Below are 72089 nucleotides of genomic sequence, written 5' to 3'. Positions count from 1 at the left end.
TTCTTTGTTTTCTTTTATTTTGTTATTATTATTGTTATTTATTATTATTATTATTCGAAATCGTTTGGTAAAGTTCGGTCAAAACAATTAACACATATATACACCAAAACCAGTGTTATATAGATAAAGTATACAAATAAAAGTAAATACAATAAATAAAACATAAAAATCTACATGAAGGGCCCGAAGTCAAAGATGTCGTCGGTGGCCCTAAACACCACGTCGCCAACGTTGTCGTCGTCCTCTACCCTGCGCCTGGCCCCCGAACCCTCACCGGCGGCATCCACGTCGTCGCCCCGTCCGCGTCTCACGTCTGACGTGCTCGCCTCGTAGTCAAAATTGGGAGGGGGTGGCGGGGGCACGGTGTGGTGCTGTCCAGACTGCATAGCTGCCAGACAGCCAACCATCCAGCTGATTTGGCGCCCCATCTACTCCATCCGCTGCCCTTGTCACAGCACCTCCTGATCGCGCAGAGGCCGGCTCTCAACGGCCCGCAACCTGGCATCGGTGGCGGGATCCAGACGCACCGAGAGATATGTGCGCGGAACGTGCTGCGGCGGCGCCTAATAACAAAACAATAAAAATACGTTTAATAAGCAGACAAATTAAAAGAAACAGTAAAACGATAATATATTAAAAAGTACCTGATGTGCGCCTGGATCCTCATGTCCGTCACCACCGTCGTTTGAATCCCCGTCAGCCCCCTCCCTCGCGTCGACAGGCTCATCAAAGATATGCACCTCCGGTGATGCGAGCGGGGGAGGCTGGACTAAAGGCACCGAGACGTAAGGGGCACGTGCCCCGCCCCGGTCACCAGTCGGTCGTACTGGCCGTTGTGCCCGTTGAACGAAAGCACAATGTGCATGCTGCCGCAACGACCGCGGTCCATCGGGCGCGGATGGATCGAGGGGTAACCAGGGCGTCCACCAGGGCTCCATGGCACAGAGAGATCGCAAGCTAGGTGACGTACCCGCCACCCATCAAGGACCCTCGTGGCTGTCTGTGGTAGTATGTGGCAAAATAGTCTGCAAACCCCCTAGCGAGGTTGCAATGCGTGCCAGTCAGCAGACATCTTGTCACACCCTCAAAATCCACTAACGGAGTTTTACCGTCAGAGGGTGTGAACTAACAGGATCGGAATCATCAGTTATAATCAAACCATAAAAACGTTTAAATGAAAATAAGTGCGGAAGCGTAAAACCATAGAAACAATGTTACGTCACGCAGGACGATTTAAAACCAATGATAACAGTTAAAAGTAAGTTTGCATAGTTAAAAGTTTTTCAAGCAATGCATGTTCCTAAACCGCGCGTCCGCCTCGGCTACCTGAGAATAACATACTAAAAGTGTCAACACAAGGTTGGTGAGTTCACAAGTTATATAAAAATAAATCGTTTAGCGTTTGCGTTCAGCGTTTTGCGTTACAGCGTTACAGCGTTTTGCGTTACAGCGTTTTGCGTTACAGATGGTGTTATGTCAATTATATATCTATAGGTAGCTAGCCTATAAAGCAAGTATTACTAAGTGTTTGACACCGAAGCTGACTCGTTTATTAAGTGCCTTGTCACCAGGTCATCCAGACCATGGTACGTGTTAGCCAAAATTACACCCGCTCGACCTCCAGTCGAGTTTAGCGTTGGGTGGGGTTTGTCAAACCCAGTAGTACTACTCAACAGTGACTCGCTATTCTAAATATTAACCGGTTCGATGTGTAGGACTTCAAATGTTTCGTTTGCCACTTAGCCTTTACAAGTGATATATAATTTATAACAAAATCTTAAATGCGTTGTGGAGTATGTTATCTCCCCCAAGTGAAAAGCGTTTGAAAACAGTTTAAAGAGGGGAAAGTGAAACTCACTGTTTGCGAAGAATTTCCCAAATTAAATCACCAAGATGCGCGTCACCGAAAAACTCTCTCTAGCGTTCTAAAACAATAAAGAGATTTTTCTAAGTGTCGGAATATTATCGAGTCTCTAGACCCGGCACATAATACCTATGCACATAACATGTTTCGTGTTTCGTTTGTGAATCGTATGTGACTTTAACAAGGGTATTTGTGATACATTACATATGCAAGCAATCATATACGTGTCATGTATTCATAAAGTACATCACTAGCAGTTACTCCCCGTAAGGGCAATTTGGTCAAATCATTACAATCAATTAGCTATTATTCCCCGCAAGGGCATTTTGGTCAAAACACGACAATTAATTTGCAATCATTCCCCTCAGGGGCAATTTGGTCAAAACACAACAATAAATTAGCAAGTATCATGTTTCATGCATTTTCACAAAACTCAGCAGCTAGTTTCACCGAGACAGAAATCCTACTTGAAAGATTGTACTATTCCACCGATCATAGCATCTCAATTAATTTACCAAAAATCATCACAGAAGCATATATGTCTTAGGTTTCCATAACATATTTAATTATATTTTTTTATTCCACATAATTTTCTCACAATCATCAAATCATTACAGCAAACTCATAACAGTCAAATTCATGCGCAACAGAATGTTATTTGCAATTCCCGTAAAAATCCAATAAATGCAAGACCACTTGGGTTAGGTTCCTAACTCAATAAGTCAACTTCCAGAAGTGGAACCAACCCAATTGGTCTCGTAGTTCATGAGATATAACATTTACAACACAACCTAACAGCAGGTCTAACAGCTCAGCTTTGCACAACGTTTTTGTAAAATCATAAAAGTTAACTTCTACTTGTCCAAAAATTACAAGTTTATACTTTATAGAAACTAGACTCAACCTAGTTTACTGTAGTACCAATAATCTCAACCAATTTTCACGTTTACACTTCGTTACAGTCACTTAAACATCATATACACATTCTGTCCAGAAACTGTTTGCATCCAAACTCAATATATTAACAACCTATGAACTATCATGCATTCATATAACACTCTAGACTCCATAAACACCATCCATGCACATCAATTACCCATTACATACATGATTAGGGTTTTTGTTTGAACTCAAACCATAGACACAACAATTAACATGCAACAACATTCAATCTAGTTATCAAATCATTATCCAATCAACAACAAATCACATTAACTATACATACATGAAATCGGTCAAGCTAGGGTTTTCAATTAACCCATTAAACATCAAAATCAAGTAACAAGGATGTAAAGGATGATCAATTATACCTTCCTAGCACCTAGTTCTTCAATCAAAAACTTGAATTGAGGGTTGTAGGTGTGTGTATAGTGGACGGCAGCCAAGGAGCAAGGGGAGGGGGTTTGCGATCGGAAGTAGGAAGAAAGAATAATAATAGTTAGAGTTAATTGTTAAGGATATATTTATAGAAAACTATGTTACACTTTGGCCCCTCCACTTCCAAGTATTACTTTTTCCTAGCTTAAACTAACTTAGTTCTTGTTTCTTGTCTAGCATTACATACAATATAAGCAAGTAACTCATATGTTAACACCTAATTATCACATAATTATTATGTTGACGTTTTTCGTTTATTCATCAACCATTTGCGTCAACTCGTTTGCGTTTCGGTGCAAATCCCGAAAGACTACACATGTAGTAAGTGTTAAGCGCATTTAAACCCTAGTTTAAATGTAATGAAGTGTGTGTTATAGATTCAGTGATCTTAAGTTTGAATTGACGGAGTTGAGTTAACGGAGTTAACCTGAAATTGACGATTGTCACACATCTAAAAAAAAACAGGTCGCGGAGGCTACAGTGCTCTGCGCCCTGATTGCGACCCGCGATGGACGTCGCAATCAGCCTGTGTAGGTACCTGTGTAATATAATATAATAACAATAATAACAATATAATAATAATATAATATAAAATAATAATATATTATAATATAATATAATATAATATATTATAATATATTATATTATACAATACATTTTAAGAACGTACCTATGCAGCGGGTCCATAATAGCCGAGACCTTGGCCTTGGTGTCCAAGGCCCTATCCCCAAACGGATGGTCGCTGACGGCCATCCACCATACCCGCAGGTCGTCGTCTGGCATATGGTGGATGCTCAACGTGTATATCGAGAGGCGTACCTCCTACTCTGTGTATAAGCCCAGAGCCACCGCGAACTCCTCCATGGAGAGGTGGACGTCCTGCCCCAACATGCGGAAGGAAACCTCCGAACGCTCTTATGTGTCAGTGTCTGGCTCCCTCATCTGAATCTCTGGCATACTCGATGCACGCGGCCTAATATAATATAATATAATATAATATAATATAATATAATATAATATAATATAATATAATATAATATAATATAATATAATATAATATAATATAACTTGGAGTAAACATACCTAACGTGTATCGTGGAGTAAACCTCTAATGTCAACTCTCGGTGCGCTGGTAGAGCCATACTGAAGCACCGGCTCCAAGGCGTACAGTCTGCGCTGGTGAGCGCCGCAGGACTCCAAAAACGGGCAACAGATGACCGTGTTGTTAAACGGGGTCATCCGTCGTAGGTGCCTATATCGTATGTCGTAGTCGTTATCCTCCAGGAACTGCAAATGTGGGTACTCGACCAACACGCCGTCACCCACTATGGCCCCCGGCCCCGCCTCTGCTCCTGCTCAAGCTCCATTTCAATCTTATCGCCCTCAAACTATAACAATAATAATAATAAATAAACAACAAGAATAATAATGAATATTAATAATTATGACAACAAATAATAATAAACAATAATAATAATAATTAATAATAATAACAACAACAATAATAATAAATAATATTAATAATAATAATAACAAATAATAAATTAAAAATATAAATATATATCAGAGGCGGCGTATAGGGCTATACGCCATCATCATCCCAACAACAACATCATCATCATCATCATCATCATCATCATCAATATAATATTAGAAACTTACTTCCATGTCGTGTCGGTGTGTCGGTCAAATCTCCTAAGCTAGTGTGGTGTCCTGTCGGTGTCGGTCTAATAGAGGCTCGTGTTTGGATGCTCGGATGCTCAGAAGTGGGAGTTTGAAATTTGAAAACAATAACAATAATGGGGCAGAAGTAAGTGCACGGATTTGGTGTCCGCAGCTGTTCGAATAGACCAGGGGTAGTTTAGTCTTTACACATAATGTATAAAGGCTCATTCGCTAAGGTTGTTTAGCGAATAAGGCCTGATTCGTTAAAGATTAGGCTATTCGTTAATGTAAGAGCTCATTCGTTAAGGTATACCCATTCGCTAAGGGTGTTTAGTGAATTGGCTTTGGAAAGACCTTATTCGTTAACCTTGTTAACGAATGAGAGGTCTCATTCGTTACTACAAGTCTAACGAATGAGCCCAGCCTATAAATAGGCCTTCCATGGTGTTATTGCATAGAGATCTGTGCCATAACTTATTCGTATACCGTTACCATGCCGTATTAACTCTAGATCCTTAATGTATTCATCCTCCATGTAATGTATCGATCCTTTAACGTATTGAATGAACATGAGTAAACGTATCGATTTGCGACTAGGTCTTGGCTCGTAATAACGTATTTACAGCAGACGCGATGTTATATGGGGTTTAATACGCCGCGTATGAGCTATACGCAGTGTATTAGGCCTATTATTTATTAATATTATTTATTTATTACTAGTATTTATTATTTTTATTTGGGAAAATTGACAGCATAGGAGGAGAAAAACATTGTTATTTGTATTATTGTCAAACAAATTTCAATGTATGTGTGTGTCTATCTATATATATACATTGATACATTGTCTTGTATCAATGTGTGCGCGTGTGTGTGTGTGTGTTTATATATATACGTTGATACAAAATGCTATGACGACGAGGATTCTAGAGGTATCGCAAGGCCTGTCTTTAACCAAGCCTGGCGTATCTAGCTGTAGTCGTTCAAACGTCGTTCGTACCATGTTTTCTATTCGAGCGCTGCTGGTTCAGCGTTTCTTTCCCAATTACGGTCCGGCGTCGGCATTGGAAAATCCCCTTCCAGTTTGATATATATCAAGTGATCACCTCCCTAGTTAGCGATGCCTATAACCACTGGATTCGGAATCAAGTCAGGACCGAGTCTCAACGGAAAGTAACATTCGGCGTCATTGTCGTGTAGGTTGACTAACACACACCCGTATGTTTCAGCAACCACGTGCCCGTGAGCGGGTACGCCGAACCAATGACTCGGCAGCGCCGGTTTAACCGTGTAGAAGTATGTAAGGCTGGAACGAACCCTATCACACAAACCATCATCCTCTCTCTTTAACATCGCCCTCCACCACCCTTTGTTCGTTTCCATCTCGTTCTGCATTCCACGCCTAACATCCTGCCAGTGTTTCTCATGCCTCCCCAAACCCACGGCGATTGCTCGGAAACCGTAGTTACCGTTTGGGCGTACATCTTTGATGTCTGAGACAAACGGCTGTGCCCAACTGGGAATGAGGCTCTTAAACATTTCTATCACCGGTACTTGCGCTGGCAAGACCATTAAAGGAAACCCGATGTGAGCTCCCGTAGGTTTCGATGTTCTAGTTCGCATGCCCGGAATTTTAAACCGCGACGATAACTGGGACAACGAACGAGGCAGCGAGGAGGGGGTGGGGGTTTCTTGGCTGGGCCCTTGTGACAATGAGGGGGTGTAGGAGCTGTGTTTGGGGAGATCTGGAGCGGGGGTGTATGAGTTGTGCCTCGGGGGATCTGGGTTTTTAGGACGCCCGCTCTCGGGCTCCTTTTTTTTAGATCTCCCTGAAAAAGCAGATATGATCTTGGAGAAAAAACTTTTCTTTTGATTAAGATCCTTTATGGACGAAAGCGTATCTCTGATGTCCCGTGGACCTGCTTCATAGTATGGCTCTTTGTTCTACGGATAGGCTAGATCAAAATTAAGCTCCTATAGAACGGGTTCGCATCCTTTATTGGGATACATGTGTTGTTAACTATGTATCCATCAATCCGACATGCACACGGCAACCCCGAAGACGAAAACAAATGGTGGTCGCATGAAGCGCCGCCGTCACTCATCTTGTGTATAAACTGATACTCGTTCACAAGTAGCTTCAGAGTGTGAATCGACACCCTGTTTAGTAGCTTTTTAACCAGGTGTGCTGTCGATGTTCGTCCATGACCTTGGAACGGGAGTCTTGAAATGATCGACCGATTTCTTTCATCTGCCCGTTAACCATTTTAACAATAATGGTACCACTTAGAACCATTTTAACCAAGTCGTATGTAATTCTAAGTTGACACTTAACAAGCATTAGATGGTATTTACCTTCAATAGGCAACAAGATTATAACTATCCAATAGATTATTTGTGTGATTTATCAGTCATATTCATTTCCTTATATTTTTCAAGAACAACGATAATAAATAACAGAAAAAAGAAAACTTAGCCTGACGCTAGCATGAGTATAGGTAACAACATAGAAAATAAACGAGTATCCCTATATTTAATTGAGTTAAATGAATAAAGTTTGATTTCCTCCGTCTTTAAATGGGAGCAAGTATCCCTTCTACGAACCGATGAACATCTAGCCTTTTGGATCATCATGCAAAATTAGAGCACGTCTCGGCTTGTTTCGACTATAGTGAACAATGTGACATTTTGTAAGAAGATAAGGCCCATCTTGTTAACCTGGTGTGTGTAAAAACCGCTCAACGAACATAACAATCTCAAATAGCGTCTGAGAACTCACAACTAAGATAGTGTGATCAACCTTCTCATCAACCAAATCACAGGTGCAACAAGTGGAATATAAAACCGAAACGCCTCAACTCCTAAGATTCACTGAAAGTGGAATCTCGTTTTGCGTTATTGGCACACAAAGTAATCAATGCTAAACAAAACCTAATTAATCCACTTAAAAACGACAAGATTTAGTCATAGATTGCTTATCATAATGGTTTTCATCAGCAAATCACCGAGAATATTCATACGTCATATCTAATCCTAATCCATGAGTCAATTTGATAAACGTAAGGTGATGACGCATTCCAGCCCTTGTTCAAACATAACCAATTATTTAATGACATCCTTTTTCGGCTTACACTTCTAGCTCCACGAAAGTCACAACCCTAATTCCTCATCATCTTTGATAAAACTCTTTTAAGTGACCAAACAACTTTTTATCGAACAATAGTATCCAGTACAATACACTCATCCTTAAGTGTAACGCAGTATCCATCTACCATGACTGCCCCTATACTATATTATATATATTATAGAAATAAAATCAGATAAATACAAATGATTTGAGACAAACTTATCAAATTCTCTAAGCAGTGATATAAGATGATTATTATATTACAACAAATGTTAAATGTAATGTTTGAAAAGTGTAGCAATCTTTATATAAAATATTGGGCTGACTTGGCATAAACTTGAAAGCAAAAAACATGAAGCCTTTGGATATGCTGCCGGCTGCCCTTCTCTCTCTCTCTCTCTCTCTCCCTCTCTCTATATATATATATTATAAAACCATTCCCTTTTCCATTTCAACCTCAAAATCTCTCACCAACATTCACTCTCTCTCTAAAAAGTCAACGCATTGTTTCTCTCACTAAAAACTACAAAAAAAGTCAACCCATGGAGGGTGATTGGGATTTACATGCAGTGGTCAGAGCCTTTTATCCCACCACTTCTTCATCCTCTTCCTCCACCGCCGCCCCCATCACCACCACCGTCACCCCCACCGCCGACGCCGGAGCAAGTTTTTCATGGCCTAAAAATGAAAACATTATTCGGTTTGACTTTTTTCCAAATCCATTTCTAACAAGAAATGAATCAAATGTTAATAGTATTGAACAACGTTTGAATGTTCTAAACTACCCCCTTCAGTTTCCGAATGTACCAAAACCACCTCTACCTTTTCAAAATTTGCCATTCTCACCCCTCTCTGTTATTGGAGGCTTACAAGATCCACCTCTTAACTACCATCACCATCAGCAAAAGCAAGTTAACGGAAAACAACAATCTTTTGGTGTGCCTAGATGTACAACTTCTAATGCACAAAGTGCAAGGTCCAAGAAAAGGTAAAAGTAGTAAAAAATAAAAAAATAAAATAAAAAACACATTTTTTTTCTTGACATTTTCTCTCTGGGTGTTTTGTTAAATCTGGAGTTATAACTATAATTATAATTGTGACAAAAAATTAAATGATTACATAGGATTTATTTATTATTAATTTAAACAAATATTTATTTGTTTGATTTATTGTTTTACAGAAAGAATCAAACGAAGGTGGTTTTTCAGGTGCCTGCCGATAAAGTATCCTCTGATGCATGGTGTTGGAGAAAATATGGTCAAAAACCCATCAAAGGCTCTCCATACCCAAGGTTGTAATTTTATATTTTTATTTATTTTTTATTTGGTTAAATACCCTTGTTTACACTGGATGAATAAATGCATATTAAATAGTTAGTTGCCTTTTCAAAAACAAAAAAAACTAATTTAAAAATGATAAAAAGATATTTTGAGATATGATAACTCAAAGTGTGACGGTGAGATGATAATCAATTTTCATTTTAAACTTAATTTGTTCATATAGAATTTTTTTTTTTTTTTTTTTTTTTTTGTGATTTTTTAAATTTATATACTAAAAATGTCTGAATATAGTCACGTGTTTATTAGTTAAAAATATTGCAAGTTTATGATAAAAATAATTCTTCTCCATCTAATAAGTGTTTTGTTATAAACTATCGAAATGTGTATTTTTTTTTCATTTATTACAAATTAAATGATTGTTTTAAATATCTTGAATTCTTATTTATTTAATTAATAATATTGTTTTTTTTTATTTTTAATTTTTAATGTTTTGATGAACAGAGGATACTACAAATGTAGCACATTGAAGGAGTGTTTAGCCCGAAAGCAAATGGAGCGAAACAAATCCGACCCGAATATGTTCACCGTCACCTACACCGGTGAACACAACCACCAGGCTCCAACTCGCCGGAATTCTTTAGCCGGAAGTACCCGAACCAAGCCCACTTCATCTCCGGCGGCTTCTCAGGCGGCCGAAAAGACCAATGACAACACCACCGAAGACGAAACCTTTGATTCGATGATTGATGATGACTTTTTTGAAGGGTTGGATGAGCTTGTCAGTCCGGTCACCGGAGGTGTTTTTCCGGTGGCATGAGGAAGTTGACTTTTTTATATGACGTGTGCATGATGGATGTGTGCGTCACTTGTTGCTAACTTTTATATGTTTTTTTTATTCTTTTACTTTTTTTAGGATGAGAGAGAAAATAGAGTAAAAATAGGGAAAAAAAAAAAGAAAAAAAGGAAGATGTCCCTTGTTAGTTAAAAGCTGTGTATGGTAGACCTTTTTTTTTAATTAAATAAGAAAACCTTCATTAAACCGCTAGCGAGATAGTCGGAAAAACCGAGAAGTAGAAAAGGCTTACACCGATCATGTTGTAAAATAGTAATTAAAGGAGAGCGGTTGTTGATCCAAAGACTTAATGTTGTTCAAAGTTTTGCTTAAGTTCGCCGATTTGTTTTCAAAGATAACTTAATTTCTTGATTTTCAAATACATAACAAGTCGTGAGGATAATCTTGTTAAACGCCTTTTTTCTTTTGATGTCCAAAGTTGCTAGACTCGTGCACCATAATTAAGAAGGTTCCACACCAAGAAAGCAAAGATTGAGGGAACTCGCTCATGGATTGCCAAATCATATTAACAAAATGACGCGAGACTGTGAGATGCTCGCTCGATTCTTCTTCCTCTCCACGTAACCTACCGGGCCCACATTCGTTTTTCTTTTGGTTAGGCAAATGGGTATCAAATCCTTTGTGGGATGAAGAATATTGTCCGGTAACAATGAACTTTTGTACATAGTAGAAGAGTATAATTCTCCATTATATATAATAGAAGAGTCTTGAACAAAAAGATTTTGATTGATATACTTTATGCAAGAAGCATGTATATAATATTTTTATAACTTCTTTATGTATATCATAGTTATTTGTGGTATTTATGTCATTTCGCATTAACTTAAGTGATAAAACTGAACAGTGTTACAGTTTGTAAACAATTAGAGACCATATTGTAATTTTAAAAATATGGGAACCAAACCTGTAATCTATGTAAATCACATAGATCATGCAAGTAACTAGCTCATTATTTTATTCATGTAAGCTTAGAAAAATGTTAAGACTTTGTGAAGCTTAAGGTGTAATAAACAAGAGTGAATTTTGTAAGAAACAAAGAGGTTTCATTTGCGTGGTGAATTGAGAAACCTCCATATTATTTTGCTACACCAAAGATTTACACCTTTACCAACAATGCAAAATTATTGAAACCGACTTGTGTCGAAATCTAAAAAACCACAAAAGTAAATAACATTAAAGGTGCCAATGTTGTTCAGTTTTATAGGTTCAGTGTGATACCTGTACTCAGTTAAAAAAAATTAGCTATGCTAATTTACAATACAAAACTTGCATATTGTAAATTACCGAACAGAATTCCGTTTTCAATATTCATATTATAGTTTTTTAATACAAACAATATTAACAACTTTAAAGTAATTGCCTAAAAATATTATTTAGTAAACATAAGCATAAGATATAACAAAAATAAATGTTCAATATTAATCGTCTTTGGGTAGTTAAAGTGTGCAACTATATTCTTGTGAAGTCACCGGTGCAAGCATGTGCAAAAGAATATTCACGACAAAGATCATGAGGTCAGGCCGATACTGAAAATGCCGAAGCTAATACCAGAACAATATTGTACTGCACAAATTATAGCATATCACATGTGACTATGTTCATTATAACATATCCTTTTATTCCCTTCACCCCTTCACATTCAAGTTTCATTTAACACAATTAATTCATAATCTTTTGCATAGATCATCATGTAACCATCGTTCACATAATCTCGTATGAATGCACGACACAAGTGGGGATGACAAACGAACCTAAACCAACAGAAAAACCCGAAACCCAAAGCCTTTGTGACGTGTAACTGGATCAGGCATATTTTTTCATATGCATGAGTGAAGAAACACTAAGTGAACCCTGAGCAGATTATAGATAATCTGGGGGTTAAGTAATGTTTCCCACGAAGATGAGGTCTGGCAGAGAAGGTTGTTCTTCAGGTGACCTGCAAAACAGACACCGTAAGCTCGTCACTGAGAAGGGGGGGGGGGGTTCCTCCTTGTGACCACCCTCCGGCGTGAGAATCAGACTAGATTGCTCTGAATATAAGTGTATATTAAGAGATTGCTAGATAAGAATGAGATATCAGATGATGTCCTTACCATTCCAAGGTGTTGGAGTATTTATAGCCGAAGGTAGGTTCTTTAGAAGGTACAGCCGGCTGAATAGTATTCCTGTTCTACCAACAGTGGACTATGCACAGGCCATGCTGGTTGGTGGATAGGTTACGGCCGACAGTAACAAGGTCGGCTGTATACTGTTCCTTTACTGCCGGCTATGCACTGTTCCACCAACTGTAGGCTGCGCACGTCCCATAGTAAGGGTTGGTGAGTAGGCAGCGGCTAATAGTGACAAACAGTACTAGAGGGTGCTCCTCATCGTACTGTTGTCGGTGAGCTGTCACCCTGTGATTGGTTCATGGGCTGTTCTGGTCAAATCGTCTGTTATGCCCATACCTTAGTAGGTATAATACGAAAGATCTTCCAGAAGCATATGGACTGGCTCATTTAGGCGGGAGTATTCCCGCCTTGCTCATTCCTTCATGTGACTACTGAAGTAGCTAATGCCTTGTGCGTGTAGCCTTGCTGTTAGTGCGGGTAGCCTTCCCTGATGGCTTGTATCCGCAGCTGCGGGAACAGGCGGGGTACTTCACCATTGGGAGGCTTTCCCTGCGGGTACAGCTGGCGTACTGCGCGTAAGGTTCTCTGAGCATGGTGGGTCCTGCTGGAGCAGTTGGTCGTTGCGCAGACGTCCCTGTTCGAGGTGAGTCTTGCGGGTCCAACTGGGCTCTGCTGGGACCTACCTCTTCAAGTCCCCCCAGTCCAATGTTCTTCTCATGAATTATTAATAAGTGAGGTGAACTTTTGGACTTAGCAAGGGGTTTTGAAAAGGGTTTAGTTTTTAGGTTTTCCGTGGTGATTCTTCCCGCGGTTTTCCTGATGTCACGCAGAAATTCCCGACTTTTCTGCTTGATCTTTGGGTGTGAAGCGGGTAGGTTTGTAACCTCCTAGCTAGTCAGGAGCGTTGAGTCCCACTTGTGTGGATTCTCCATGGGGTTTTGGTAGTTTTCAACATATTGATCAATTATGCTAAAACCACCAATTCCATCTTGGAGTTTCAAACAATATAGTTCTCGACGTTCCCGTCATGCGGGGATGTTATTCCGGTTTCCGCAAGCATGGCCCAGAAGATCCTTCTTGGTTTCAATTCCCTGCATAGTGCTAAGTATGTGAAGGGTTTTGCCTTGACACTGTACCCGCACTCGTCTTACGGTTACTTTACTTCCAAGGTATTCCTGGCGTCAATTCCCTGCGGGTGCTAAGTATGTGTAGGGTTTTGCCTTGACACTGTACCCGCACCCGTCTTATGGTTACTTTGTACCCAAGGTAAGGGGTATTTTGCCGCCTACTTTTGAATCTTTTTTGATTTTTTTTTTGAAATTCGAAGAGTTGGTGAAAGGATAAGAACAGTCCAAACCTCTGAAACGTCGTGCGACGGTTTCTTCTGACTGTGTCAGGACGTGCAGGAAGTTATGGTGACGTGACAGTACCTGGTCATTCCAGACGCTTTTTCAGGCGCGTGGGCGCGATTTTTCGGGAGCGTGGCCATGAAATTAACGGTACGCGTCCTTTCAACAGCTGTTGCCAGCTTGCTTTTTGCCACATGTCATAGTTTCATTGCACCTTCGATTTCTCTCTCTTCCGCATTAAATTCATCGCATTAATTGCGATTAGTATATAAAGGGGGAGAGGGTCCTTTGCAATTCACACTTTCACTTCTCTCTTCATCTTCAGAACGATTTCCGGCGAATACTCATCTTCTCAGTCGAGCATTCCCTTGAAATCGTTTTCTTCTTTCATATCTGCAAGATGTCGTCTCGTGATCTCGAATCTACAGCCGATGACAAGAGTACTGCTGGCGAGTGCCAGTGTGCTCTGCCTGTCGATCTGTATCAGTACGTCGTCAGGAAGTTCATGCTCGAGTCTCTCGAGCCTGAGTTTCCTGAACCCCATCAGACGGTGTACGATGCCCCCAGAGGCAAGATCGGGGTATATGCTGCATTTTTTGTTTATGGGAGTCTTAGGTTCCCATTGACAAAGTTTGTGTACCGTGTCCTGGAGAGGCACGGTGTGCACCTGACCGAGGTGCACCCGATGGCGATTGCCAAGATTCGGCACTTCGAGTGGGTGTGCCGGATTCTGGGCATTGAGCCCTATGTTGACCGCCTGATGACCTTCTACTCCTGGAGGTGCATCCAGGGGTGGTATACGTTGATAACCCGGATTAAGGGTTTGAAGATTTGCGCAACCGAGCGCAGTCTTCGCTCGTGGAAGCGGGAGTTCTTCTACTTATCCGCTCGCGCCATCCCCCTTGCCATGAAGTTCAAAAATGGGCAAGCACTTCCCAGCCTTCACGCCTCCAACTACGAGGAGGCGGAATGGTTTACGAAGATATCCCGAGTCCAATCTCCGGTTTACCGGTTTGCGGAGTCCGGGATGGTAATGCTCGGGATGAGCCGGGTGTGGAAGGATGCGGATGCGCGAAAGACAGGCCGGTATGGTAAAAGGTGATGCCCGAAACCTATGATGTTGGTTCTTGCTTGTGTTTTAGAATTATACATGTTTGGGTTGTCATATGTGGCTTTGACTAATTCAGTTAACAGTGTTAACTTTAGGAACCAAGGCCAGAGACAGAAGGATTATCTACTTCGCAAGAGTCATGTTTGGTGTGTCATATGTGGCTTTGACTATTTCATTGTTGCAACTAGACCTAACCCTCAAGGTTCATATGATTATGGTAACCCAAAAGCTTCATTGATTATTATAACCATTCAGCCATGGCGTCTTGATGGCTCAGGTACTGTTTGGACAATTAGGTAAGCTTCTTTTTTAGTCTTTTTTGTGTTCCAAAAATTTAACTTGATAACAAATTTGAAAGGAAAATTGGTTTACAACTATCCTCTATTAGCAAATAGTAATCTCAACTTTATACTTGGCGGTTGACGGTCCGAACTAAAGGTTCATTAGTTTACAACTGTTCGTGTTAAAAGCCAAACAGAAGAACTCAACCCAAAAGACTAGTCTGATAGGTGATGGAACCCATTTGGCTTATAAACCCCACATCAGTTGTCCATACAACCGATGTGAGACAAGTCCCATACCTTGCAATGCTTTCAGTCCGTAACAGTCCGTGACTAACACAGTTGTAACGCCTTTAGTTGCAGGTCACCGGAAAAATATTTTTAGCCAGGAAAATCACATTTTTCGTCAAAAAACTCAATCTTTTGGGCCAAAACCTCTTTGCAACCTTAGATCGGACCTTTGTGAACATTTTTCTAGTAAAAGTCTCAGTTATTTAGGTTGCCGGAACCCTAGAACCACCTTCGAAGTCAATTGGTGGTTCTCAACTGGTGGTGGCAATTGGTTGGTGGTGACTGATGAGTTAATTGGTGGTGGGTTGTGTTCAAGTTGAGTTTTCCAATGGAAAATTTTGAGTTTTCCGGTCAAAACTATTTTTCCGGTGATTTACAACGGTGTTAGGATTCTGTTAGTTGTGGACCGTTATAAACAAATACACCTTTAGTTTGGACCGTCACCAGCCAAGTGTAAAGTTGGAACTACTATTTTCCAACATGACATAGATTATTTAAAACCAATATTCCAATTTTAAATTGTAGGTGTGTGGATGAGATTCTAAAATCTAAGTTGTAGAACCCAAAATAAGTGTGACGTATGCACTTGATCTTGTTCTTTTCCGGTTGCCGAATCTTAATGGAAATTATTTCGGTATGATAAGAATTTATGGCGATGGTAGTCATGAATGAGAGAGTAAATAAGGAGAATCTTATAAACTGTTTTTGTATTCAATGTGATATGCTAAAAACGGTATGCCCTCTGAAATGTTACTCATCATGGCACGTGACGGTCTTTGGCTAAGTTTAGGGTTTTGCCTTCGAGATATCCTTTTATTAGCCGGTGCCTCTTTACTTATATGGCCTCCCTCCTAACGAGAGTTTCTTTATCTATATCCTCACATTAATGGCGATATCCTACCATTAATGCTAAAGAATGTTTCTCTTTCGCGAAAGCCTTGATGAAGACGTCATGCGTCCCTGTTCCGACAATATCTGTTAGCGCATTAAGTGCTCCTTAATTACTTTGGTTTAGTTTGAACCTAATTGCCAAGTGTTGTAACCCTTTGGAGAGACTAAGCTGGCACCAAACTAAAGTGGTTCAAGAATAAGTTCAAACCTAATTGATGCATGGTCTCATTCTTTGTGACAATGTTGTTGAAACCGGACCGGGCCGACCGGGATTCGGTCCACTGACCGGTCTAATTCTATGTAGTTCACTCGGCTCTTAGAGAATCCGCCGGTTCGAACAGGGGGTCAATGTAACACCCCGGCTTAAGCGGAAACGCCCGAGTGTGACGTATAGATTGCTCAAACACACGTTGCACTATTAAGTGACCATAATAACATTAATTCATTTAATAAGCCAAGTAACACAAGTTCGAAAGTAACAATACAAGTTCAAACCAAAACATAATAATAACAATAGTTCTTTTATTGAAATACCCTAAATAATCTAAGTGTCTTCAATACTTCAACCTCTAATCACGGTACCTGTAACATATGTATAAAATATGGTCAGCTATAAATATAGCTGGTGAGTTTCCACAGTTTAAATACGTACATAAAAACCATACAATTCATAGACATGTGATAAACGAGCAAGTAAGTCCTTTCCAGTTGGTACAACCAACGTACTTGGATAATCGCGCAAGTAAGGTCCTTTCCAATTGGTAAAAACCAACGTACTTGGATAATGAGGCCCTTTTCCACTCGATACAAACTGTGACATTCGTCAATTTCGGGTCTTGTTTGTATTCGTTTTTGTATTTGTTTATTATGTAAACCGACCCGATTTGTAAACCGAAGCTTATGTTATAATCAAAATGATGGATTTATGTTATAATATTGTTTCACACTTGTTGGGTCTTGAAAACATCCTATTTTTATTTTTATTTATTTATTTATTTATTATTTATTTATTTATTTTTTTGTTGTTTTGTGTTTTTGTCTTGATCCATTTTGCATGAAAACTCTTGTGTCTCACACCCATATTTGACCACCAACATTACCCTATATATACACCACCTTTCCTCTTCATTTTCCCTTGCTACAACTCCCAAAAAAAAAACTCTCTCAAACATCAAAGATTCAAGGTTATCTTCTTAAGTGTTTTTGAAGGATTTTGGTCTTTCATCTTAATTAGTTTATGTAGCCTTATTAATACTTGTTTATGGTTGTGCAACATATATATAATATACACCCCTTGTTTACCTTTGGTAGTTACTTCTCCGATTCCGGTCGGTGAGGTTTCGGACCCCATAAGGCAAGGCTTCATGGAGGACTTCGTGTCCTTGATATATATACATCTATATAACTTGTTCATACATATTAATCTTGCTTATTTTAGTTTGTTGGTCATGTTTACAAGTTCCATGGTTATGGGTTTTTAAAAGTCTATGCTTCGGTTTAACCGTAAATAGCTCTAAACCGTAAACCGAACTTTGTTACTAGTTTTGTTTGTTTAAACATACTTAGTGTACATACTTAGTGTTAGATCTAAGTTTCTAAAATCATTTTTACAAATTCTATGGTTATGGGTTTGTAGAATCTTACCTCGGTCTTAACCCGAAACACGATCCGAACCGAAAACCGAACTTTTGTTTAAAGACTTTATTGTTAACTTTTGGTATTTTTTTATTTGTACATTACTATACAAGTTCTTTAGTGTTTGGACATGTGGAAACCATCTATGAACTTGTTGTGAGATGGAAACCGAACCAAACCGATTCTTGCTCGCTTAAGACACACAAGTGTGTTTTTTTTAGCCATCAAGACTTGTATATTTCTTTAAAAATAGTTACAAATTGATTTTTAAATATTTTCTTAAGTACTTGGAAATGTTGGATCCAACTTGATCTCAAAACAAAGTTTGGACCGACAAAACCGAACACTCGCTTAACGTACGTTGTTAGTTCTAAAACAATGGAACTACATACTTGGTTAAGTCTTATTAAATTTTATTGAGTTATCTCATAAATTCAATATTTTGGAAAGTTGACTTTGGGTTTGACCAATTATCAAGACCCGAACCGACAACCTGAACACTCGATAAAAAAAAACCGTTTTAGTATCTTTATTCCAAAGGGATTTGCATTCTTGCATTTTACCCACCTTATTACTTAACATAGGTTGAGTAAATATTAAGGTTAGATACTTTAACCCGGTTTCGAGCAAACTTACATTTTTAAAGGGTTATTATTATAAATTCTTAAATAGTCACATTTTAAACCTTGAACTTTAATTATTTACATTTCTCAACATTTATTTTGTTTAAAGACCTTCAAGACAACCTTTCTAAATTCAAGACTTCTTTTCTTTTTAGGCATTGTGCGTTAAACTCGTCGTTCCGACAAATCTCCAAATTATCATCTTTCAAGTTTACCACTTGAAGGTGAGTACTTCATACCCCATTTTCCATCTTTTATTTTGGGGGTGACATTTCATACTTATTCAACAAAATGCTTTATATTTGAATCTTAAACCACAAATGTAGTTGTATACTTTACCTAAATAATTGCTTGATTTGGTGTTCTATGCTTATATGCCTATGTGTTTATCACTTTTGGTTGGTGGAACTATAAAATCCTAGACTATTTGGCATCCCCTTATAGCAAGGTGTCGTTAACGTAATGCAATTAACGATAACTATAAAATCCTGGACTATTTGGCATCCCCTTATAGCTAGGTGTCGTTAATGTGTTTAGCGATATCTATTTATCCAAATTACCACTTTTATTTATCGTTTCGTATGCAAGTTTTGTGGCTATCTTTATTATATACTAATATGATTAAACTTATGAATTGCTCACCGACCTTTGTGTTGACAAACTTTATTTTATGAAATGTTGCAGGTTTGCATCTTGGTTGATTTATGATTGTGAAGAAAACGACATCAAGGACCTTAGGATATTAGTAAAAATGAACAATATCAATTTGCCATATTTTGTGATATCTTGTTTATGGTTATTTTATGGATAATTGTTATGTGACATTTTCGATGTTGTGAAATGAAATGAGTTTATTAAATACTGTCACTTTAATTAGTGTCATGTGCTTATGGACAATCGTTACACCTCGGCATGTTCCGCCGCCTTTGGTCTGGGTGTGACACAAACGGACCAGAGTGCAAAGGGGGGCGTATGATCATACTTAATGAGGCTTCCCAATCGTGCAAGTAATACAAGTAACACACAAGTCCATATACGAATTGTATTTTTGTAATAGAAGAAACAATTCTTGAATTTTTATAAGGATACATATGCTACCCCAAAACATTAAAACATTAAAAAGGGGTGGTGAAAAACTCACCTTAGTAGTTGTGGTGAAAAAGGAATAAGAATAACTTTAAGGCGTCAAAGGAAACCGAAGCGGTCAATCCGAACGAACTATAAATAAGAATAAACACGAATTTTAACGGCTATTCTAACGGGATTCTAAAGTTGATTAATTGCACGAGTAATTTTTAGAATTTAGTTATTATTTTATAATTTTATTACGAATCTTATGGCTCTTACATTATTATATTATTATTTATGTTTTAACGACGACTTGGTTATTAGTATAATTTAAGCACTTTAATGGCGAGAAAACAAAGTTTATATGTTCGAAAAGCTTGAACTATTGTTTACAAGTCGAAAATATAATTGTTGCTTTAACAAAACGATTTTTAGAGAATTAAAGTTTACTTTGCGATTATTACACGATTTTTAATAACGACTTATGAAAACAAGAAACTTGATTTTTATATGTAAAATGGTGAGATATATTTTATAGTTAATTTACATAATTTTTATTTAATTTAAAAGGTTTTTATAAATTTATTATGATTTTTAAATGATTAAAATCGTTAATTGATTAAACTGAATTAATTAATAATAATAAAAAGAAATAGCATATATCTGACCCGGGTTTCGAACCCGGGTCTCGGTGATACGGGTTTATAGTGTTAACCAACTGGTCTGGATCTTCTATTCGTTAAGGTTATGGTTTCCATTCTTTAAATATAATAAGAGTTTAAATGATTTTGATAATAATGTTAATAATAGTTATTGGACCAAAACAAAAACGCATGACACGGGTTTCGAACCCGGGTCTCATGGTTATGATGTACATGTTTAACCAGTTGGACTACAAGATCAATTCATCTTGGGTATAAGAAAATATATATATGTAGTATTTCAGATTCATCTTCTTTATCATAAGAACATGAACCCTAATATTTCAATTGAGGAATCTGTTTCATGTTCGTTTCAATTAGTTTAGGGGTTTTGTTTATTGGTGTAACGACATTAAAAAGCATATATCAATTACCTTTAGATGTTAAGATTTGGCCAAAACCCAGTTGCCGGAAAAGAATTTCATAAGAATTCCCAATTACAGATTACTCAGTGTATTAGAGGGGGATTGAGAGGAATGAGCGAGTTGTAATGAAGCTTGGGCATCTATTTATACTCCGGGGTGGAGCGTATACGCGATATTTGCATTAATGGTGAATCCGTGATTTCCGGCGACGATTACAGGGTGTTTTACGGCAAGGAATCACAATTAATTAGTTGGTTATTGCTTAATATTAACGGAGAATCATTTTTATAAAAACAAATTCGAGTTAAAAACGCGTTTAAGGGTGTAACTGCTTCCTCCGGCGCCGGATTCCGGCCACCAGAGGTTCGCCGGAAAATCGGGACAGGGGGGGACGGGAGGGGCTGGGTAAGGTTTATTATTTTAATATAATCTGAATTAAAAATGTTACACTATTAGTCCCTGAAGTTTAAAGAACCTTTAAATGATAATATAAATATCTTTTAAGTTAAATAAAGTTTTCAAGTTTACATTTTAACCCAAACTTTATAATTAAATTATAAAGTTTTCGGTTTTGGATTATTTACGCGTTTTACTCGCACGGCTCGATTAACGTTAAGGTTTGGAAATTTATAAACAACGAACAACGAATAATGAACATTAAATGTCGGGAATCACTTTATTAAAATATATTTAATACATCGAAACGACCCAACGGGTCAGGTTTACAAATACAAATCCGAATCGAAAATTGACGAATGTCACAGTCAACCTGTCCGACCGGAAACCGAACCGGTTGAACCGGTTTACCATGAAAAAAACTATTAAAAAAAAACTTTTTTCCAGCCCTACCCTCCATTTTTTTTACCAAAGCTGTTCGGACCGGTCCGACCGGTTAAACCAGTGAACCGACTGCCTGTCAGATTCGTTGTCCGATCCGGCTATGAAAGACGGATTTAATGAATCTTTCGGCCCCTTGACAGTTGACTATCCCAGCAGTTTCGGCCTTTGTAAGTTGGGCTTCCTATATAGGAGTTCCCTGATCATGAGTGATGTAACTAGAATGGATCGAGTGATACATGTGGACTTTTTAGTTAAAAGCAATAAGATAAAACCCATTTAGGTTAGGCCCATAAGAGCCCAACATTATAAACCGTTTGATCAGCTTTCATAATTCATTGTGTATTTAAATCAAACTCACAAATTATAAATAGAAGAATGTAACTTATTTCTTTGTTGAATCAAGCCAGTTATGTTTATTTAAAATAAAATCTATTTTAAGGAGAATGGTTGATGAGTTTATTTCCAGAAATTTTGAGAGGAAGTCCATTTATCATGGCGAACTCTATTTGATATCTCCACTAGAGTCGAAAATTGTGCTCGCATTTAGCACATTTTCGATTCATGCTTGCTCGTAGCTTGGCATTTTGGCACATGTTCTTAATTTTGATAATTCTGTATGTTTCTTTTTATTAACGTATCAAATTATACATAACTAAACTACCAATTAGAGATATAAAAGCGGCAAACACTAGTCATTAAATTTCATATCCGATTGTAAAACTGTATAATATACACAAAGATAGCTGGTTACTTATTATCTGTCAGGATCATGTACGCATGTTAATTTGTTAAAAGTTACCTGTTGAGATACCCAATATTCTATGCGATAAAGAATGGGCATATAGAACGGAATGACAAAGCATTTGAAGGAAGCATAGAGTAACAAAATAAGAAATGGGAGTAAAAGAAAAATATATCAGCCGTTCAAAAGAAAGAAAAAACAAAAAGATAAAATAAAAAATGAAAATGTGTTAGGTACTTGGAAATAAAAAAGGTGAGAACATGAGAACATCCGTGTTCCCATACGTTGAACCGGAGTCGACCACGTGACACCGTAACTTATGATGAACGATGAAAATATAAGTTAAATATAATAATATACATAATAATATTATGAATTCATAAGATATAAATAGTGATAAATAAAATTTTATTATTTATTGGTGGGCAAATAAATCAGTTAACCGAACCGACCCAAAAACTGAACCGAAACCGAACCGGTTTGAAACCAATTATGTAGAAACCGTTTGGAACTGATTGAAGCCATAGGTTCGGAATCGGTTTGTAGTTTTCCCCACCAAAACCGGTTACAAACCGGGCAAAAACCGGCCAAAACCTGAACCGAAACCGATCAAAACCCGAACCGAAACCGGTCATACCATGGTAAGAAACCGGTTTTAACCTGAACCGAAACCGATCATAAACCGGTTTTGACTTTTGTTGACCAAACCGAACCGGTTTTAACCCAAACCGGTTTTAAGTTTTAAACCGGTTTGTGCACCTCTATTATCATTCATAAAAATCTAAAACCCTCATTTAATACAACATTTAAAGTTATATTTAAAATTTTGTTAGTAATTCTATAAATGGTAATAGTATTAGTTGTCAATTTTAGTTGAATGGCATGTAGAAGAATTATTTTGTTTTAATAGTATAGGTAGATTTTTAATTTGTCTTCATAATCTAAATTTTTAGAAAATGGTACACATAGTAGTAATAAAGTTTTAAAAGTATATTCCAATTAAGTCAGTTATGTAATTTTTGTTTAAATCGGGTTATTAAATTCTCAAATCGATTCTCATCAGATTTTTTGTGCGTCAAGAAGTAATGAAAAAGAAGATGTAGATGCTGAGATTTGAAATATACGTAGTTATATGTAAAAACTCGTTAATTATTTAAAAAATTAAAAATAAAATTCAAGTTATCTCTCCACATCAACATAAAAAAAGATAAAGAGATTTCTTCATTGAAACAAAAAGAAAACGTTAATACCTATAATTTAAACAAAATACAAAGGTTGAGTATCTTAATAGAAACGCTTTTTAAATTTGAGTGACTTAATTGAAACATTTTTAAAACTTGATTATTATTTTATAAAGTAACCCCTTTTACGGTTTATGCTGCTGCTGCTATTGCTACTGGCTACTTACTACTGCTGCTGTTTTCGCTGTCGTACCGCTGCCACTACTACTACTACATGATGGTGTTGGTAATTTTAGTGTTATCAACATATATTTTAATACATTGGATTAACTTATTTATCGAGGAAACAACGTTAAAGATTAAACGAGTTATGTGGTGTGAGAGTGCGGGGCTCGTTTAACACTAATATTATTTGGGCCTTATTATTGGATTTTATGCTTAAGTTTGAGTAGTTGTTTACTTGTGCTTAAGTGTTAATATAAATTGGGGCTAATTGGGTCCCAAAGGATGGATCAGTTTTATTTTTGTCCGATGTTTCTTATTTTATCTATTTTGGCTAATGGCTCCTCTCTCTCTCTCTCTCTCTCTCTCTCTTAATACACATACAAACAGATGGTTATAGAAGATCATCAACGAATACATTCACAAAGTCTTCATTATTCAATATCATCTACAAAAATCTCACTCTAATCCAATAAATCATCGTGTATAACCCACAAATAAGCTTATCACGCTTCAGAGATTGATCAAGAGTTCAATTCAATTGTCTACATAAGTATAAGATTTGTAGGTTTATTTGTTTGAGCAATTTATTGGTTTTAGACTACAAATTATATAGCATTACTTATATATTGTAATTGTTTGCTATTAAAAAGGAGGGTTACGGCACTGCTTGTTGCCCGTTTGCCTCTCAATTTGTTGTAATTGTTTTGAGTTAATAAGAATCATGAGTTTGAATATATGACTTTAAAAATAAATTTGTAAAGACAATTGTTTACTTAAAACTATCAATGTAACATTCATGTTATAATATAGTAGCGTTGCATAAAAACCACCGCTTCTGTACAAATGCTTTAAGGAGTTGGCACGTATACCTGCGAAATATAATAAATCATTAAAAAAGTTTAACATTTAAAATATGTAAGTCGCATTCATAGCACCCTTTTCACCCCAAACATCGCACTAACTTTCATAATGAATCTTATCTTTTATGTTTCATTTGTAACGTAACTTCATGCTTTCAAACTCTTTCATTCATTTATAAATATACATATGTAGGTAACATTAAAACCATAGAAACTAATTAAATTATTAATCAATCATGGTTCCGTTGTTGTATGTCCTCATCCGTATTCGTATTTCTTGTCCACCTTATTATTCATTCAACTTCCACCAATAAAAACCTACCACATTTGCCACCAAAACTACCGGTGATCGGCAACCTCCACCAGATCGGTCGACTCCTCCACCACTCGCTCCATTCGCTATCCCAAAACCATGGTGGACCACTCATGCTTATTCACTTGGGCTCTATCCCAACTTTGGTCGTCTCTTCAGCCGATGCGGCCCGTGAGATTATGAAAACTAATGATCTCATATTTGCTAATAGACCTGACGTCAAAGTGTGGCACCGACTCCTTTGCGACTTGAAAGTAGTGTCGGTGGCCCCTTATGGCGAATACTGGCGGCAAGTCAAGAGTATTATGGTTATACATTTGTTAAGCAATAAAAAGATCGAAGCACATCGTGAGATTAGAAGACGAGATCTCCAATGTTGTTGACAAAATTAAGAAATCAAAGGTATCTACTTTATTGGGATCGGTTTGCCACATGTATTAGAAAAAAGAAGAAAATCAATTGTTTGTGAAGAAACACTAAGTGAACCCCGGGCAGATTATAGATAATCTGGGGGTTAAGTAATGTTTCCCACGAGGATGAGGTCTAGCAGAGAAGGTTGTTCTTCAGGGGACCTGCAAAACAGACACCGTAAGCTCGTCACTGAGAAGGGGGGGGGGGGTTCCTCCTTGTGACCACCCTCCGGCGTGAGAATCAGACTAGATTGCTCTGAATATAAGTGTATATTAAGAGATTGCTAGATAAGATTGAGATATCAGATGATGTCCTTACCATTCCAAAGTGTTGAAGTATTTATAGCCGAAGGTAGGTTTCCTAGAAGGTACAGCCGGCTGAATAGTATTCTTGTTCCACCAACAGTGGACTACGCACAGGCCATGCTGGTTGGTGGATAGGCTACGGCCAACAGTAAAGGTCGGCTGTATACTGTTCCTTTACTGCCGGCTACGCACTGTTCCACCAACTGTAGGCTGCGCACGTCCCATCGTAAGGGTTGGTGAGTAGGCAGCGGCTAATAGTGACAAACAGTACTAGAGGGTGCTCCTCCTCGTATTGTTGTCGGTGAGCTGTCACCCTGTGATTGGTTCATGGGCTGCTCTGGTCAATTTGTCTGTTCCGCCCATACCTTAGTAGGTATAGTACGAAAGACCTTCCAGAAGCATACGGACTGGCTCATTTAGGCGGGAGTATTCCCGCCTTGCTCATTCCTTCATGTGACTACTGAAGTAGCTAATGCCTTGTGCGTGTAGCCTTGCTGTTAGTGCGGGTAGCCTTCCCTGATGGCTTGTATCCGCAGCTGCGGGAACAGGCGGGGTACTTCACCATTGGGAGGCTTTCCCTGCGGGTACAGCTGGCGTACTGCGCGTAAGGTTCTTTGAGCATGGTGGGTCCTGCTGGAGCAGTTGGTCATTGCGCAGACGTCCCTGTTCAAGGTGAGTCTTGCGGGTCCAACTGGGCTCTGCTGGGACCTACCTCTTCAAGTCCCCCCAGTCCAATGTTCTTCTCATGAATTATTAATAAGTGAGGTGAACTTTTGGACTTAGCAAGGGGTTTTGAAAAGGGTTTAGTTTTTAGGTTTTCCGTGGTGATTCTTCCCGCGGTTTTCCTGATGTCACGCAGAAATTCCCGAGTTTCCTGCTTGATCTTTGGGTATGATGCGGGTAGGTCTGTAACCTCCTCGCAAGTCAGGAGCGTTGAGTCCCACTTGTGTGGATTCTCCATGAGGTTTTGGTAGTTTTGAACATAGTGATCAATTATGTTAAAACCACCAATCCCATCATGGAGCTTCAAACAACGTAGTTCTCGACGTTCCCGCTATGCGGGGATGTTATTTCCGTTTCCGCGAGCATTGCCCAGAAGATCCTTCTTGGTTTCAATTCCCAGCGGAGCGCTAGGTATGTGAAGGGTTTTGCCTTAACACTGTACCCGCGCTCGTCTTACGGTTACTTTACTTCCAAGGTATTACTGGCGTCAATTCCCTGCGGGTGCTAGGTATGTGAAGGGTTTTGCCTAAACACTGTACCCGCACCCGTCTTATAGTTACTTTGTTGCCTAGGTATACTTGGCTTCAATTCCCTGCGGGTGCTAGGTATGTGAAGGGTTTTGCCTTAACACTGTACCCGCATCCGTCTTACGGTTACTTGTTTGCCAAGGTTTTCTTGGCTTCAATTCCCTGCGGGTGCTAGGTATGTGAAGGGTTTCGCCTTAACACTGTACCCGCATCCGTCTTACGGTTACTTGTTTGCCAAGGTTTTCTTGGCTTCAATTCCCTGCGGGTGCTAGGTATGTGAAGGGTTTCGCCTTAACACTGTACCCGCATCCGTCTTACGGTTACTTGTTTGCCAAGGTTTTCATGGCTTCAATTCCCTGCGGGTGCTAGGTATGTGAAGGGTTTTGCCTTAACACTGTACCCGCATCCGTCTTACGGTTACTTGTTTGCCAAGGTTTTCTTGGCTTCAATTCCCTGCGGGTGCTAGGTATGTGAAGGGTTTTGCCTTAACACTGTACCCGCATCCGTCTTACGGTTACTTGTTTGCCAAGGTAAGGAGTATTTTCCCGCTTACTTTTTAATTTTTTTGAATTTTGAATTTTGAAATTCGAAGAGTTGGTGGAAAGATAAGAACAGTCCAAACCTCTGAAACGTCGTGCGACGGTTTCTTCTGACTGTGTCAGGACGTGCAGGAAGTTATGGTGACGTGACAGTACATGGTCATTCCAGACGCTTTTTCAGGCGTGTGGGCGCGATTTTTCGGGCGCGTGGCCGCGAAATTAATGGTACGCGTCCTTTCAACAGCTGTTGCCAGCTTGCTTTTTGCCACGTGTCATAGTTTCATTGCACCTTCGATTTCTCTCTCTTCCGCATTAAATGCATCGCATTAATTGCGATTAGTATATAAAGGGGGAGAGGGTTCTTTGTAATCCACACTTTCACTCTTCTCTTCATCTTTTAAGCGATTTCCGGCGAATACTCCCCTTTTCAGGCAAGCATTCTCTCGAAATCGCTTTCTTCTTTCCTTTGCAAGATGTCGTCTCGTGATCTTGAATCTACAGCCGATGACAAGAGTACTGCTGGCGAGTGCCAGTGTGCTCTGCCTGGCGATCTGTACCAGTACGTCGTCAGGAAGTTCATGCTCGAGTCTCTCGAGCCTGAGTTTCCTGAACCCCATCAGACTGTGTACGATGCCCCCAGAGGCAAGATCGGGGTATATGCTGCATTATTTGTTTATGGGAATCTTAGGTTCCCATTGACAAAGTTTGTTTATCGTGTCCTTGAGAGGCACGGTGTTCATTTGACCGAGTTGCACCCCATGGCGATCGCCAAGATTCGCCACTTCGAGTGGGTTTGCCGGATTCTGGGCATTGAGCCCTATGTTGACCGCCTGATGACCTTCTACACTTGGAGGTGCATCCAGGGGTGGTATACGTTGATAACCCGGATAAAGGGTTTGAAAATCTGCGCAACCGAGCGCAGTCTTCGCGCATGGAAGCGGGAATTCTTCTACATATCCGCTCGCGCCATCCCCCTTGCCATGAAGTTCAAAAATGGGCAAGTACTTCCCAGCCTTCACGCCTCCAACTACGAGGAGGCGGAATGGTTCTCGAAGATATCTCGGGTCCAATCTCCAGTTTACCGGTTTGCGGAGTCCGGGATGGTGATGCTGGGGATGAGCCGGGTGTGGAAGGAGGCGGATGCGCGAAAGATCCCAATCGTCCTCGAATACGGTTCGAACTCTGTTCCTTACGGTATGCTTTGTTTCCTTTTGTTGATTTAGAATATCTTCTAACTTCTTTCCTGTTTATTTCAGAGGGGAACGACTTGCAGTCGCTCCTGAACCCGCGGGAGGCTGATGGTCCCGCTCGGATGGGTACTCGCGCTCTAGACGAGAACGAGTTGCCCATCCTAGAACAAACTTCGGATCGGTTCGTGGAGGTCTACCCGCTAGGCCACGAGATCCTGAGCGCCAGGCGGCCAGGTAAGGCGCTCTTCAACCCTCGACCCCTCAATGTTGAAACCTCTGCTGGAATTCCTCTAATCGTATGTTCTGATGAGGAATCCGCAGATGGTCCTCCGTTGGTGCGGAAGAAGAAGGCTGCCGGCGGGAAGGGAAAGGAGAAGGTGGCCTCCACTGCCGATCCGGCGCCTCGGTCTGATTCGGAGACCGAGAGCGAAGAGGTGGCGGGGAATCCCGGTGGTGATAAGACCACCGCTCCGGAGGCTGCGACTGTCACCTCCGGAGAGCCCAAGAAGACGACGGTAACCGGCGCAAAGAGGCCGGCTCCATCGGGTTCGTCCCCGCCTCTCCGTACCTTTAGGCACAAGAAAACCCGTAAGTACAAACTTCCTTTCTTTTAACTTCATAGTTTAATATCGTTAACACTTATCTTCTTTACGCAGGCGTGGATGTTGACGCATTCCAGGGTGGAGCGCAGAGGAGTACCTCTCCGCCAATGACGGTAGGCTTGGTCAGCCTACCTGAGGCGACGACCCAGGTGCCTGCGCCTGCTTCCGCTGGTTCAGTTGCTCACTCCTTTGAGCCGACTGTTCCAGCTGAGATGACGTCACCGCCGGCTGTGAGTGCGATTTTTACAGCATCTTTCACCGAGCCGGCGGTCACTCTTGCTGCGGATCCCGCAGCCGCTACCGCGGCGGCTTCTACCATGCCCCCGTCATCGGCAACGACGGCCGATCCATCAGGTACGCATGGGGCTTCTCGCCAATCTCTGCCACCTTCCCATCTGCCTGACCTCTTGGATGGATTTCCGTTGGGTTCAGGTGATGGGTTTGTCGGCTATCGGCCTGTTATTGACCCTACAAGTGCGTAGGGTTCTTTTGGCCCCCCCTTTATATATATATATATATATATATATATATTATCATCTTTTCCTAACTGCTTTATGTTTTTTGCAGTGTCGGATTCCAATGAAGTGTATGTTCCACGATGGAACATTTACCGAGGAACAACCCTTCGCACCCCTGTGGAGTGCGTGGAATGGGCTCGTCACGCTGCTCCCAGTGGTGCGTTGGGGGAAGCCATGGCTAGCTACCAGGAGGGTAGGCTAACCAATGAGCTTCGGGTTCTCCTGGCCCGGATGCAGCCGCGCGTCGAGCTGCTTTGTCGTGAAAACGACAAGTTAAAAGCAGCTCGCCTTAAAGAAGTGGCTCAGGCGCGGGCTGTCCGGGAGGAGAACCAAAGGCTTTCCGCGGTGGCTGCGGAAAAGGAGAAGGCCTTCAAGGCCCTCGAGGTTGAAGTTCAGGCTCGACTCGAGGCCCGTTCCAAGGCTGCCCAAGCTGTTAATGAACAGCTTCGGCTGGCTAAGGAAACTGCAAGGAACGCAACCGAGAGGGCCACCAAGGCTGAAGCTGTTGCTGAGCCTCTACGCGTGGAGAATGAAGAGCTTAAAGCCAAATTAGAGGCTCTCCAGCAGGCTCATGATGCCTTGGCGATGGAAGACGCCAAAAAGCTCCAGGAGATCTTGGACCAGAGGGGGGTGCTTGACCATACTGAGCGGAAGCTAAAGGGCGTCGAAGAGGCTGCGGCTAAAGAAGTGTTGCTTGCCAACCTCAACAAGAGTGAAGCCGAACGCGCCCGTAACGAAGCTCAAGCTGCCCTCCAAGAAGCTCTGGTTGCCAAGGAATGGCTTCTTCGAGAAGCGTTGTCTCAGGTATGTTTTCATGTCTTTACGCTTTTCTTTGTAAATAGAAAAGGTTTTGACACTTGTATATTTTCTTTTGTAGGTTGTGCATCGGGTCTTTGCTGAGACATCTTATGACGATGCTATGAGCGCAGCCCTCAACGCTTCTCACGAGGATGGGGAAAAGGTCGGCTTCCTGCTTGGTTTAGGGTTCGTTGAGAAAGGCATCCCGCCTTCCAACTTCCCTTTGTATAATGTTGATACTGAAGCTGTTTACGACCAAGCAGTGAATCAGTACGCCGCCTTCCCGCATCCGGTGGTGGAGAAGGTGAACCAAGTTGCTGCTGCTGATGATGGGCTAGCTATCCTTAAAGCTTTCCTTGAACTGCCACGCTCTACCGATGGTGCCGGTCCAAGTGGAAGTGGCCCTGAAGCCTGATCCTGAAGATCCCTTCCCACTGCTAGGATAGATTTAGCTTGTATAGATTTATTTTCTTGTAGGCGGGTAGTTACCCGGCCATTCTTGTAATGAATCATGAAATATAAATCGTTGTGCGGGTAAGACCGCTATCTTCTTTGGATTCCTTGCTTTATAAACGTTATATGACTTGCATACTTTAGTTTAAATTAGCAATTTTCCAAGTGTTTAGAATAAGTTAACCTTTGAACGTGGCAGATAATAGGTGTGAAGTTTTGCTTCCTCTTTCGTGATTGTGCGGGTAGGACCGTCACTTGCACTTAGTAGGATGGCTAAACTTTACCTATATCTGACCTGCGTGTAGGTTTTCCTCATCTTTTCTTGAAATTTCTAAGTCTTTAGGATAAGTTAACCTTTGAACGTGGCAGATAATAGGTGTGAAGTTTTGCTTCCTCTTTCGTGATTGTGCGGGTAGGACCGTCACTTGCACTTAGTAGGATGGCTAAACTTTACCTATATCTAACCTGCGTGTAGGTTTTCCTCATCCTTTCTTGAAATTTCTAAGTCTTTAGGATAAGTTAACCTTTGAACGTGGCAGATAATAGGTGTGAAGTTTTGCTTCCTCTTTCGTGATTGTGCGGGTAGGACCGTCACTTGCACTTAGTAGGATGGCTAAACTTTACCTATATCTGACCTGCGTGTAGGTTTTCCTCATCCTTTCGTTAGAAATTTTTCTTGAATAAGTTAACCGTTCGACGCGCGGTTGTCAATAGGTTAGTGTTCAGTTTCCTTTATCATGATTCATGCGGATAGACCGGCACTTTCATTTAGTGGGATGACTGAACTTTTCCCCTTCAACTGACCTGCGTGAAGGATTGCCGTTTTTTGGGTTTATGCGGGTTTTGCCGCCTTCCCCATGCAACGACTTTCCACGTAATTATGCGGTGAAAACCGGCATATTAGTGTTGAATAAATTAACCGTTCGACGCGCGGTTGTTGATAGGTTAGTGTTCAGTTTCCTCTCATGATTCATGCGGATAGACCGGCACTTTCATTTAGTGGGATGACTGAACTTTTCCCCGTCAACTAACCTGCGTGAAGGTTTGCCGTTTTTTGGGTTTATGCGGGTTTTGCCGCCTTCCCCATGCAACGACCTTTCACGTAATTATGCGGTGAAAACCGGCATATTAGTGTTGATAGTTCATAAAAGTATAAATGTAAAATCATCAGCGTCGATGTTTTAAGGAGAATCATTTCCATTAGAAGTGGCTCTTGGCCTTTTCTTTACAAATTTGGAATTGATTTACATGCAAACTGTGTAAATGAGCTCCCTTCCATGTTGTTGGGATGGGAGTGCCATCGAGCCGATACGCACCTGGTTCGGGATCTCGTTCTTTACGCAGCATGTAGTCTCCATATCGAAGCTGGAATTTTATTCGTGTTTTCCCCAGCTGGGGTTCTACACGCATCAGCCTGCTCAGCGTTCATTGCGCCACGAGGTGCGCGAGCGTCCCATCTCTGACAAATGCTTCGACCATGTCCTTTACGTCTATGCATTCTTCGGTGTTGTGGCCTTTTGTCCTGTGAAAGTCACAGTATTTACTCCGATCAGCATTGTGACGATGTCGGATTATTTGAGGCTTTGGCCATGGGAGCTCCTCGGTGGCGAATATCTCGGTGACGCTTTTGGTGAGCGGCGTCCATCTGGAGTTCTGGGTCGATCGTACGTTATCCCTTCCGCCTAACCGATGTTGCAAGCCGGATGAGGTGTCAAAGTTTACCCTTGACTGCCAAATGCCTAGCTTTCGCTTTTTGTTTAATCGGGCGGTAAGGACGTTGTCTTCCCTTGTTTTCTGGGTGTAGAGGTTTGTGCTCTGTGGGAGATCTCTACCCAGTTGCTTCTCCGTTTCCACAAAGCGTTTTGCTGCTGTCATGATGGCATCCCATGTGGATGGCATGCCATCTTTACCCGTTAAGGTGCGGATGAGCTCTGGGTCGTTCGCGCCCTGGATGAAAGCAGCGCGAACAAGATCTTCGCTAATATTACCCAGACTTAGCTTCTTCGAGTTGAAGCGAGTGATGAAGTCCAGCAAAGATTCATCTTTCTCTCGAATGCATTTGAGGATTGTCCATTGCTCCTCGGTATACTTTCTTTGCTGGCTGAAGTGCTGGCTAAACTTCTGTTCGAAGTCTGCCCAGTCGTAGATGTGGTTTACCGGTAGACAATCGAACCACGCTCTAGCAGCCCCCACAAGCGTCATTTGGAACATGTAACACCACGTTGGTTCCGTCCAACTACTGACGGTTGCCCCCGCTATGAATCTATTCAAATGATCATCGGGGTCAGATATACCATCATATGTGCCTATGCTTGACATTTGTTTGGCACTTTTTGGGGCGATGGCTTCCGCAATGTCCCTTTCAAATTTGGACGTTCCCGCATTTGCAACGCTTGGTCTGAATGTTTTGGAGAAGTCACGTGGACTTCCACCTGTGTTTATTGGTTTAAAGGCTTGTCCAAAATGCCTTCTCGGTTGGGAGTCCGTTTCCTTACGCTTCCCTTTTGCCCTATGGCGAGGGTTCGCGTCGGAGTCGGATTCCTCCGAGTCATCGTCCAAGTATTCTTCGAATTCGTCAGCCTGTTGGACGGAACGCAAGCGTTCGTCCAACTCAGCTTGGAATTCCTTCTGACGTGCCTCCGCCCATGCCTTAACTTCATCGAGTGTTTGGCGGGGGAGTCTTGTTCTTTTCTCTAACTGGGTATCGGTGAATCCCAGTGAGCGATTATTTACTGCACTTGCCCCAGCTTGGGTAACTGGGGTAGTGTTCGTAAAATTTACTTCACTTGCCCCGGCTTGGGTAACCGGGGTAGTGTTTGTAAAGACTGTGTAGCCGGTATTCCCCCCAGTAGCTGGGGTTGTGGTTACCGGAGTTTCTTTAACCATCTTAGAAGTTTGAAAAAACTGGAGAAAAATGTTCTAGCTTTGTCCCACGGATGGCGCCAATGAAGAAACACTAAGTGAACCCCGGGCAGATTATAGATAATCTGGGGGTTAAGTAATGTTTCCCACGAGGATGAGGTCTAGCAGAGAAGGTTGTTCTTCAGGGGACCTGCAAAACAGACACCGTAAGCTCGTCACTGAGAAGGGGGGGGGGTTCCTCCTTGTGACCACCCTCCGGCGTGAGAATCAGACTAGATTGCTCTGAATATAAGTGTATATTAAGAGATTGCTAGATAAGATTGAGATATCAGATGATGTCCTTACCATTCCAAGGTGTTGGAGTATTTATAGCCGAAGGTAGGTTTCCTAGAAGGTACAGCCGGCTGAATAGTATTCATGTTCCACCAACAGTGGACTACGCACAGGCCATGCTGGTTGGTGGATAGGCTACGGCCAACAGTAAAGGTCGGCTGTATACTGTTCCCTTACTGCCGGCTACGCACTGTTCCACCAACTGTATGCTGCGCACGTCCCATCGTAAGGGTTGGTGAGTAGGCAGCGGCTAATAGTGACAAACAGTACTAGAGGGTGCTCCTCCTCGTATTGTTGTCGGTGAGCTGTCACCCTGTGATTGGTTCATGGGCTGCTCTGGTCAATTTGTCTGTTCCGCCCATACCTTAGTAGGTATAGTACGAAAGACCTTCCAGAAGCATACGGACTGGCTCATTTAGGCGGGAGTATTCCCGCCTTGCTCATTCCTTCATGTGACTACTGAAGTAGCTAATGCCTTGTGCGTGTAGCCTTGCTGTTAGTGCGGGTAGCCTTCCCTGATGGCTTGTATCCGCAGCTGCGGGAACAGGCGGGGTACTTCACCATTGGGAGGCTTTCCCTGCGGGTACAGCTGGCGTACTGCGCGTAAGGTTCTTTGAGCATGGTGGGTCCTGCTGGAGCAGTTGGTCATTGCGCAGACGTCCCTGTTCAAGGTGAGTCTTGCGGGTCCAACTGGGCTCTGCTGGGACCTACCTCTTCAGTTTGCAATCCAAAGTCACAAACGTTCGATACATATACCCGATTCATAATCAGTTCACCTATTAGTTTATTATTAAAAAAGCCACATATATTCCCATTCGTTCTTATTACTTTTCTTTTTTATTTATTTCTTTTTAACATTTAACTTCACTAATAATTTGATTTTTCTTTATTAATTTGTAATAGTTAACTTTAAAAAAATATATACAAATATACTGTGAAACTTTAAATAAATATATATAAATATACATTTTCACTTAACTTTATATTGTGAACAATCTGATATAAATTTTATAAAAGACATAATTACTTCAACGGTTTTTTTAATATGGGTTCATTTGATGAATAGATTCGAAAAAAAATCTACTTTATTAAGAATGTTTCATAAATATAAATATTTTAAATAATTTTAAATTAATATATTATTTTTATATATATAAATTATTTTTTATATTTCTAGACATGTTTGATACAAAACAACGATTAGAAATTATATTTATTTAATAAAAATAGTAAAGTTTGGGTTGTTAATAAGTGTGAAAAGTTTGATTTGGTTGAGCTGGTTAGGTGGGAAAGAGGGAAATCAGTTTTATAATAAGACTGAGTTAGGTTGGTTTATGAATGAAAATGACCTTAATGTGATATAGCAAAAATATTAAATCATATTTCTAACTACGACATAAACAATTATAATAACAGTGTAAATAATATATTGCATATGATAACAGGTGGTGGATTTGAGTGATTTGTTTGTAAGGTTTACCAATGACGTAAATAATATATTGCATATGATAACAGGTGGTGGATTTGAGTGATTTGTTTGTAAGGTTTACCAATGACGTGGCATGCAGGGTGACGTTTGGGAAGAAGTATAGTGACGGGGAGAGTGGGAGTAAGTTTAGGAAGATGTTGGATGAGTTTTTCGAGGTGCTCGGCGGATTTAACTTGGAGGATCTTGTTCCTTGGCTTGCATGGGTGGCCCGAGTAAGAGGGTTTCATGCTAAAGTCGAGAGGGTTGCCAGAGAGATGGACGAGTTCTTGGATGGTGTTGTGGAGGAGCGGCTGGCGGGTCAATTGCCAGCGGGCTGCGATGACGGTAGAGAAGACTTCATTGATGCATTGATAAGGATCCAACAACAAGACAAGTTAAGAGTGGTTCTTGACAAACTTGCCATCAAAGCACTCCTCTTGGTAACAAATTTTCCATCTATAGTAGTAGTGGTACATGGTTTGGTTACAAATTATATTTTGGTTTATTATTTCTTAAATGATAAGATGTGGTTGGCTCTCCATAGGCTACCATATAATGTTACCAAGAGGGGTCTTAAGGTAAAAAAAATTTAACTCGCAAATTTAACATTAACTTTTTCATCCTTGAAAATCAAAGTTTAACCCTTTATGATTAGAACTTTTGAGAATAAAGTATAAATCAAAGTCGATTTTGACAACATTTATAATAAATTATATTTTTGTAGGATGCATATACTGCTGGAACAAATACAACAACTACAGTATTAGAATGGACATTTAGTGAGCTTCTGAAACATCCCATGGCTTTAAAGAAAGCACAATGTGAAGTGAGGATGGTTCTCAAGGGTAAGCACCAAATAAACCAAGAAGACATAGATAGCATGAAGTACTTGAAAGCCGTGTTCAAAGAAACTCTTCGTCTTCATCCACCCATCCCAACTCTAGTCCCTCGAGTAGCGAGTCAAGATGTTAAGGTCATGGGATATGACGTTAGAAAAGGAACTCGAGTTATCATTAACGCATGGACCATTGCAAGAGACCCTAAAGTGTGGGATGACCCTATTGAATTCAGGCCTGAGAGATTTTTAGACTGCAATATTGATTTCAAAGGTCTTGATTTTGATTTGATTCCATTTGGTGTCGGGAGGAGGGGATGCTCGGGGATTGCTTTTGCAATGGCGACAAATGAGAATTTGTTGGCAAACCTTTTGCACAAATTCGATTGGGAGCTACCTAATGGAGAGACTGAAGAATATCTCGACATGAGTGAATGACCTGCTCTTACGATTCGTAAAAAGGTTCTACTTTTGGCTGCTGCGACACCATTTTCTTCTTAAATATTGCATGTTCCTAAGTAAATATGGTTAAAACTACTCAGTGTTACAATTTAAGTTTATCATCACATTAATAACGTGTCAAACACTGGTTATGACTTTTGTATAATTAAATTACTTTGAAGTCTTTTAGCATAAATTGTGGTCGAATAATGCAAAACAATGGTTTTGTCTTCATTTTATGCTATTATTTTTTATTATATAAAATGAATTACATATCAATCTTCATGTAAGTCAAATTTGGTGTATCTTTAAAGTCTAGGGAAAAATTTCTTGCTTCTCAATCACCAAATTTGATAAAAGAAAGTAACTAGCCCTAATCAAACTGCTTGATAAATGGAAACTACCTGATGTTTAGAAAACTTCTATACCGTGTTCTTGAGTTCCACTTAAGAAATGAGAAAGAATAGAAAGAAGAAAACCAGTGCAAATTTCTAGATGCTTGCAACAAGTGTAATTATGTATATTTATCATTATATGTGATGGACCAAATGTTTTTGTAATAATAGTTTTGAGGATGAAAATGGTCATAGACAAATGTTAAAAAAAAAAAGATGTTATACGTTTGCATTTAAAATTGTTTTTACTTAGCTTTTAGATTGTGTGTACTTGTTAGTTGTGGGATACGTTAAGCAAAGTTGTGTCTTGGACGAAAGTTACCATTATCAATGGTTAAAGTTGTTTTCAATTAAGGCGTATGTGAGGAACCGGACCTGATTTGTACCCGGTAATACCGAAAACTGGAACCGGTTTTATATCCGGAATCAGGTTTCCTTAATACCCGAAACCGGGTTTTTCAAATACCAGTTCTATACCTGAATTGCCCGAAAAATACATGAAAAAGACCAAAAAATAAATACTTAGTGCAACTCTTAAAAAACCCAATCTATACCCGAAAAATACCTGGAAAAAGCTCGAAAAAACCCGAAAGTAGGGTTTTTTTAATCCCCGGAAATAGGGTATCAAATACCCGCTTCTATACCTGACCGGACCCGATGCATAGGGTATGTTTTTAGAGATAATACCAAGACCCGAACCCGACCTGAGCATTGCCAATACCCGATTTTCCAATACCCAGTCATATCCGAACCCGGTTCCGTACCTGGAACATGGTATTTGAAAACCAGTAGAGGTGCACAAAAACCCGAACCCGGAACCGGACCCGAAAAAATACCTGGAACCGGTTTTTTTATACATGGGTTTTTAATACCCGAAACCATACCCGACCCTACCCGTAGGGATAGGGTATGCATTTCAGTACCAAAACCCGTACCTGGAACCGGGCCTGATTTATGCCCGGTAATACCCGAAAACAGGAACCGGTTCCATACCTGAAACCGGGTTTTTCCAATACCCGAAACTGGGTTTTTCAAATGCCCGGTCTATACCCGAAATTACCTTAAAAATACCCGAAAATACCCCTAAAATTTGTAACCCCTTAAAAAAATCCAATCTATAACCGATAAAAACCCATAAAAACCCCAAAAAATCCCAAAACATAGGGTTTTTCAATACCCGGAAATAGGTATTTAAATACCCGGCTTTAGAATACCTGGTTCTATACCCAACCCGAACCCGATGCCTAGGGTATGGTTTTTAGATACAGTACCTGAACCCGAACCCAACCCTGGTATTACCAATACCTGATTTTTTAATACCTGATCATCCCCGAACCCAATTCCATATCCGGAACTAGGTATTTGAAAACCCGGATTTGTGCACCTCTATCTACTGCTAATCTCTAGACTCCGTCATCACACAAGAAGCCCAAATTTTTTTAATTTGATCTCAACCCACACACACCAAAAGAAAAGTTATCAACAATAAAAGGCCCAAATCCGGTTCCATTAACGGGCCGAACTTTTCGGCCCAATTTCAAAACCCTCATCATCTTCATCTTCTGGAGCAAACACAGTGAGTGTAGTGTAATCAATAACCAATCGATCGATACAAAGCTATGCAGAGATCATACAGAGGCTTCTCACGGCTTCTCACATCAAACCGATCGTTTTGCACATCGACAAATGATGAAAAGATCGTAGCGTCTGTGCTCTTTGAGCGGCTTCCGGTCATTATCCCCCAAATCGATCCCGTTGTTTACGCCTTTCAAGAGTTCTCGTTAGTCATTTCTGTTATTCTATTTATATTATCTGGAAATTGTATTAATTGAGGTAGAAATTAGGGGTTTTATTTGGGTTTTAGGGTTTAGCGGAAATTATGATTTAAAATGATGCAAACTTGGATTTGGTTAACTGATTAGGGGTGTGCCTTGGGGTACGTTCGGTTCGGTTTTGGGCTAAAACCGAACCGAACTGAACCAAAACCGAAATGTTGGTTTTTGAGTTTTTCAAAACGTTCGGTTGCGGTTTATTGATTTGGGGTCGGTTTTGGGCTAAAACCGAAATGCTGGTTTTTGAGTTTTCCAAAACGTTCGGTTGCGGTTATTTCTTTGGGGTCGGTTTGTGCTAGAAACCGAAATGTTGGTTTTTGTGTTTTCCAAAACGTTCGGTTGCGGTTTTTGCTTTGGGGTCGGTTTTGGGCTAAAACCGAAATGTTGGTTTTTGTGTTTTCTAAAACGTTCGGTTGTGGGTTTTGCTTTGGGGTCGGTTTTGGGCTAAAAACCGAAATGTTGGTTTTTGTGTTTTCCAAATGTTCGGTTGCGGTTTTTTGCTTTGGGGTCGGTTTTGGGCTAAAACCGAAATGTCGGTTTTTGAAACCGTTCAGTTTTGGTTTTTCTGGTTTTGGGCTAAAATCGAACCAAAAGCAGAAATAACGGTTTTTTAAGTTTATTACAACTGCTTGGTTTAGGTTCTTTTTGTTTGTGATGTTTGCGATTTTGTTTTGAAAATAATGGCCCGAAAAAAAAAGTTGGCAAAAAATAATGAATTTGGGTCTAAAATTTTTTGTTAGTTAGTAGTTAATCGATTATTATACATTTGTGCTAACATATTTGGGTTAAAGTTAAACTATATGTTTAACTATTATAAATTACTCGAAATTTAAATAAAAAATAAAAATCTACTAGTTCGGTTCGTTTTTTTTTTGGTTATAGCTACACTCAAAACCAAAACCAAAACCAAAACCAAAACCAAAACCGAATCAAAAGTTCGATTTTTACAGAAACATCAAGCTAAACCGTCGTTTTATGTTTCAGTTCAGTTATTTCGGTTTCGTTCACACTCTTAATTCTGATTAATATAGAATGACACAGAAGATATTATGTACTTTTGTTATCAGTTATTATTCAGTTTTAAGGTCAAAGTGTCTGTCTGATTCTTGAACTTGAGTTGCAATGAGTTGTTAACTTGAGTATGCTGAATTGTCACACAGCTCATTTTTAATAAAATGCAGTTATTATGGTTGGAACTTTCATTTTTCTCAAATTTTCATTTTAGTTTTCTTTTGTGTTTAAAGGCGCCTGCTGACTCATGGTTTATTTGCCAAGCAAATGCTTCATGCATGTATGCAACTTTAACATTTACTGTCTTCCACAAAAGATTTCTCAAATGGTCGTCAGTGTGTTACTGCTCGTTACCGGATCTTGTTGACTTTTGATTTTGTTAGATGATGATGCTGTAATACTGTAGTTTACTATTTAATTTGTGTTTTTCTAGACTAATGTGTATATCATTATGATAATATATAGCTTTAATTGGAGGCAACAGTTTCGTCGGGCGTATCCTGAAGAATTCCTCAAAAAATCTGATGCCAGGTAAACTTATTTCCCAGCAGTTGACATTATTTATTTACTTTAAATTATTTTAAGCCCTTAAATTATTTGAGGCCTATTTTTAATGTTGTTCTTGCACATCTATTTTCAGGGGTAAAGGCGAATACCAAATTGATTATAAACCAGCTCCTAGGATCACCGAAGCCGACAAAAACAATGATAAAAAGTACGATTTTTAACCAAATGTTGGTATTCTCAGACGGTCTTTTGAGTGATATTTAATACTTGCACTCGGCTATTGCAGGTCATTGCAAAGAGCTCTTGACAGAAGGCTGTATCTTCTTCTTTATGGTGATGCATATGGTTCTCCCAAAGGCCAGCCTGTATGGCACTTTCCTGAAAAAGTTTACAAGTCTGAAGAGACGTTGCGCAAGGTATTTTGTAATTTTACTTTCACATTTTCATTGATATCGTGTACTCATTATTGAAATAAACTATTCATTCAGTGTGCAGAATCTGCACTAGAATCTGTTATCGGAGATTTATCGCATACGTACTTTGTTGGAAATGCTCCAATGGGCCATATTGCAATGCCACCTACCGAGAACAACAAAGATAATCGTTTCACGGTATGCAAAATTACTCGATACTTGAATTTGCAATAATCGCTTTGAAGTTTTTTCTTTGAACTTGGCGTTGACAAATGTTATATTTTGATGTTTTTAGAGGTTTTTCTTTAAGTCTCAAGTGATTGCCAAAAATAAGTTTGATATTAAAAGCAAAGATTTCGTGTGGGTGACTAAGGACGAGTTGTTGGAATACTTCCCGGAGCATAGCGAGTACCTGACGAAAATGATCATCAGCTGAACCGGTTCATTTTCAAGTCAAGATTATTAAACGATCTAATAACTTAGTTGATGTTCGTGCGCAGAGTTAAATGCATGTGTTCTTGTTTCCGGGTTTAGAAAAAGCCCAAAACTTGGATTTTGGTTTTTGATAATGTAGCAGTTGTATCCTTTTTTAGACTGTTTTATTAGATTCATACATTAATATGATATGAAACCCAAAAAGTTTCCTTGGTAGAGTTTATAAAGTACATGGGAGATGAAAAAAATGGTGACCTAATGTGTATTATGAGTCATGTCATGATAAACTTATTATTAGACACGAGTTCGATGATATGTAGATGAAGATCATTTGGTTTATGGTTTACTTAGCGCTTTCTTAATAGCAAATGTGTGTGAATGGTGTTCTAATCGACCCAACTAATGAACTAATTACCTCTATTGTCCCGGATTAGGCCGTTAACCCACAATTTCTAAAACACTGGAGGGAGTTAATCGGAGTTTTCTAATTGCAAATACGGAAAACCGATTCTAATCGAAGAAGGAATACCGTGTATTTGTGTAATCCTGGTGTGGTGCCCTCATACAATGACTTACTCAATATAAGTGAACATGAAGGGCTTAAGAATTGGACACACTCAAATGTAGAGGTGTATAAAAAACTGGTTTTACCCAAACCGGTTCCCAAACTTACTCAAACCGACAGTTTCAGGACCGGTTTCCCTTACGATCTACCAAACCGGTTTGAGGAAAACCGGTTAAAATGGACCGAACCAACATGACCAAGCCGGCCTAACTTGCTTCTAAACCGGTTTATAAACCGAATCGGTTTGAGTCAAACCGGTTTTGACCAGCCGTTGACCAAACCGGTTTTGTACACCTCTACTCAAATATGTCTTTCATCTTTCTCAATAAGAACAAATAAACCAAAAAAAAACCCTTCATGTTTCAATAAAACGAACGCCCACGCTTTTTTGAGTTAGTGCGGTACGACTGGCATGCTGACGTGGAAATTATGGAATTAAATAAATCGAAATTAAACTATTTGCAAATGATTTTTGTCATTATTGTTCCTAGAGAGTATTATTTTTTTACATACTTAAAGAACAATAGAAAATATTAAATATTGCTAAAAGAAACTAACATTTACTATATGAGGTTTAATCTCCAAACTATATTCACCGTAGTTTCAAGTCCTATTTTTGTTAGAAATAATTAGGAAAATGACACATAGTAATCGCTATGCCAACATATTATTTTGATATGATTAACTAGTTTTCTGGTATATATACATGGTATATTTTTTTAGTTGCCTTGATTTATAAAAACTTGCACTTTGTTTTAGCGAGACAAACTAGAGTATATGCATGTGTAAAAGTACTCTTAGACCGACTCCAATGCAAGAGTATATGTTTGCAGTTAGCTGAGTTAGCAAACACATGCCTTACATACATCATTGATTCATCTTTGCATTTAAAGACATGCTTGTCACCATGTGCGGCACAAATGCATTATCATTGGGCCCACACCATTTAAATATTAATTTTCTTTTCTTTTTTTTAAACGGCACTTTTGTTGATTTGCAACAGCAAGTTTTATAAATATAAATTAATAATAATGCTTAATAATAAGTAATAAATAATAATTTAATATTACAATTATAAATAACTTAAATAACTAAAACTATACATGTTAACTACTAATAAAAATAATATTAAATAAATAATAATTTAATAATGGCTATTTTTTTTTGTTTTTTTCCTAACGGCTAGCCGAGGCGGCTCGAGTGAAGAAGAAAATCGAGGGTTTCGACACAAGAATGGATAGACTTAAAGGTTTGGAACAACATAAGTTAATGTTAGAAGGGCATAAAATAATGGTAGAAGAGCAGAAAATACTTTTCATCGACACAAATGAAATGGATCATGAAAAACGTAACTTTCATGAAGCTTTCTTTAAGTGGATCCAAGAGAAGTACAACATTAGGTCTCTGTTTTTTCAAATTATGTAGTATTGTTGTTTTTTATTATTTAAGTTTTATCCATGTAATTTCTTTTTAAGTGGATGCAAGTTTATTTTATGTATTATTTGAATTTAGATTAATAATTTTAAAATATTCAACCACTATTTATTTAATAATTTTAAAAGTCCAGCGACTAGTTTTTTTAGAACTTTCCGACGAGTATTTTTTTTTAAAATAATAATACTACAATAAAATTTAATTAATAGCTTTTATTTAGTTATTTAAATTATTTCTTGAATAAAAAGAAAAGATTTGTTAAATGAAAATATAAAGTATAATGAAGGTGTGGAAATAATAAGGTTACATGTGGGAATCATGAGTCGGGTAGCATTGAGAGTAAAATGTGCATGTAGGAAGAATAAGTAGAAAACTGATATGACATGCTAAGTAGGCATGCATGTTAGAAGTGCACGGTCATCGTTACAATTTCTACCTTTTCATCGAATATACTACATTCCGTCTATAAAGTCATATCATGTCTCTACTTTACTCACAATGATGCGTGCCAACCCACCCACGTAACCATGCACCCACGAACCAATTATTATTCCTAATTGTTTAGAGTAGTAGGTTAGTGGTGGTAGTATTAGTTTGTTTTGGTATCAGATAACCCACACAAGATGAATCTCATGGAGGATCCGTCGAGGATAACCACCCGCATGGATAGTACCTTCCGCAGAAGGAACACGTATCGTCCGCGGGAGATATACCTAGCGACCAATAACTCAAGCAGATTAACGGAAGACTTGTTGTGATATAACATATGACAGCACGTGACGAAGGAGGGAAAGATCAAATCGCAGATTGGGATTCCCGTAAGCACGATGAGCCAGTAAGAATTGGCCGATTGTGTAACTGCCCACGACAAGGATTTTCGTACGCCAGCTGTCTGACCAATCAGGAGCAAGTATCATGCTAGCCATAAGAATGAAAGGTTCCATTGAGTGGGACAGCTTGTCCAATCATCTTCTTCCCTCTTCAGCTATAAATGCCACATGAGGATTAACGGTAAAAGCGACACTCTCATTCTCAATAAGAATTACTCACCACTTACCATACTGATTCTCACGCTGGAGAGTGGTTACAAAAAGACCTCCATATTCCCCTTCTTGTAATGAGCTCACGGTGTTCTGTTTGCAGGCCACGGTTATCGTAGTTTAAAACAACTATCGTATCGATCACCGGAGAACATTAAGCTAAGCCCACCAGGGGTTAGGTTGGTGTTAATCCGTTCTCGGTTGAGACATTACGCTAAGCCTACCAAGGGTTAGACTGGTGTTTCTTCATCTACAATGAAACACGTGATCTAACTTCATGTCGGTGTCGGCCGTGAATACGGTCGATTGGGTAGGGCAACTCGGCAAGTGCTATAAATGTTAAAGGCTATGTAAATATTTAGTGTACCTCAGAGGGGTTTGGTGGACCCTAGAAGCTATGGTTGTGGTTGCATCTCCACTTCTTCATCAACATCCATTAATAGATGAAACAGGCATGACATATGTAAAAGATACACTCAAAATCCTACAATTATACAAAAGTATACTCTTCTTTAAGATATATTACGAATTAAATCAAACAAACAATCCATGGTTCACTCAAACCATTTTCTAAAAAACTAACTTTTATAGTTTGATTTCAGTTATGGTTTGCGTAACAACCCGATCCAATCGATATGCTATATCGACTACTTTATATATATACAACTGTGTTATGGTCATAATAGTGTAAGGACTAGAGTTGTCATTAGTAATAATATAGGGGTCAAATGTAAAGATTAGTTATCTGTACTTAATCAGTTGGGTCGTTAATGAAAGGTATCGATCAGTTGAATAAACATTCTTTCTTAGTTTCTTCTCTCTAATTCTCTCTATCAATTCTGCACGTATCAAACTGTGGGAGATTGTGTGCATAGTTAGTTGTAACCTTTGATGCACGGAAACACTAACTAGGGTTGAGTCCCCGTCCCGGGGACGGAAACGCCGTCGAAACGCGTCGGGAACGTTTCCTAAACGAATCCGGTTAATGAGGACGGGTTCAAAACGTTTCCAGGCCTTTGGGGACGTTTCCGACGACCCTGTAGCGAATTCCGGCAATGGTGCAAATGTTTCGGCTGGATTTCATAGGAAGAAGAAGGGAGAAGAAGATTGCGGCTGTAACTTGTGAAATAGAATAGCGGCTTTTAAGTTTTTAGGTTTAAACAACTTTAGTTTTTTTAACATTTAACCTCTTTATCTTTCACTTGTTTGCATATAGTCCCTAAAACTTTTAAACTTTTACATAAAAGTGTTTTTTCTTCAATCTATTCTCTCTAGGTTTGTGTATTTTATTTGTAACCTTAAGTTTTAAAGTAACGTATTCAATTCTTATACAATATCTATCTATCTTGGATTTTTGATTTTTGCCGTTTCCCGTACCCATAATGTCCCTGTATCCTGGTCTCGTACCTATTCTCGTGCTACTTAGGTTGTAACCTTGCGTTGAATAGTTGAATGCCTAAACGGTTGTAACCATGTATGTTTCTTTTCTTTTTTTAACTCTCATGCTTTTGCTTTTGCATCTCTATAATTTAACCACAATACTTTTTCACTATCAACTTTGGTCTCATATATTTTCATCTTTAACAAATTTTTCGTTTTACATTTTGGTCTAAAACATGTAGCAACATGCATGTGTGGTTCAACTATGTCGCAACGTGCGGGCCCTAGACCAACTTAGTTATTGTTTCCAATGTTTTACGTTTCGCGTACGTGGTTAATCGTTTTTAGTCTACTTTTCATTCGGTTTACTGTTTTTGTTTATTATTTCTTTTTTTATATACGAACTTTTCCAGTGTTGGTGGTCGATGACGGTGGTGTGGCATTGGTGCTACTTGGCTCGATTTATAACCCCGCTGCAACGTGTGGGTTTTCTTAATGGCTCACGAAAGTTATGGCCATGGGAGAAGGATGATGACCGAAGCCGATGATGGTGTTGATGAATTCATATTTTCAAGTGAAGCAGGCGTGTAATAAACATCTTTACACCCCCGCCACAAAGCGCGTGTGTGAACACTAGTATGTATCTATTTTCTAAACACTTAAGAAAACCTTTCTAGCATACAAATAACACCAAAGACCAAAATAGAAATTACGACCCAACGTGACTCAACGCTGACTGGAATGCGAATCGCAACAAACTAGGATAGCTTGTCTGGTCCCGGGTCCTAATTATTGTCTATGTACGAGAAGTTGGGTGATGGAATTTAAGTTGATGAGGTTACTATCTTCGGAGTAAAGGAAGAACACTTTTCCACAATGTAAAACATAGGCAAGGGAAAACAAGTTTTCAAAACCAAGCAAACCTAATGAAACAAAGACTCATTTTCTAGTTAGGCACCACTAGCCAGCACTTTAATCTGACGTTTAAACCCATGAAAAATGATTTGACGGCACCATGGGGTGGGCGAAACCATTACACAAGTTTTTAGTGGGTCATTTGCCACATACGTGATAGTAACATAACGTGACGTTTTTCAATTATTTTTTTTGAAAAACCAGACAACTTTCATTTTTTTTTGTGAAACCAGGCAAACCCAATGAAACAAAGACTCACAGTCTAGTTAGCCACGACTGGCCCATCACTTTAGCCTAACGCTGAAGCCCATGGAAAATGATCTTGCGGCAACATGGTATGGGCTATGAAATCATTACGCAAGTTTTTAGTGGTTCGTTTATCACTTACGTAGTAGTGACATGACGTGACTTTTTTCATTCTTTTGTGAAAGCAGGCAAACCCAATGAAACAAAGACTCATAGTCTAGTTAGCGACAACTAGCTTCGCCAGCACTTTAGCCTAACAATATTTAGAGTATGAAACACATGGAAAATGATCTGGCGGCACCATGGGATGGGAACTTACGCAAGTGTTTAATGGGTCGTTTTTCACCTACGTGATAGTGAAATGACGTGACGTTTTTCATTCTTATGTGAAACAACTATGTATTTACGGTAAGAAAAAAAATTCAAATCATATATAATAAGAAATTATTTCAGTTTCAACTCAAAATTAGGGTTTTCACTCTCTAAACACACAAACTGAAAAACATACTTGGTAATTCATAATCAATGAAATTGAAATGATTATTAATTTATTATCCATGTTACAACTCCATAATTTAAAACATTTGAACGAGTATTCAAACAATATGGTGAGACTTAAGAGTTTGTCTTCCATTATTCTTTGACAAAGAACAACAATCTATTCAATTTGATAAAAATAGTTCTGGTAGTTCTCAACATACGCGATTTGAAACCGCAGTGCAACAGAAACCGAACCATCTCCGCCCTCACCGGGGAAAACAATGCCCTTACCATCAACATTAATGGTTGCGGGACCCATATAAACACTCTTTCCCCACCCAAAATCAAGTCCTTTAAAGGGTATACCTAACCAACTTATAATCTCCATATTCGGGTTCCCGTCAAAAGAACCCGTTGTGGACCCGATGGTATGAAACGTCCGAAAAGCCATTAAATCCAGCTGACGTTTTGTATCATCGAGGGCTGACTTAACATAGTCCTCAGTGACTATTTCCACGGCTTCCCTTATCTTACCACATGCGTAAGATAAGGGCCGCCTCACCAACTCAGCAGCGTGGCTACACGCTGCTTGTTTCATAATGGCATTGCCAAAGTACCACTTTGGCAATGCCATCCGGCCTCGAATACTAACCGGAATAAATAGTTTTGTTGGTTGCATAGGCTGGTGGCCTCTAGCCTTACTAGCACACCTCCACATATGCCCGGCCACCGCTTCGAATCGGCTAAATGGACGTGAAATATACCCTGGACGAGTTTCGTTCGCGATATCTTTTAGTTTCTGGACTTGTTTTTTGCTTAGATGTAACATGACAATTTTTGTTTCCTTATTACGTTCCTCTTGGTCATCAATCTGACCAAGTAATAACGAGTTCGGTTCAAACCTTTCGTGTTTGAACCGTGGAGGTGTTGCTGGCTCCGCAGCCAGCAACACACTCCGATCTAGAAACGGTTGGTTTCCAGTTAAACCATCACGCGCTATTCTCGCCCATTCGTCCATGAAATGGGACGCGCACGTCCCATCCACCATAATATTCGATACACCGATCCCAAGGCTAATCCCACCACACCTCAGCTCAGTAAGTTGCACCATGAGAAGTGGTAGTTCATGCAAATCCGAAGCGGCATAGTCGACAATCGGTACTAGTGACCGCAGCTCGGTTGGGAGTGCAAAGTCTTTGAAATCTTCTATATTGTAACTTGAAGTCGCTTCGTGGAACACCGCACCAGCGGCATTGCATTCGAGAGTTACACGGCCACCCGTACGAGGGATGTAGCGTAGGCGTCCCGCGAGAGGGTAGAAGTGCACAAGCACTTGACTCAGAGAGTCTCGGAGTATTTGAGAGGCTGCTTTCAATGGAAACCGAGTTAGATGAAGGGTGGTAAAGTAGACAGTGAGGGCATGAGTTATAGGTTTCTCTTGGTCTAGTTCAGACACACACATAGGTGCATTTGGTGTTGGTTTTGCAGGTGTTATGATGAAGCATTGGCCAACTTTCACCATTTTTGTTTCTATTTGTGTAAGATTAATATTGGAAGGAAGGTGGCTAGTGAATGTGGTTTATGGAGTCATATGCATGTGCTTTATATTGGCACATTGAGTACTATTTTGGCCCTTTGTGTTAAACATGCACATGTTTTATTCCAAGATTTTCGTTATGTTTGTGGTGCGTATATAATGTATATATGTTTGAACCTTCTATTGGGTAAAAGTGAAATTGCACTGACTTTGACGTTATTTTACTAATCTTGTGAAAATAACATTAAAAGTGGCGGAAGGTTAATCAGGCATCATATGGTGGCGTTGATAGCCGAAAGACAAGGGTACATGCACCAATCGACCGGTGTGCCGATGGTTGAGTGTTACGTGCCTTATGTCCAAGGCTTGATGCAAAACTACTATCGAGCCGGGTGTCTCACCGGAAGCAGCTTCTCTATTCTTACGGGGTAGAGGTAAGGCTGTCTACATCTTGTCCTCTTCAGACCCTACTATAGCTTTGTTATTGGTGGGATATACTGAGTATGATGATGTTCCAAGAGCACTGTTACGGACTTTAGTAAAACTATTCATTGCATTGATTGCATCTCTCATATTCTATAATGATATTTAACCTGAATATATTTTGGGCATATTTATATTATATCGATTTGACATGTTTATATCTTCCAAACAAAACTAGTGTAGCAAACAAATAACGTCAATGACCGATTGTTGCCCGTTTGTCTTCTATTTCGTTGTAAAAAAGAAAGAAATTATGGCCGAACACAACATCGATCTTTGTCTTGTAGCGAGTCCTAACCATTGATCATGTGTAATTATTGTCTATGTATGGAGAAATCGATTGATGGATTGAAGTTAATGAGGTTCCTATATTTGGAGTAAAGAAAGAACACTTTTCTAGTAGTTACGATAAAACGTGGGAGAACATATGCGGAAAGCAAAGATGTCTATTGGGGGAGAGCGACGTTAATATCTCATGTTTTTGGGTCTTTGAGGATTTATTACTTATCTCTATATTATGAGGGATGCTCTTAATAGTCGTGATAGGAAGGGAGACAAGACGAGCAAGTAGAATCTCATCCACCACTATCCCACACGAAGGAGCAACATCCTTCTTAGCATGCGGTTTAGAAATCCCCACAATAAACTCTTCCACGTCTCCTGCACCCTTATTAAACCGGGCTACCCCATCAACATGATGTCATGTCCGACTACAAGCATTTAATCGCATACACAACCCGCATAACCATTGTTTCGAGACCATTAAAGCCTCACCAACCGACATAATCCTACAAAACTCGAGCACCATAGGATATATATGTAATATCTTTAGAATGATAGAGAAAAATTTTTGTTTTGTTTTAGAACATACCAAAAAATTTCTCTAACTAGTTAAATATGTGATGTTTTTGATAAACAAGATCAATTCGGATACTTGTAATAGTACCTATGTTTGGTACATTTAGTTCTGAATGTTTGGTTGTTTTATAAATCGATTCAAGTTTGTGAATTTATAGAACTATTTGATTATGTATTGAAACTTAAAAATGGTGAAACAAAAAAAAAATATTTTAATGAATATTTTTGTGACTGAAAGCGGGTCGCAAGTTTGAACCAAAACTCGGCCATAAAGAAACCGGTTGCAAAACTGGTTGAAAATAGTTTCGGTAGCAATTTTAGTCACAAGATTTATTGTAAAACGACTCGATCGCAAATAGTCGCGATTTTGGTCGCTTACAGTACGGTTGGTCGTTAAAAGTTCAGTTGCAATCTATTCATTGAAATTTAGTCCCCGACTTCAAAACACCATTTACATGGATTGATTGTAAAAAATTAAAAAAAAGACAAAAGAGTTGTCATATGTGGCTCAAAAAAAGAATTATAGTTGGCTGATCGAATAAAATAATAAAGTTAAGCATAATATGTAAATATTTTTTGAACGATAAATATAAATTTTCAAAACCTATTTTGATAAAAAAAAAAAAAACAAAAACAAAAAAAATAGCTTTGATTAAACTTTTTAAACTTTTAAGACACTATTTTTCTAATATAGGTGCACAATCGGGTTTTGGCCTTTTGGGTAACCGTTAAGGTTGGAAAAAAGATGGTCAAAATCGAATATTTGTTTAAACTGGTTTGAATTGAAATCAATAATTGTGGAAAAAATTCAAGTCAGGTTTTAAACTTGGGACCTTAAAAAAACCATGCTTTAACCATCACCGACATACCAATGAACTAGAATGTCAATTGCAGCTGATTTTAAAGGTTCTATTTGTTTTTTCTAAATATAATTTTTTAGTCGTCAGCTATGATTTAAATAATTTTTAACACGAAACAATTCACATATATGTGCCAGCATGCTTAACTATTTTATAATTAATACATTAAAAAAGATTCATAAAATAAATAATTCACAAGACAAAATAATTGGACAAGTTTTATTAGATATACTTAATAATTTAAACGCTTAAACTATTCTTCGTTTTCAACTTAGAAGCCAACTGATCTAAGGTTTTTGTAGAAGACCCATCTTTACTAAGAACATTACCAGCAGCCTCTTTAAGTTCCCGAATTCGACTCCTAATCGGTTTTCCTTCTTCCCCTTCTAACAAACCCTTCACGACCCTCGCGATCTCCACACGGCCAACAAGACCATTCTCATCGGCTTTGGGCCTTAACGCCACTTTTACACCATCAGTTAAAGATACCGCGTTCATCTTCTGCTCAGCATAAAGTGGCCACGCAATTATAGGCACCCCATGAACTACAGTTTCAAGAATCGAGTTCCAACCACAATGAGTTAAAAACCCACCTGTGGATCCATGACTTAGAATCTGGGCTTGTGGGGCCCACGAAGGGACCACGAACCCAGTACCTTTGGTTCTTTCCAAGAACCCTTTTGGTAAATACCCCAAAGGGTCCTCATGACTGTGTGAGTTAAAGTAAGTCGCGTTCGGTTTATCGCTCGGGCTTCTAACCACCCATATGAACCTTTGCTCACTCAATTCCAAACCCATGGCTAACTCATTTAGCTGATTTGAAGATAAGGTCCCACCACTCCCAAAAGATATGTACAAAACAGAACCACATGGTTGCCCATCTAGCCACTTCAAACACTCTGACCCATCTACATCACTATCCGAACCCGAACCTGTACCTGAACCGGTCTGTATTAACGGTCCAACTGGATAAACCCTCGGCTTACCCGGTTCTTCTTCTAGCAAAGCTTTCAAGGCCCCACCTTCCAACTCCTTAAAGCTATTTACCGCTATACCCTTAGCCATCTTATACCTTTTAGCATTATAAAGCACCCATTTATAAGCATCATTCTTTCTATCTTGAACCGGGTCAAGTAAGTCTTGACCCCGAACCGGTATGCACCCCGGGATCTGAACCGGTTCGGTTAACTCCCGAAACTCACACGAAACCATTTGATCAAGCTTCGGTAAATGAAGAAACAAAGACAAAGCCATAGCGGTCGATGGGAAGAACACGTAAGGCGAAACGCCAAACTCGATAGCAACGTCGAATGCATCCGTGCCAAAGAGATCAATAAATAAGCCCACGGTGTTGGTTTCGGGTAGTAATGACTTAAAAGCCTCACGAAGCGAGTCGAGTGAGCGTGTGACCATGAGGCTTATTCGGGTTTCCATTTGTGCGTCCGGTAAATCATCAAAATTTACCGGGGGAAGCACGACATGGGCTAACCCGCTCGGGAGGGAGTCCAGAAAGGCCCGCTGGGATATCGAAAGCGGGCCGTCGTTCGGGATGATGAAAGTTGAAGAGATGTTGTGGTGGTTCTTTAATCTTTTGGCAAATTCGACTAATGGGATCAAGTGTCCCATTCCTGGACTTGGTACAATGGCTATATGTGGTCGTCTTTCCATTGTATAGAGAGAGAATAATATTATGTATTGATGGAGAGTTTTATGTGAGGAGATGAATGAAATTAGATGGTGATATATATAGACAACTAGCGTTTATCTTTTGTATTACAGGGTTGTTTTACAATTTTCTTTTATAGTATTTATATATCTTTTTGGATTTTAATATTTATTATAAGAAAGTTAATAATATACTTAGGAAGTTAGGATTTGATGATGAAAGAGTTTTACAAATAAATGAGATGTTATAACCTGGTTTAAAAGATATATAAGTTTGGTGAGATCTATGACTCGCTTATTTTTTTTACTATAAAATTGTTTATTAATTACAAATAATATCTTTTTTTAAAAAAATCGGATATTACTTTTTTATATATATCCATATTTTATAGGATTTTTATCTCAAATATTTGGTGAAATTAAATTTTAATTTAATGAGATGTTATAACTCGTTTAAGGGCTATTTGGGTTTGGTGAGACCCATACCCGTGAATTCCGGTCAAATGCATAAGAAAACATCCATTTACAAATAAAATAATCTGATGGCTTGAGAAAATATAGAAAGCAACAGTAGATCTTTTAAAATTTTCATTTATTTATATTTAAGATTTAGGTTGTGTTCCTTTGTACGAGGAAGATGAGATGCAATTGCAAGTGAGTTTGAACAAATAATGGGGTCCCACAAATAATTACAAACAATAATTAAATAAATCCCTTAAATAAATAGTTATATATGTAAAATAAGTAGACATGTTTGATTTTTCTTCCGTTCATTAATTTTTCATACAAGTCAAACATAGTTAAAATACTAAAAGAATTATGTATTAATGAAATGATACGGTGTAAAATGGAAAGTTATATACTCTATTTATAGTTTTATACTATTATATAATGTACTTAACAATTTGGGTATTATATGCTTCATGTTTCAGTCACTTATAAGGTGAATAAAGCCTCTAAATTAGTCCAGGGTGTTAAATAACATTATGTGTGGCTTAAAGCGGTAAAGAAGAATTAAAGGGCGTTTAATCATTATACATGTTTTTCTCTAAAAAAAGTGACGATTTCGTAATAAAATGAAGGACATTAACCATTGCGGACGGTCATAATGTTAATTTCCGACCCATATTTTTGCTCTAGCAAATTTGATACTCATTAATGCCAACATAACTTTGTTATTTATTGGATAGCTATCACAAAGTACTTTTAACCGTTGTCATACATTTAGTTTTAAACCAGCTTTAAATATATATAAATGTTTGGTTCTTCAGTGAATATCCAATTTCAATCCTCACTTGTGGTCTAGTGGTAAAAATGTTTAGGCTCTTCAGTGTAGACCCAAGTTTCATCTACACTTGTGTCACTTTTGGTGGATATTGGCAATAAATGATTTGAGCTAGGCCATGTTTAAGGTTGCCAGCTTGGATTCCGAGCTCTCCCCGGTTTTCGATCCACCGTATGTTACGCCAGAGAGTTCTGCCCTCGTGACGGCACAACGACTGTCAAGTGGCAGCCGACGGTATGGTTTCCCACGAGAACACCCAACTCTGAAGCCTGCGTAAGGCCGATTAAGACAGCATCGTCTAGCCAAAATGGGTCATCAAGACTCTAAATTTTGAAGAGCGCGATAGCCTAAATATAAGAAAGTCACCATTCTAATATACATACATATATATAGGGTAAGGTTAAAATGAAAACTCATTTGAGTTGTGAAAACCCGCGAAAACCCTATGTAACATCGTTTATTTATTTATTTATTTATTATTATTTTTTTTTGTTACATGTAATATATGTTGTAACATTTAATACAAAATATCGAAACATCAAAAAAAAAAATGTTTTGCTATTTTTTAACATTTTTTTACTAATTTTTATATATGTTTTCAGGAGAGAGAAAAAGTTATATTTATATTTACATTTTTTATTCACTTTAATTGTGGACCACAAGATTTAAACATTAATTAAAAACATGTGGTTGATAAAATGTTTTTAGAGTTTTTACAACTTAAATAGGTTTTCATTTTACACTTAGTGTATATATATATATATATAGAAATGGTTGTGTAGTTTGCTATATAAAATTAGTTTCTGGTTGAACAATACATGAGATGATGACAATTGGCCTCAAAATATCATATATACTATAATACTAATTTTCCAAAATATACAAAAAGTTCTACACAGAAAATTGACCAGAAACAACCATTAAAAAAAAGAGAGTTAAGCTTTATCCATTAGTAGCATAATCTTAAGATAAGAGTGATTGGGATGTTAATAATAATAATAATTACATTAATATGATATATATAATAACTTTAAACAAGGTTGGTACTTGTTAGCATCGACAAAATTTGATTTTTTTTTACATTTAGGAACCTAGAGCATTTGCTAAAAACTGATGACATCACTCAAATGTAAGGCTGACATCATGTAAAAGTAGCTGGCCAAGATATAAATGTGCAATAATGCACCATGTGAACAGTACTGGGCAACCTTTTTTGAAGCACGTGTATTCTATGCAGAGCAATTTGTACACAAAGTTGACTGGTGGACCCATAAAATTATTTAGTCATGAATGAATTATTATTATTATTATTATTATTATTATTATTATTATTATTATTATTATTTTAGTTTTTTCAGTTTTCTTAGTACGGCGATTTTCTTTTTAGTGTGCTGGTCAGCTCTGATCGAACTATGTTATTTTAATCGGGCCCATACTTGCTTTAAAGTTTGGCTTGGACGCTTCTCCGAAAAACCATATCGTCGGCTGCCACTTGACAGACGTTGTGTCGCCACAAGAGCTCAAATCCTCTTGTGGCTTACACACGGTTGGACGAAAATTCGAATGGGCTCAGGATATGAACTGACAACCTCGCAAAACCAGTCTCAAATCCTTCACTAACAATATCCATCCAAAGTGACACAAGTAGGGATCGAACTTGTGTCTCCACTGAAGAACCCAAGTTTTCCTACCACTAGGCCACAAGTGAAGAATCGTGAATGAATTAACTAAAACGAATCCAATAATATAAACTTTTAAATTTTGAATAGGGGTTCACTTCAGATCATTTATATAAGATTGATTAATATTTTGAAACCCGGAGGTTCCGATGAATAACAAAGGTTAAAGGAATGTTTTATTTACATGGTCGGTTCTAAGTTTTAGTTCAGACTAAGACGGCAAACCATGAACCAAAATATTTGGATCTTAAAGTGATCATACGATGAACTTGTTTTGATTAACAAGATTTACTGATTTAGTTCGTCTCAAATGGTTTTTAAACATCTTTAATGCAATTAACTCTGTATTTACATTCTAGGCACCATATTATTAATTTTTCTCAATTGACGTAACATACTAACACACTATAAAATAATAATAATAATAATTGTTCAATCATGGCAGGCGATCAGTCATTTTATTTGAATTAATGGTTTTAAATATCATTTTATTCCTTTCTAGAACTAAAAATAAATAAACACAAACATACATCTTCCTCACTTCCACAAAATAATTAGAGACAAACATAACTCTCTCACACACGTCGATTTAAAAAACATCTTATGAGTATGACATATCTTGATGTCACTAGGTTAGGTTAGAAGCTAGCTAGTTGATATTACTATTAATTAGTAATTAATGGTGTAGCAAATAACAACTAACAAGTATAGCATATACCATGTTATTTATATGTTCAACATACAATAAATGTTTCACATTATTTATATGGGTTGGTTTTCAAATTAGGTTTCTCATGTCATTAATACAATGTATCACCCACTCTTTCTCATTTAGCTATTTGTGTAGTTGAGGTTGATTTGTTTATCTTACACGGAATTCAAGATTCGGATCAGCTCATTTCGAGCTCTATTTTCAAAGCTCGAGCTTGACTTGTGAGTAGACTTTCAAGTTCGAGCTTGGCTCGTCTACTATTTATTAATTATTTTTTATATATCTATAACTATATATATATATATATATAATTTGTAATTTTATGTAGAAAATAATATATGCTATTTAGTTATTTTTATAACATTATATATATATATATATATATATATATATATATATATATTAGTTAATAATTATAAAATATGTGCTAAAAAATTATATAATTGAAAGACTTATTTAGGCTCGCGAGTCAGCTCGAGCTCGATAAGTTAAACTCGGGCTCAAACTCATTTATTAAACAAACTTACTTTTTAGGCTCAAGCCAGGACTCGATCTCGACTAAACACGGCTCGATCAAACTTTTTTTCACGAACAGCTCGGCTCATTTAAACACATTTCACATATTTTCTAACGTTTGCATGCGTGTCTAGCTTTCATTTTCTCATTAAATATTGTGCCAACTATAAAATTTGTGTCCCATCTAAATGTAATAAATAGAGAAGAATAGAACTCTCTATAACTCTCTTTGTTTCTTTAAAAAACAACTTTTATGATTTTATTATGTAATTAAGAATTACCATGGCCCTAATACTAATTAGAAGGTGTTTGTTGTTCATAAGTAGAAGTGGATAGCTAACAAGACGATAGACCTTGTTCATGTCCCTATAACACATGTTAGCAGCAAGGGAGTGGCTAGCCCCCTTGCCGACTAGTGGGCACAGTGGCAACCCATTAATTTTGGGGGCCTAAAATGAAAATAAACTCGAGGGTCTTATCGAGAGTTACAGATATGAAATTACGAAATTTATAAATTGAGTAATTATCGTGTTTCATATATGAAATTAAAAAGAATTCAAATTTTGTTTTGAAAAAGAAGTTTGATGTATATAATACAAATCAAAGGAAAGCACCCAACTATCTTTTAGGCTTAGGTTATTCATACACCAAGTAGCCTATTCATACACCAGGAAGGCCTATACGAGTCGTATAGGCCCTATACGACTCGTATATGTGTAATGTCAAGTCATTTTCAAGTCAAAAGTATCAGTTTTCATTTATTTGTATCGTATAGCCCCTATACGAGCCGTATAGCTCTATACGACTTGAATAGAGCCTGTTTGACTCGTATAGGGTTTTTTTTTTTTCAAAATATTAAAAATAACATCCGAGTTGTTTACAAAATAGAAACACGTAATTTAAAAGTAAATGTTTTGCTATATGCATAAAAACATACGAACAACATGACTGTTTTTGGGTAACGACTCTTTATATGTGGTCATGCAATTCATTTTGGTTGACACCCATGTGAGTTATCTAAGCTTTTAAAATATATCTGCCATAAAAATAATTACATTTGTTAATGTAGATGTTTTGGTTCGTATTAACTCGTGTTTTGAAATATAGCCTTTATAAAATTATAGTAGTTCAATGCCCTATATGTCACACCCCAATCTAAGGTTTAACTGACGCTAAGGGAAGGAGGGTGTGGGGCCAACTCAAAACCAATCAATCACAAATTTTATTTAGTTTAAATTTAGTTAAAATCACTACACATAGTGTTACTTATAACATTGTGTGACAGGTTGAAACAATAAAGAATATTTCAGATTAGGTGTCTCAATTGAGAAGACTAGGAAAAGATCATGGTAAGATTATTGTTCGAATAAAAAAAGTAACTTTTAGAGCATACAATAAAAAGTAATATATGAAATTTTTCACGCCTGCAAGCGAACGAAACCTTAAGGTTAAAGAATATAACTGTTTTCTTTATTTATAATTTATTTATTTTATATATTTATACTCATGATGTTTTTATAAATTACAGTTTAGCGGTGGTGAAAAACGAGTTGCATTAGCTCGCACGTTCGTGAAAGCTTCTCCAGTTTTGTGAGTGTTGGATTATCACATGCTAATATGTATTACTTATTGGCTCACAGACTTATAACTGCAGTACAGTGTGATGAGGCAAGCTCCTTCTCTCAAAATATTAATATTCTCATATTGATACGAGTGCACACATTTTGGTTCAATTTTATCTCGTAGCCGAGGGTTGCACATGAGCCAAGCTACTCGAGATCGGCTCGCTAAAAGCGCAACCCAGCTAAGCTTAAACCATCTTGAGCCTAAAAATAAGGTTGTTTAATCAACGAGTGCGAGCTTCACTTGTCGAGGTGTGAACAACATTCGTACATGCTAGATTTGATCCAGATTTGACAAGCTTAATAGCATTCAACCAAAACCATAAATATGGTTCGTTTATTTGGGAGACACAAACCATAACCGTAACTAAACCATAAAAATCCCTAAACCCTAAACATGCCACTTTGAGAAAAATAATGTGTTTTGTAAAGTTTTTGGCTAGTGTTATAAATAAGTATTTTGTGTTGGTTATTAGATTATAGTTATGGAACGTGGAAGGGTTGGAGAATAAGGTTCTCATGAAGTTCGTTTTCAAATGGTGGCCGCGCAACTCTGGTCACAGCAAAATAGCACCATTGATTAACTTGACGACTTCATCATAGCGGCTTCTTACAAAATAGGGTGATGGAGCCTGTGAAAGTAACACTGTGTTCCCGAGTTTCACTTAAAAAAGGAAAGGGAAGAAAAATGAGAGTTGGAAAAAATTTGTTGTGTTCCCGAGTTTCATTTAAGAAAGAAAAGGGAGGTGTTCCCGAGTTTCATTAAAGGAAAGAAAAGAAGAGGAGAGGAGAGAAAATAAGCAGTAAAATAAGAGAATTTGTATCTTTACAAATTGAAAAGATTTGAAAGGAAAGAAAATTGAAGAGAAAAAGAAGACGACAAAAGAAAAGACAAAAAGAGAAAACTTTCTTTTAATAAATGAACTCGCTTCTTCATAAATGGGCTGGTCCCCCCCCCCCCCCCCTCATTTTCTTATAGCCATAAAATGTGTTAGAAATAAGGTCTATATACCGAGAAAAAAAATATATTTTTACGAATATTGTCTCACAAACTTGCATTATTGCAAAAACGGGCAACTATTTTCCGATTTTTTTTAATGTGAAGTAATTATGTATTTGCAATAATAATCACTACAGAGAAGGCATACAACCTCTTTATCATGATCTGTATCAAGAGGATATGTCAAACACTCATATATCTATGAATATATAGTATAATTTTCATGTTTCTGTGCATAATTGATATATTCATGATAGAGTACCCTAAGCTGAAGTTGTTAATAGGGTATTGCAAATTCAATAGATCGAGAGGGCACAACCAGCATTAGTAGGATCTACGTCAAGAGGATATGTCAAACATAAAATATAATCAGCTGAAGTTGTCAATAAGTATTGAACAATCAATAGAGAGGCCATAACCTGCATTAGTAGGATCTGCATCAAGAGTATATGTTGTTGGTATCCCAATGCTTGAGGGAGTTCAATTTTTACCTTTTTGGTTAACATATGTTGCAATATAATAAATTTATGTAAAGTTTTGATAGTTTATCATATGGATGCATTGATGAATTTCTAACCCTTTCTTTAATTAATTACTTTATATAATATTTTTCCATGCTATTGTTTATTTATAAACGTTTTTCATTATTATCTTGTAGGAGCGATCATCTAATAGCACTCCGAAAATCGGTTGATCAGAATTTTGAATCTTCAGTTTTATGGTGTTATCTGTCTTTATTGCTTTCAGTTTTGTGGTGGATTTCAAAAGGTATTGTATCTATTTCCATAGGGTATTGGATTGCATCGTTGTTCCTTCAATTTTATATGAACTTTGATTTTGTCCTGGTCAATTTTGTCGCTGACATCCTTTATTGCTTTAATTTTTTATATGAACACTGATTTTAAAGAAGGATTGGTAAGAGGGACATGTTACTCTCACATAAATTGTAAGAGATGAATTAGTAAGTCTTTTTGGTATTTTTAATTTTGTAATAACTCTAATAATGTTTGTTTTCATGAGAAAATTGGTAGTATTAAGGTTAAGTGTAATAATACAAGGGATGTTTTTGTTGGTGGACTACTATGTAGTCTGGCTTAAAATCTTCAGCTGTTTAAGGTAACTTATAAAAAACTTGACCCCTTTTTGTTTGATGTTTTTATGATAATTGTAATGAAAGGATAAAGTTTTTGCGGATCATCCTAACTTGACCGGCTTGTTTATGGCCAAGTTTGTTTTGATCCGATCTTCCCAATATAACCGCTCTCATTTTTTAGGATAAAAGGTTGAGAGATGCACAGGTTCCATCACCGTCACAAAGATGAGCACTCCCTTCATTGCCTACAAAAAAGGTTGTTCTTAAAAAGTTGGAGGAAACCAGAGCCCGAATATTTTGTATCATACTGTTATTTACTTCAGAAAACTTATAGTTAAACACAAGGACCGAAAGCCAGCTAGCAAACTTTTGTAATTTATTTATATGTACATTTAACATGATGTAAATGGAAAGATTATTTTATTTTCTTTCAAATATGCATCTTTTTTCTTGTAATTAATAGCATATGATCATAAAAGAATGCACATGTTACTATCACATGGTTGGTATAGCCTGTATTCATTTTTGTTTATTGCCTCATCCTTTTTGAGTAATCCAGATAGTAAATCTGTTTCAAGACCGGAACTTTCTCTATAGTCTACAGTTGGTAGTCTTGCTTCCATCTTTTCTTTATTAGAGGTTAATGATTACACCATTTTCAATTAAACAAACGGTTAACTAGACTATATGTCTAACTTTACTTAAAATAAAATTCATATAAATGAACAGATATACCTTTCCATTAAGCGTTGCATTTTGATAAGTAGCAATTTCTCTTGAAATTTCTAGAAAGAAAATGACATCTATATCATGTAGAATAAGCATTAGTTAATATATTTGTTTCTGAAACTGCCTGCCATAATTGACTTTTTTTTCTTAAGTTTGACTTGTTTGGTATAGTGAATTGTTACGATAGTTGAACTTTTGATGGTCAAAACCAATTGAATAATTAAGATTAGTAAAATGTTTTTTTAATAATAATATGAGAATGTATTATTTGAATGCTAATTAAAGTAATCCATATTTATAAATATTTAGTTTTTCAGCTGTTTCTTTTATTACAATTTGTTTAAAAATATTTATTAGTGATTAAAACTTAGTTAAGTGTATGTTGTTGTTAACATTGTTATTCATAGTATTTTTATTATCCGTAAATATTGATAATTGGACTATTTTCATTATAATTATTAGTATTATTAATATAACTATTTGAAATAATAATATTCTTATTAAATTAAGATATGTAAAGCTTATGAAATAGATAGACCACACTAATCCTACTAACTTAAAAACATTTTTAAAAATAAAACCATAAATAAACAAACTAATAACAAAATTAACAAAATTACTATACAAATATCGCAAGATTGAAAAGTTATCATAAAAGAGTACGGCTTTGCAAATTGTCTTGTGTTGACTTTAAGACTTCCCACCTTCTTTGTCTCATTAGCCTGACTTTTTTCAACATCTACTAAGATCTCTTGCATTAACCTATGGACTATGGTACAATCACGAACTGTACCGATGCATCGAATTCCCGTTGCGTCTCTGCCGCAAACCGAACTCATATTGACCAAATCCCTATTTCATCCTCATCGCAATGCGCGGGCTCTAATACTAGTGTTTAATAAGTAATATAGATATATATCAATATTAATTGTGAAAATAATTTTAATTTTAGCAAACTTTCAATTCACCGGAAAATTTTGGAGAAAATATTTGACGTTTGGCTCCAACTAACGGGCAAACCGGTTGAATACCGGGGTAAAGAAGCGGTTCAAGCCCATTAGAAGGTCATAAACCAAGAATGACAAAAATATGTTGGGATATACAACCGAGTGAAGCGACCCATCTGGAGTAGCTGGCAAAACGACGCCAACATCCAAGCTCGAGCGTTAATCAACTTTCGAACTCAAGGGCAACTGGAAGGGCGGTAAGGAAAGGCATTTAAGTATTTAACTTCTTGGGAGAAACTTCGGGTTTGCCGAAATGGAACAGGACACCCACCGTTCCGGTCACTCAATGATCCGGCGCATCATTCCAAGCATCATCCCCGGCTGTAAAACGGTTCGACAGTTCCAAGCACACCCGCAACACCCTCCGATGCTCATAACTTCAACCTCGCTGACAAAGATGCGATTAATTTAGGGGAAGACAATGTAAAAGAGTTGGCTCGACCCCTTGGGAGGGCAAGAAAAAAGAATGGAAAAAATGTGGAGGGTTCGTCGTTGATACGAGCCGATGTGGGGGACAGCAAATAATTGGACCGACTAAAGTCACTTGACGATATGTTTGGTCGTTATGAAACCCAAAACGGGGAATGTTTCGCTACCTTCCTAGCTAGCAACGAAACCAATGATCGGCTTGCCCGTCTATTTGAATTGCGCAAATATTGATCGAGACTATGAGTACTTCGTCTCAAAGGGGCTTACCGAAGAGGTCGCATTATTAGAACAACGAAGATTAGAAAAAAATGTGGGGATTCTATGGTTTTTAGTTTTATGGGTTTTTTTTTCTTTTGGTATTTCTGTTTTTAATTTTATTGCATTTATTTATTTGTTAATTTAATAAGTTTTTATTTTTTAATTTAATTATAAAAAGATGGTGTGCCGATATGATGGGGCTACAAAGCCGTTACATCCCTAAAGTAAAAATTATTTATTTGTTGACTAGGCGTCACATATCGCTTTTTCTGCCCGGTTTGTAATAAATCCTAATAGTTTTAAAAAAATGAAGATATAAAAAAACGTGTCAGAAGTCAAGAAATAATGCACAAATGGATCCACACAACATGTGCATATCATTAATAACCAATAGCATCTATTTCCCTACATCACTAAAAACGAATCATAGAATTCGATGGATGAAAAATAAAGCTTTTCATATTTGTGAATTGTGTCGTGTGATTCATAAAGCATTTACGCCTTTTAACCTAAAAAAAAGCGGCATTTAATTTAGAGCCAGTAATATATTAAAAGCTGCCAACGAGTAAGCGGTGAAGTGGTAAGGGAGAGACTTAGTGTTTTATGTGTGACTCAGGTTCGAGTCATGTTGGATCATTGAACTGTACGGGTTTTTCCTCATCACACTGTCATGCTTATGAAATTAAGATATGTAAAGCTTATGAAATAGATAGACCACACTAATCCTACTAACTTAAAAACATTTTTAAAAATAAAACCATAAATAAACAAACTAATAACAAAATTAACAAAATTACTATACAAATATCGCAAGATTGAAAAGTTATCATAAAAGAGTACGGCTTTGCAAATTGTCTTGTGTTGACTTAAGACTTCCCACCTTCTTTGTCTCATTAGCCTGACTTTTTTCAACATCTACTAAGATCTCTTGCATTAACCTATGGACTATGGTACAATCACGAACTGTACCGATGCATCGACTTCCCGTTGCGTCTCTGCCGCAAACCGAACTCATATTGACCAAATCCCTATTTCATCCTCATCGCAATGCGCGGGCTCTAATACTAGTGTTTAATAAGTAATATAGATATATATCAATATTAATTGTGAAAATAATTTTAATTTTAGCAAACTTTCAATTCACCGGAAAATTTTGGAGAAAATATTTGACGTTTGGCTCCAACTAACGGGCAAACCGGTTGAATACCGGGGTAAAGAAGCGGTTCAAGCCCATTAGAAGGTCATAAACCAAGAATGACAAAAATATGTTGGGATATACAACCGAGTGAAGCGACCCATCTGGAGTAGCTGGCAAAACGACGCCAACATCCAAGCTCGAGCGTTAATCAACTTTCGAACTCAAGGGCAACTGGAAGGGCGGTAAGGAAAGGCATTTAAGTATTTAACTTCTTGGGAGAAACTTCGGGTTTGCCGAAATGGAACAGGACACCCACCGTTCCGGTCACTCAATGATCCGGCGCATCATTCCAAGCATCATCCCCGGCTGTAAAACGGTTCGACAGTTCCAAGCACACCCGCAACACCCTCCGATGCTCATAACTTCAACCTCGCTGACAAAGATGCGATTAATTTAGGGGAAGACAATGTAAAAGAGTTGGCTCGACCCCTTGGGAGGGCAAGAAAAAAGAATGGAAAAAATGTGGAGGGTTCGTCGTTGATACGAGCCGATGTGGGGGACAGCAAATAATTGGACCGACTAAAGTCACTTGACGATATGTTTGGTCGTTATGAAACCCAAAACGGGGAATGTTTCGCTACCTTCCTAGCTAGCAACGAAACCAATGATCGGCTTGCCCGTCTATTTGAATTGCGCAAATATTGATCGAGACTATGAGTACTTCGTCTCAAAGGGGCTTACCGAAGAGGTCGCATTATTAGAACAACGAAGATTAGAAAAAAATGTGTGGATTCTATGGTTTTTAGTTTTATGGGTTTTTTTTTCTTTTGGTATTTCTGTTTTTAATTTTATTGCATTTATTTATTTGTTAATTTAATAAGTTTTTATTTTTTAATTTAATTATAAAAAGATGGTGTGCCGATATGATGGGGCTACAAAGCCATTACATCCATAAAGTAAAAATTATCTATTTGTTGACTAGGCGTCACATATCGCTTTTCTGCCCGGTTAGTAATAAATCCTAATAGTTTTAAAAAATGAAGATATAAAAAAACGTGTCAGAAGTCAGAAATAATGCACAAATGGATCCACACAACATGTGCATATCATTAATAACCAATAGCATCTATTTCCCTACATCACTAAAAACGAATCATAGAATTCGATGGATGAAAAATAAAGCTTTTCATATTTGTGAATTGTGTCGTGTGATTCATAAAGCATTTACGCCTTTTAACCTAAAAAAAAGCGGCATTTAATTTAGAGCCAGTAATATATTAAAAGCTGCCAACGAGTAAGCGGTGAAGTGGTAAGGGAGAGACTTAGTGTTTTATGTGTGACTCAGGTTCGAGTCATGTTGGATCATTGAACTGTACGGGTTTTTCCTCATCACACTGTCATGCTTATGAAATTAAGATATGTAAAGCTTATGAAATAGATAGACCACACTAATCCTACTAACTTAAAAACATTTTTAAAAATAAAACCATAAATAAACAAACTAATAACAAAATTAACAAAATTACTATACAAATATCGCAAGATTGAAAAGTTATCATAAAAGAGTACGGCTTTGCAAATTGTCTTGTGTTGACTTTAAGACTTCCCACCTTCTTTGTCTCATTAGCCTGACTTTTTTCAACATCTACTAAGATCTCTTGCATTAACCTATGGACTATGGTACAATCACGAACTGTACCGATGCATCGACTTCCCGTTGCGTCTCTGCCGCAAACCGAACTCATATTGACCAAATCCCTATTTCATCCTCATCGCAATGCGCGGGCTCTAATACTAGTGTTTAATAAGTAATATAGATATATGTCAATATTAATTGTGAAAATAATTTTAATTTTAGCAAACTTTCAATTCACCGGAAAATTTTGGAGAAAATATTTGACGTTTGGCTCCAACTAACGGGCAAACCGGTTGAATACCGGGGTAAAGAAGCGGTTCAAGCCCATTAGAAGGTCATAAACCAAGAATGACAAAAATATGTTGGGATATACAACCGAGTGAAGCGACCCATCTGGAGTAGCTGGCAAAACGACGCCAACATCCAAGCTCGAGCGTTAATCAACTTTCGAACTCAAGGGCAACTGGAAGGGCGGTAAGGAAAGGCATTTAAGTATTTAACTTCTTGGGAGAAACTTCGGGTTTGCCGAAATGGAACAGGACACCCACCGTTCCGGTCACTCAATGATCCGGCGCATCATTCCAAGCATCATCCCCGGCTGTAAAACGGTTCGACAGTTCCAAGCACACCCGCAACACCCTCCGATGCTCATAACTTCAACCTCGCTGACAAAGATGCGATTAATTTAGGGGAAGACAACGTAAAAGAGTTGGCTCGACCCCTTGGGAGGGCAAGAAAAAAGAATGGAAAAAATGTGGAGGGTTCGTCGTTGATACGAGCCGATGTGGGGGACAGCAAATAATTGGACCGACTAAAGTCACTTGACGATATGTTTGGTCGTTATGAAACCCAAAACGGGGAATGTTTCGCTACCTTCCTAGCTAGCAACGAAACCAATGATCGGCTTGCCCGTCTATTTGAATTGCGCAAATATTGATCGAGACTATGAGTACTTCGTCTCAAAGGGGCTTACCGAAGAGGTCGCATTATTAGAACAACGAAGATTAGAAAAAAATGTGTGGATTCTATGGTTTTTAGTTTTATGGGTTTTTTTTTCTTTGGTATTTCTGTTTTTAATTTTATTGCATTTATTTATTTGTTAATTTAATAAGTTTTTATTTTTTAATTTAATTATAAAAAGATGGTGTGCCGATATGATGGGGCTACAAAGCCGTTACATCCCTAAAGTAAAAATTATCTATTTGTTGACTAGGCGTCACATATCGCTTTTCTGCCCGGTTTTTGTAATAAATCCTAATAGTTTTAAAAAATGAAGATATAAAAAAACGTGTCAGAAGTCAGAATAATGCACAAATTGATCCACACAACATGTGCATATCATTAATAACCAATAGCATCTATTTCCCTACATCACTAAAAACGAATCATAGAATTCGATGGATGAAAAATAAAGCTTTTCATATTTGTGAATTGTGTCGTGTGATTCATAAAGCATTTACGCCTTTTAACCTAAAAAAAAGCGGCATTTAATTTAGAGCCAGTAATATATTAAAAGCTGCCAACGAGTAAGCGGTGAAGTGGTAAGGGAGAGACTTAGTGTTTTATGTGTGACTCAGGTTCGAGTCATGTTGGATCATTGAACTGTACGGGTTTTTCCTCATCACACTGTCATGCTTATGAAATTAAGATATGTAAAGCTTATGAAATAGATAGACCACACTAATCCTACTAACTTAAAAACATTTTTAAAAATAAAACCATAAATAAACAAACTAATAACAAAATTAACAAAATTACTATACAAATATCGCAAGATTGAAAAGTTATCATAAAAGAGTACGGCTTTGCAAATTGTCTTGTGTTGACTTTAAGACTTCCCACCTTCTTTGTCTTATTAGCCTGACTTTTTTCAACATCTACTAAGATCTCTTGCATTAACCTATGGACTATGGTACAATCACGAACTGTACCGATGCATCGACTTCCCGTTGCGTCTCTGCCGCAAACCGAACTCATATTGACCAAATCCCTATTTCATCCTCATCGCAATGCGCGGGCTCTAATACTAGTGTTTAATAAGTAATATAGATATATGTCAATATTAATTGTGAAAATAATTTTAATTTTAGCAAACTTTCAATTCACCGGAAAATTTTGGAGAAAATATTTGACGTTTGGCTCCAACTAACGGGCAAACCGGTTGAATACCGGGGTAAAGAAGCGGTTCAAGCCCATTAGAAGGTCATAAACCAAGAATGACAAAAATATGTTGGGATATACAACCGAGTGAAGCGACCCATCTGGAGTAGCTGGCAAAACGACGCCAACATCCAAGCTCGAGCGTTAATCAACTTTCGAACTCAAGGGCAACTGGAAGGGCGGTAAGGAAAGGCATTTAAGTATTTAACTTCTTGGGAGAAACTTCGGGTTTGCCGAAATGGAACAGGACACCCACCGTTCCGGTCACTCAATGATCCGGCGCATCATTCCAAGCATCATCCCCGGCTGTAAAACGGTTCGACAGTTCCAAGCACACCCGCAACACCCTCCGATGCTCATAACTTCAACCTCGCTGACAAAGATGCGATTAATTTAGGGGAAGACAACGTAAAAGAGTTGGCTCGACCCCTTGGGAGGGCAAGAAAAAAGAATGGAAAAAATGTGGAGGGTTCGTCGTTGATACGAGCCGATGTGGGGGACAGCAAATAATTGGACCGACTAAAGTCACTTGACGATATGTTTGGTCGTTATGAAACCCAAAACGGGGAATGTTTCGCTACCTTCCTAGCTAGCAACGAAACCAATGATCGGCTTGCCCGTCTATTTGAATTGCGCAAATATTGATCGAGACTATGAGTACTTCGTCTCAAAGGGGCTTACCGAAGAGGTCGCATTATTAGAACAACGAAGATTAGAAAAAAATGTGTGGATTCTATGGTTTTTAGTTTTATGGGTTTTTTTTTCTTTTGGTATTTCTGTTTTTAATTTTATTGCATTTATTTATTTGTTAATTTAATAAGTTTTTATTTTTTAATTTAATTATAAAAAGATGGTGTGCCGATATGATGGGGCTACAAAGCCGTTACATCCCTAAAGTAAAAATTATCTATTTGTTGACTAGGCGTCACATATCGCTTTTCTGCCCGGTTTTTGTAATAAATCCTAATAGTTTTAAAAAATGAAGATATAAAAAAACGTGTCAGAAGTCAGAAATAATGCACAAATTGATCCACACAACATGTGCATATCATTAATAACCAATAGCATCTATTTCCCTACATCACTAAAAACGAATCATAGAATTCGATGGATGAAAAATAAAGCTTTTCATATTTGTGAATTGTGTCGTGTGATTCATAAAGCATTTACGCCTTTTAACCTAAAAAAAAGCGGCATTTAATTTAGAGCCAGTAATATATTAAAAGCTGCCAACGAGTAAGCGGTGAAGTGGTAAGGGAGAGACTTAGTGTTTTATGTGTGACTCAGGTTCGAGTCATGTTGGATCATTGAACTGTACGGGTTTTTCCTCATCACACTGTCATGCTTATGAAATTAAGATATGTAAAGCTTATGAAATAGATAGACCACACTAATCCTACTAACTTAAAAACATTTTTAAAAATAAAACCATAAATAAACAAACTAATAACAAAATTAACAAAATTACTATACAAATATCGCAAGATTGAAAAGTTATCATAAAAGAGTACGGCTTTGCAAATTGTCTTGTGTTGACTTTAAGACTTCCCACCTTCTTTGTCTTATTAGCCTGACTTTTTTCAACATCTACTAAGATCTCTTGCATTAACCTATGGACTATGGTACAATCACGAACTGTACCGATGCATCGACTTCCCGTTGCGTCTCTGCCGCAAACCGAACTCATATTGACCAAATCCCTATTTCATCCTCATCGCAATGCGCGGGCTCTAATACTAGTGTTTAATAAGTAATATAGATATATATCAATATTAATTGTGAAAATAATTTTAATTTTAGCAAACTTTCAATTCACCGGAAAATTTTGGAGAAAATATTTGACGTTTGGCTCCAACTAACGGGCAAACCGGTTGAATACCGGGGTAAAGAAGCGGTTCAAGCCCATTAGAAGGTCATAAACCAAGAATGACAAAAATATGTTGGGATATACAACCGAGTGAAGCGACCCATCTGGAGTAGCTGGCAAAACGACGCCAACATCCAAGCTCGAGCGTTAATCAACTTTCGAACTCAAGGGCAACTGGAAGGGCGGTAAGGAAAGGCATTTAAGTATTTAACTTCTTGGGAGAAACTTCGGGTTTGCCGAAATGGAACAGGACACCCACCGTTCCGGTCACTCAATGATCCGGCGCATCATTCCAAGCATCATCCCCGGCTGTAAAACGGTTCGACAGTTCCAAGCACACCCGCAACACCCTCCGATGCTCATAACTTCAACCTCGCTGACAAAGATGCGATTAATTTAGGGGAAGACAACGTAAAAGAGTTGGCTCGACCCCTTGGGAGGGCAAGAAAAAAGAATGGAAAAAATGTGGAGGGTTCGTCGTTGATACGAGCCGATGTGGGGGACAGCAAATAATTGGACCGACTAAAGTCACTTGACGATATGTTTGGTCGTTATGAAACCCAAAACGGGGAATGTTTCGCTACCTTCCTAGCTAGCAACGAAACCAATGATCGGCTTGCCCGTCTATTTGAATTGCGCAAATATTGATCGAGACTATGAGTACTTCGTCTCAAAGGGGCTTACCGAAGAGGTCGCATTATTAGAACAACGAAGATTAGAAAAAAATGTGTGGATTCTATGGTTTTTAGTTTTATGGGTTTTTTTTTCTTTTGGTATTTCTGTTTTTAATTTTATTGCATTTATTTATTTGTTAATTTAATAAGTTTTTATTTTTTAATTTAATTATAAAAAGATGGTGTGCCGATATGATGGGGCTACAAAGCCGTTACATCCCTAAAGTAAAAATTATCTATTTGTTGACTAGGCGTCACATATCGCTTTTCTGCCCGGTTTTTGTAATAAATCCTAATAGTTTTAAAAAATGAAGATATAAAAAAACGTGTCAGAAGTCAGAAATAATGCACAAATTGATCCACACAACATGTGCATATCATTAATAACCAATAGCATCTATTTCCCTACATCACTAAAAACGAATCATAGAATTCGATGGATGAAAAATAAAGCTTTTCATATTTGTGAATTGTGTCGTGTGATTCATAAAGCATTTACGCCTTTTAACCTAAAAAAAAGCGGCATTTAATTTAGAGCCAGTAATATATTAAAAGCTGCCAACGAGTAAGCGGTGAAGTGGTAAGGGAGAGACTTAGTGTTTTATGTGTGACTCAGGTTCGAGTCATGTTGGATCATTGAACTGTACGGGTTTTTCCTCATCACACTGTCATGCTTATGAAATTAAGATATGTAAAGCTTATGAAATAGATAGACCACACTAATCCTACTAACTTAAAAACATTTTTAAAAATAAAACCATAAATAAACAAACTAATAACAAAATTAACAAAATTACTATACAAATATCGCAAGATTGAAAAGTTATCATAAAAGAGTACGGCTTTGCAAATTGTCTTGTGTTGACTTTAAGACTTTCCACCTTCTTTGTCTCATTAGCCTGACTTTTTTCAACATCTACTAAGATCTCTTGCATTAACCTATGGACTATGGTACAATCACGAACTGTACCGATGCATCGACTTCCCGTTGCGTCTCTGCCGCAAACCGAACTCATATTGACCAAATCCCTATTTCATCCTCATCGCAATGCGCGGGCTCTAATACTAGTGTTTAATAAGTAATATAGATATATATCAATATTAATTGTGAAAATAATTTTAATTTTAGCAAACTTTCAATTCACCGGAAAATTTTGGAGAAAATATTTGACGTTTGGCTCCAACTAACGGGCAAACCGGTTGAATACCGGGGTAAAGAAGCGGTTCAAGCCCATTAGAAGGTCATAAACCAAGAATGACAAAAATATGTTGGGATATACAACCGAGTGAAGCGACCCATCTGGAGTAGCTGGCAAAACGACGCCAACATCCAAGCTCGAGCGTTAATCAACTTTCGAACTCAAGGGCAACTGGAAGGGCGGTAAGGAAAGGCATTTAAGTATTTAACTTCTTGGGAGAAACTTCGGGTTTGCCGAAATGGAACAGGACACCCACCGTTCCGGTCACTCAATG

The 72089-nt window shown here is 38.1% G+C and overlaps 3 protein-coding genes and 3 pseudogenes across 4 annotated transcripts; 3 read left to right on the top strand and 3 right to left on the bottom strand.

Annotated features, from left to right (window-relative positions):
- Nucleotides 1–6013: 6013 nt before the first annotated feature.
- On the bottom strand, nucleotides 6014–6442 carry LOC143563044 (uncharacterized). Its single transcript, XM_077050685.1, has one exon. The coding sequence runs from the start codon at nucleotides 6440–6442 to the stop codon at nucleotides 6014–6016; it is 429 nt and encodes a 142-aa protein (XP_076906800.1).
- A 2130-nt stretch (nucleotides 6443–8572) lies between these two features.
- LOC143563043 (WRKY transcription factor 22-like) lies at nucleotides 8573–10127 on the top strand. The gene is made up of 3 exons (XM_077050684.1): nucleotides 8573–9018; nucleotides 9211–9321; nucleotides 9812–10127. Exons 1-3 carry the CDS (start codon nucleotides 8573–8575, stop codon nucleotides 10125–10127), a joined length of 873 nt encoding a protein of 290 aa, XP_076906799.1.
- Nucleotides 10128–24673: 14546 nt separating this feature from the next.
- LOC143563028 (cytochrome P450 736A117-like) lies at nucleotides 24674–36815 on the top strand (annotated as a pseudogene). Its single transcript, XR_013140588.1, has 3 exons — nucleotides 24674–25152; nucleotides 35527–35919; nucleotides 36204–36815. The product of XR_013140588.1 is annotated as a cytochrome P450 736A117-like (transcript).
- A 1954-nt stretch (nucleotides 36816–38769) lies between these two features.
- LOC143563042 (uncharacterized) lies at nucleotides 38770–41512 on the top strand. Its single transcript, XM_077050683.1, has 6 exons — nucleotides 38770–38930; nucleotides 40459–40524; nucleotides 40634–40708; nucleotides 40787–40916; nucleotides 40989–41111; nucleotides 41209–41512. Exons 1-6 carry the CDS (start codon nucleotides 38770–38772, stop codon nucleotides 41347–41349), a joined length of 696 nt encoding a protein of 231 aa, XP_076906798.1. The 3' UTR covers nucleotides 41350–41512.
- A 6074-nt stretch (nucleotides 41513–47586) lies between these two features.
- LOC143563041 (spermidine hydroxycinnamoyl transferase pseudogene) lies at nucleotides 47587–48930 on the bottom strand (annotated as a pseudogene).
- A 2377-nt stretch (nucleotides 48931–51307) lies between these two features.
- Nucleotides 51308–52826, bottom strand: LOC143563035 (hydroquinone glucosyltransferase pseudogene; annotated as a pseudogene).
- Between the last annotated feature and the right edge of the window lie 19263 nt (nucleotides 52827–72089).

This window comes from Bidens hawaiensis, unplaced genomic scaffold, assembly GCF_021521415.1.
Source record: "Bidens hawaiensis isolate Kalapana, Puna unplaced genomic scaffold, B.hawaiensis_p1.1 tig00021201_1, whole genome shotgun sequence".
Taxonomy (NCBI): Eukaryota; Viridiplantae; Streptophyta; class Magnoliopsida; order Asterales; family Asteraceae; genus Bidens; species Bidens hawaiensis.
The sequence above is the reverse complement of the archived record's forward strand: the minus strand, read 5'-3'. Positions and strand labels throughout refer to the sequence as shown.

Bases quoted from the DNA above. Each gene is read 5' to 3' on its own strand.
- LOC143563044 (XM_077050685.1), bottom strand. From the start codon at position 6,442: ATGTTTAAGAGCCTCATTCCCAGTTGGGCACAGCCGTTTGTCTCAGAC.
- LOC143563042 (XM_077050683.1), top strand. From the start codon at position 38,770: ATGCAGAGATCATACAGAGGCTTCTCACGGCTTCTCACATCAAACCGA. The intron at 38,931-40,458 runs GTTAGTCATTTC...GATAATATATAG, and splicing joins TACGCCTTTCAAGAGTTCTC to CTTTAATTGGAGGCAACAGT. The intron at 41,112-41,208 runs GTATGCAAAATT...TGATGTTTTTAG, and splicing joins ACAAAGATAATCGTTTCACG to AGGTTTTTCTTTAAGTCTCA.
- LOC143563043 (XM_077050684.1), top strand. From the start codon at position 8,573: ATGGAGGGTGATTGGGATTTACATGCAGTGGTCAGAGCCTTTTATCCC. The intron at 9,019-9,210 runs GTAAAAGTAGTA...ATTGTTTTACAG, and splicing joins AGTGCAAGGTCCAAGAAAAG to AAAGAATCAAACGAAGGTGG. The intron at 9,322-9,811 runs GTTGTAATTTTA...TTTGATGAACAG, and splicing joins AAAGGCTCTCCATACCCAAG to AGGATACTACAAATGTAGCA.